We start from the raw sequence: 72,089 nt of genomic DNA, 5'->3' as shown, positions 1-72,089 counted from the left end.
TCAAGTGGCAAATGGGACTAAAATGGATTGCACAATGATGTGTCAAGATGTAAGGTTGGATATCTCAAAGGAGTATACATGCAAAGCTTATTTACTTGTTCTTGATATAGGTCCCATCGACATGGTTCTTGGGTGTGATTGGCTCGCAAGTAAATGGGTCCCATCAAGAAAATGTGTATGTATTACAGCTTTGCAAAGATGAGAGCAATGATGCCATCAAGAAGGAAGTGCACAAGGGCATGCAAAAGTTATTGGATGATGAATACAAGGATGTATTCAACATGCCTAAATGTTTGCCACACACCAAAGAGGGACATTAATGATGGGATAGAACTTGAGCCTAATGATAGGCCCGTCAACAAGCCGCCATATAGATTGTCAAAACTAGAGAGAGATGAGGTGGTTAAACAAGTGCAAGAATTGATGGACATGGGATGGATGGAGCCTAGTCAATCTCCTTTTGCATCTCCGGTGCTTCTTGTGCAGAAGAAGGATGGAACCTTTAGAATTTGTGTGGATTATCATGATTTGAACAAGACTTCCATCAAGAATAGGTACCCTATACCTCTAATTGATGATCTTTTGGATGAATTGAAGGGTGTCTGTTTCTTCACAAAGATTGACTTGAGGTTTAGCTACCACCAAATAAGGATGAAGAGTGGTAATGAGTATAAGACGACACTTCGGACCGAGAGGGGTCTCTATCATTACTTGGTTATGTCGTTTGGGTTATGTAATGAACCTGCCACTTTTCAAGCCTTGATGAATCAAGTTATTCAAACCTTTCTCTACAAGTTTGTATTGGTCTTCTTCAACGACATTTTGTGTATAGCAAGGGTGAAGAAGATAATGTGAAGCATGTGCGCTTGGTTTTTTATGCTTTCCATGCCAATCAATTATGTGACAAGGAAAGCATTTGCACATTCATGGCTAGTGAAATGGAGTACCTTGGTCATATCGTTGGCAAAAATGGCATAAGAGTGGATCCCTAGAAGGTGGAGTGTGTGAAAAAGTGGCCTATTGCAACTAATACAACACAATTGAGGAGTTTCTTGGGACTCTCTTCATTTTATAAGACATTCATTGAGAAGCATGCACACATAGCCACACCATTGACGAACAAGCTTAAGAAGGAGACATTCTTTTAGAATGCCATTGAAGAGCTGATAAGAATGCTTACATCATCCTCTATTTTAGCGTGTCTTGACTTTTCAAAGCCATTCACAATAAGGGTGGATGCATGTGGAAGAGGCATTGGGGCCATATTATATCAAGATCATGGGGTAACTGCATATGAGAGCTGCAAATTGGATGATAAGGAGATGGAATGTCTCGTTGTGTCTCCAAAATAGTGTCCGCATGACACTCCCTGATGTGCTTCTGTCAGCACAGCCGGTTGTTCATGATCAGGCACACATCTTCTGATTACCTGGTCTATTCCTACTTTGTACATGGCTCCTGCTACTTCCAGGAAGCTCTTGCTTTGGAGGGCAAGCTTCTTTCGCTGATCTCTAGTCATGCCACTTGGGAAGGTGCCTTCAGAAACAAATTGCAGCATGTCAAAGTCACAATTCCTTCCAATGTTGATGGTCTGTACTCCAAATAGATTTGCATCCAGGAACTCGTCGGGTACTCTTGTTGCTTGTTCTCTTGTATCTATGTGGCTGAGAAAGTCAGCGATTGCATTTTGATTGCCTAGTGTGTGCATGATTGTGAAATCAAACTCTTGCAACAGTAGCATCCACCTAGCCAGCTTTCCAGTGAGGTCTGGCTTCATAACAATGTATAATAGAGCCTGATGATCAACATGAAATGCAAACTGGTTGCCCAACAAGTAATGTCTGAACTTGCTGATAGAGTAAATTAGTCCTAGGGCTTCTCTTTCTGTTGTGTTGTAATTCTTCTCTGCCTGAGATAGCCTCCTGCTGCTAGCATAGTAGATGGGTCTGTACCACCCCTCCTATGTCTGCTGCATCAAATAGTCCTAGGGCTTCTCTTTTTGTTGTGTTGTAATTCTTCTCTACCCGAGATAGCCTCCTGCTGCTAGCATAGTAGATGGGTCTGTACCACCCCTCCTATGTCTGCTGCATCAACACACTTCCTATTGCAGTGTCGGATGCATCCACAAACAAGTGGAAGGCTTTATCCCACTCTGAGGGCTGGATTACTAGAGCGCTTGCAAGCATTCTCCTTAGGTCCTGGAATGCCTTTTGGTGTTCTTTAGTCCATCTGTATTCTGCCCCCTTCTTGGTGAGAGCATAGAGTGGGTGTGCAATGTCTACAAGGTAGCGGAGGAACTTGTTGTGCCATTTGATCTAACCTATGAATCTACTGAGCTCTTTCAGATTCTGAGAGGTGGCTGCAGCTTCTAGATCATGCTGACCCTGGAGGGATCCACGACAATTCCATCTTTGGACACGATGTGTCCTAGGAGACTCCACTTGTGATTGCAAAAACACACTTGGTAGGATTCAGTTTCAGCTGTGTCTGCCGCACCTTTCTAAACATAACAGCAACTGGTGAAAATGCTCCATATTTTTGCCAAAAACACGGAAGTCATCCACAAATACACACATGAAGTCAGTGAGGTAATCATAAAAGATTTCTTGGACCATGCACTGAAAGGTTGCAGGTGCATGCGGAGTCCGAATGTCATCACATTTGAAGTGAAGGCTCCCCATTTTGTGATGAATGCTGTTTTTTCCTTGTCCTCTAGTGACATTTTGACCTGGTTATACCCACTGAAGCCATCTAAGAAGGAATACATTTCATGTCCGACCACTGTATCTAACATTGAGTCTTTGAACGAGGGTAGCGGAAATGGGTCCGGTATAGTTGCAGCGTTCAATTTCCGGTAATCTACACAAACTCTTAGCTTCCCATTTTTCTTGGGGCCACGATTACAATCGGACTTAGCCAGTGAGCCTTCTCAATTGGATATATGAATCCTACTGCCAATAGCTTGTCTATCTCTTCCTTTACCTACTTGGCATAGTTGGGGTTCATTTTGTACCTCTGCTGTCTAATTGAAACGGCATCCTCCCTCGTGTTTATCTTGTGCTGATAGAAGCTTGGGTCTATGCCTAGCATATCTGTGTAGCTCCTTGTATCTGCATAACAACTCCTGGAGCTGGGTCTTCATTTGTCCTTCCAGCTTAGCACTGACCTTGACAATTTTGGGTTGCTCCGCATTGCCCAAGTTGAGCTCTGTCAGTTCATCTTCCTGCACTCTGATGCATTTTTGTTGTTCCCTGTCCTTACATCTTAGGGCTTCCATCCATTCCTTCACCCCTTGTTCTAACTATTTATCCTCCTCACATGTTTGTTCACTAGCCTGTTTTTGAGTTTTTGTTATTTAGGTTGTTTCCTCCTCGGTGTCCACAGCCTCATCTAGCTTTTGTGTTGTTGTCTGCACATTGAACGTATCTACTGTATATTTTACCATTATTCCCTCCACATCCAGCTGAAATAATGAAATCAGCTCTGGATTTTCTTTGATTATTCTTTTCTCCTCATCCTCTTCTATTCCATCCAGCAGGTTCAACTCTTCCACACATGTAGTGGTCTGACTGTCAGATCTATGTCCACCTTAGCTAGTGTGCTGACTTTGATCTTCTTCTTTCCCCTCCTTACGGTAATGCTTTCTTTCAGCCAGCCATGTATGATTTTTCCATGTCTTATCCATGGTCTACCCACCAACAACATGGGATATGATTCCGAGTTTCCCTCCATTCAGAGTACCAAGAACACAATGGGGAAGTTACATCTAGCTACAGTGATCTGTTCTCCTTGGACAACAAGTCCGAGCGGCCCCACTCTGCTCTGATTGGCCATGCGCACCAAGAATGGAGCTGGGTGGAATTAGATGATTCCTAATTCCTTGGCTGTTGATTCCGGAAGTATATTCACTCCTTACCCACCATCTACAATGGCTCCTCTGATTTCTTTTCCCCTCGGATGTACTGTTATTTGGGGCACCACATTATCTACTTCTGGAACATCCTCTATCTCCACCACCTGACATTCTGCTTCTTTTGCTGATTCAGCCTCGCTTTGTGAGTGATCAGAGCCTTCTGTTTGTCCCTTGGGACTCAGTAGCTCCTTGATGAATTGCTTCCTATAGTTAGGCACTAGTGACAACACAGGTGATCGAGGGTTATGTCCAATTTCATGGTTTTGAGGTCTTCCCATAGGTCATACTGCTCCTCATTTTTTGGTTTGATGCCTCGTTGGGCACTTTTCTTTTCTTTTCTCTCTCTTCCTTCAGCTTTTTCTGAGGACTCCTCTTGTAAGATCCCTGTTCCCACCGAGCAACGGATTTGGGGTACTGGCAGCGGAAGTAGCACTTCTCGCGCGGGACAGGGGTCCCACACTCGGGGCCTCGCCCACGGATATCCGGATAAGAGACTAATCCGTCGGTTGTTCCAAAACCGAACCCGGAAAAACTTTCTTAACCGGAAGCACGGGCGATTCCACCAGGATAACTTTTTGCTCTAACGTAGTCAAGATCATTTCTGATCGAGATGATCCAATTACATCTATAAGATACTTAGTCAGTTCAAGGAAGAAACTTGCACTTGGATCATTGAAATCAACGCTTTTTTCCCCATTCAAGAGGCACAGCCGTTGATTCCTATCCATAGAACAGTTACTGTCCGGGATTTTTTTTTTTTCTATCGTAAAAACAAAAGTTTGAGTCTCGATTTACGGATCCATTAGTCCAGCCTAACCCCATCCAATCCCATGGGTTAGCCAACCGCCCAACCACTGTAGTGATGGGATCCAATTAAAAATTTGGTTAGGTTTTGTCCCGGGTACCAAGGAAAAGAGTTCCAAGGCCCCCTAGCCGGATGTTCATGCAAAATAAAACTAGTCACACCACTCACACACCCACCAATATGAAATTGCCTTTTTCAACCAGATTCAACCAGTTTAAAACAATCCTTTAATAAAACCATAGTATCATTGATCACCATCTTCCAATTTATCCAATTGATTCTTAATTTCCCATCATTCCTTCATCAGAGTATCTATGGCATCATTGGCAACTAGAACGCTCAGGAGCCGTTTCGATAGTTCCTAGCCCATAATACTCGGTAATATAATCACTTATCAAGATGGACTCTCGTTGAAGATCAGCAAGATCAACCAACGGATCCATATAAGGAGCCATGGACTCATCCATTGAAGACCAGCAAGGTCAATCAACCAGATCCATGCTCGATTTCAGAAAACAACTCCAACTCTGTTCCAATATCTTCCTCGACGCACGCGTGGGTATCCTAGGCAACCCAGAGCCCGAGCACCGTATGGTCAGCACCCTCTAGGATCCTTCGCAGGTAACCTAGCGCTTCACGCATAGGCCGCTTCCTTGGCCCCTCATCCACCGTACCGGAAGCTCACCATTTTAATCGCACCGAGGCTGGTCAAGACCTCGGCCGACCTTGCTACGCGAGACGTCCTTCATTGACTCCCCGTCAGCAGTTGCAACTTTACCATCACGACTTTAATCACAAGACGGTCAAAATGCTCCCCCCAACATTCTTGACATAAAACAATCATTTACAAACAGCATTTACAAACAGTATTTACAAACAGTTTACAACACAATTTCTATTTTAACTTTCATTTTTCCACATTATCCCTCATCAATCTACATTACTTATTCCATATTCCATTTATATGTATACTCATCCCATCACATCATTTCTATCTCATCACTTAAGATTCCCTCACATCGCATATCGTATATTCACATCCATACATCCACATCTATATGCGTACATTCACATCTACATGCATACATCTACATCTCTATGCATACATCCACATCCACATTCACATTCACCTCCATACATCTACATCTACATGCATACATCCACATCTCCATTCACATCTACATCTATACATCTACATCTACATGCATCCATCTACCTCCACATCCACATCTACATCTATACATCTACATCTACATGCATACATCCATATCTCCATTCCCATCTACATCTATACATCTACATCTACATGCATCCATCTACCTCCACATCCACATCTACATCTACATGTATACATCCACCTACATATCCACATCCGTATCTATACATCTACATCTACATGTATACATCCACATCCACATCTATACATCTACATCTACATGCATACATCCACATCTCCATTCACATCTACATCTATACATCTACATCTACATGCATCCATCCACCTCCACATCCACATCTACATCTATACATCTACATCTACATGCAAACATCCACATCTCCATGCATAATAAAATTCTTTTAATTAATCTAGGATGATAGTTCCTTGAATATGGTAGGAAGTCCTCTTTTTATGCTTTGAATGAATTTATTTTATGCGTAATTTCTATAAAAATTTTGCCATAGCTCCGCTACTATGACTGATAAATCTCAATTTTTTTCTAAGGGATAAAGCTTATCATTAAGGAAATAATTAGAATGGTCTCTAATTGGATCATCAATCCATAATGGTCTCTAATTGAATCATTAAGAAAACAATTAGAATGGTCTCTAATTGGGTCATCAATCCATAATGGATTGAATCAACAATGTGCATAAACTAAAAGTATAGCAAAAAGCCATTAATTTGGCCTCAAGCATAGCTTAATCTTGGATTAAGAAAAAGCTTTATGAAAAGCTTCATTTGGATTGAGAATGGGTCATGAGTATGACCATTTCTTGAGTGAGAGAGAGAATTATAAAAACCATTAGAATTTAAATATAAGTGAAAATTAACTTCTATAGCATTTATTAAATTATGTAACTCTTCACTACTATTCACCAATTAACTTCAATAGCATTTTAAAAAAAAACATACCAATTAAACTTCTCAAGCTTGAGAGGGGTTGAGAAGAGAGAATCATTGAGTAATTATAGAAAAGATCAAAATTCAATATACTTACCTTATAATTTGCTTGATTCTTTATTCACGGTAGAGGCCCCCAACCAATCAATTGGTTTAGTATGTTGATGGAGCCACCAATGAGGATTGAAGAAAGAGAGAAATATCAAAAACTAGTGAATTATTAAAGAATTCACAGTTCTTGGCTTAGGTAGAGTAGAGTAACAATGCCTAAGACACTCTATATTTTGGCTTAGGTGGAGTAGAGTAATAAAGCATAAGATACTATATGTTTTGGCTTAGGTGGAGTAGAGTAACAAGCATAAGACACTATATATTTTGGCTTAGGTGGAGTAGAGTAACAAAGCATAAGACACTATATGTTTTGGCTTAGGTGGAGTAGAGTAACAAGCATAAGACACTATATATTTTGGCTTAGGTGGAGTAGAGTAACAAAGCATAAGACACTATATGTTTTGGCTTAGGTGGAGTAGAGTAACAAGCATAAGACACTATATATTTTGGCTTAGGTGGAGTAGAGTAACAAAGCATAAGACACTATATATTTTGGCTTAGGTGGAGTAGAGTAACAAAGCATAAGACACTATATGTTTTGGCTTAGGTGGAGTAGAGTAACAAGCATAAGACACTATGTTTTTTTTTTTCAACAAGGGGAGGCTTCTATTTATAGGAAAATTTGAGCTCCTAACCAAACAAACTGATTCTAGAATTTTCCAAGTCAGTTTGGTCACTTTTTGACCATTTTTAGGTCAATTAAGCTAACTTTTTGGAACTAGACTTGAATGAGGAGAGAGGAGAGATGAAATATCTTAATTTTTATGAGTTTAAAACTCATTCAAGCATGTGAAATATGCACCTCCTTTAAAGAACTCCCCTTCCTTACATATGTGTCATAATGGAATCATTTTAATATTGCTCATAGTTTTTTATTAATAAACCTTGTACATTTTCAACTCTTCATCTTATGTGAAATATGCACCTCCTTTAAAAAAATTCCCCTTCCTTACATATGTGTCATAATGGAATCATTTTAATATTGCTCATAGTTTTTTACTAATAAACCTTGTACATTTTCAACTCTTCATCTTATGTGAGCATTTAAGGGACTCCCCTTCCTTACATATGTGTCATAATAAAATCATTATTCCCAAAATATCTCATGTTTTTAATATTGCTCATAGTTTTTTACTAATAAACCTTGTACATTTTTAACTCTTCATCTTATGTGAAATATGCACCTTCTTTAAAGAACTTCCCTTCCTTACATATGTGTTTATTTACTAATAAACCTTGTACATTTTCAACTCTTCATCTTATGTGAAATATGCACCTCCTTTAAAGAATTCCCCTTCCTTACATATGTGTTTATTTACTAATAAACCTTGTACATTTTCAACCCTTCATCTTATGTGAACATTTACTCAATTTTGGGTATCTTCTTTTACAATTTGGATTTATCTCCTCCCTACACATGGATTGATGCTATTGGCCCATAGAAACCTTAATTGGACCATAGTCTAAAGATTTCTGAAAATCTAGACCCTTAGGCTAAGGTTCTTTATACCTATTTCCAATTAATTCCAATTGCACATTGGAAAATTCTTTTTAAATTTCTGTTTCAGGGAAACTCATATGAATTATAAGAGATATTTTTCTATCCAAAAATATTCAAAATCTAAATATTCTCTCTCTAGAATATTTTCTCTCTCTAGGTTAAAACAGCCACAAACAAGATCTCTTATATTTTAGAAAAGGAATTGATTACAGGGGAATATACTAGACATCAAAAAGGGGTTGGGGGAGGAATCTTACATTCTACCCCACTTAAAAAACGCGAGATGTCCTCATCTCGCAACTTGGAATAATTTCGTAAGATGCACGAATATGAGACTTAGAGAAAAATTTTAATCACGATTAACCACCAAGAAAAGTCTTAAAGAGAGCAAGATTCAAAATAAGAACAAGATTTAAACTTTATTCATTCACGGGACTTATACAGTAAAGATAGAAGAACTCTTTACACTTCCATAAGCCCGTCCATCATATGGTCACAAAAGCAGTCCTCACAAGCTGCACAAGTATAGGGTAATTCATCTATGGGAATGATTCTGCTGGTTATTGCCGCACCTATCTCAGTGGTATGAGGTGATCTAACAAAAGGACCTCTGAGAGGCAAGCCAAAAACGGGGTAAAGGCATATCTTCTCATGAGGAAGAAAACATGCCAGTAAGAAGACCCGCTCAGAAAACCCAAGATGCCTTGATCTCATGACACAGTAGTATCGGGGACCCAAACCCAAAGCTTCAATAACCATGGCCAAGCGGACATTGTTACGAAAGTGTTGCTGACCCCAGGGTGTTACCCTAGTTATGTTTTGATAGGTCCGCCATTTGGTCTGCGCTACAGAAGTTCCTAGGTGAGGAAAAAGTGAGCGCTCATACTGTTCTATAAAGTCTTTCTTCACAGACTCTCTTGCGTCTTGAAGGTGAGAAATCATCAGGGATAAAACTAATTCCTGTTGCCAAGCCATGAAGGAGATTAAGAAAGAAAGGAGATTGATGGGAGTAAGATTACTGTGAGTGACAAGTAAAAGTTACGACTTATATAAAGGAAGGAGCTAGCGTAACCTAGAAGCCAACGGTAACTTACCACTGAAGTTTTACCGTCTTTCCATGATTTGTGTTTGACACATTTTTCTATAGAAGGCATTAAGAATTTTGAGATGAGGAGATAAAAGAAACTTGTAGGCTAAGTCACCTACTTTCATTGAATTCAGATATAAGGATCACAATATCTGGGGGATAACTTCTTATACTCCCCAAGAGATAAAGAACTTCTTTTGGGCCATACTCGAATGAAAACCAAAACCTTGGTATCCAAAACACCGATTCTCACTTCTAAACTCATTGTTCTAAATCCTTAAAATAGGCGTGACTCTTGAGAAGTATTTTAGGAAAAGGGGGTATTCCTTTTTTAAACAGAAACTTTCTTTTATTTTAGAGAGGGAATAATTATAAGATCCGAAAGGGAGATTCTTACTCCTATATACCTCGAAGGCTGGGGAGGAATCTTACATCCTACCCCACTTAAAAAGTGCGAGATGTCCTCATCTCGCAAGGTAGAGGACAGCTCTTATTCTTAAGATCCAATTTTTATTCTGGGGTTGCTTATATTCTGGTCAACCCAACAGAACACTGGGATAAATATCCCTTATATAGAACTCATCATTAAATAACAATTCATTCAGATTATATCATTCATATCTTTAACATGATAATGGTCCATTAGATCGAAAAGTTTTCTTCGGAACATTCCTCCACACGGAAATTTCAGTCAAGCAAATTCTCAATTTGACATCCCTTAACTTGATCTACCGGTCAAGTATTACAGTAGCAATCTGACAGCACAACCCACTAATCTCATAGTGATTTGCTGAATTCGTTATCATCATTCTAGTTATGAATATCATCACAGGGACTCGTCCCATTCCCCCTCATTGTGGTTTCATTATATTTCAACTAATTTTTAAAAATCAACATTTTTCAATCAGCATTTTCAATCAGAATCCAAATCAATTCATTCATTCTCAAACAGAATTAAAAATCATATCAATCACATTCGAATTCATCATCTAGATAGCATTAACGCTTATAATTTCAAGTCTTAGATTTACTCGTATATACTGTCAGTAAAGAGCTGCAGTATACTCTCGGTATATACGGGTAGTCACGGCCCTTGGAATTATAAGGTAAATACTATCATGTCTAGGCCTCAAGCAAGTCAGGGATTCTATATAATTGCGGTACTTCCATCTGAAGACCCAATTCCCAAATTACGAGTTTCAGTTTGAATATCAAATTGTATGAATTATATCACACAATTATAACCTTTTTGTCTTTCTAGATAAATTTTTGACATATTTGTCTTCTCAGTTAATCTTTATTAACCAAATGCTCTGATACCAACTGTAAGATCCCTGTTCCCACCGAGCAACGGATTTGGGGTACTGGCAGCGGAAGTAGCACTTCTCGCGCGGGACAGGGGTCCCACACTCGGAGCCTCGCCCACGGATATCCGGATAAGAGACTAATCCGTCGGTTGTTCCAAAACCGAACCCGGAAAAACTTTCTTAACCGGAAGCACGGGCGATTCCACCAGGATAACTTTTTGCTCTAACGTAGTCAAGATCATTTCTGATCGAGATGATCCAATTACATCTATAAGATACTTAGTCAGTTCAAGGAAGAAACTTGCACTTGGATCATTGAAATCAACGCTTTTTTCCCCATTCAAGAGGCACAGCCGTTGATTTCTATCCATAGAACAGTTACTGTCCGGGATTTTTTTTTTTTCTATCGTAAAAACAAAAGTTTGAGTCTCGATTTACGGATCCATTAGTCCAGCCTAACCCCATCCAATCCCATGGGTTAGCCAACCGCCCAACCACTGTAGTGATGGGATCCAATTAAAAATTTGGTTAGGTTTTGTCCCGGGTACCAAGGAAAAGAGTTCCAAGGCCCCCTAGCCGGATGTTCATGCAAAATAAAACTAGTCACACCACTCACGCACCCACCAATATGAAATTGCCTTTTTCAACCAGATTCAACCAGTTTAAAACAATCCTTTAATAAAACCATAGTATCATTGATCACCATCTTCCAATTTATCCAATTGATTCTTAATTTCCCATCATTCCTTCATCAGAGTATCTATGGCATCATTGGCAACTAGAACGCTCAGGAGCCGTTTCGATAGTTCCTAGCCCATAATACTCGGTAATATAATCACTTATCAAGATGGACTCTCGTTGAAGATCAGCAAGATCAACCAACGGATCCATATAAGGAGCCATGGACTCATCCATTGAAGACCAGCAAGGTCAATCAACCAGATCCATGCTCGATTTCAGAAAACAACTCCAACTCTGTTCCAATATCTTCCTCGACGCACGCGTGGGTATCCTAGGCAACCCAGAGCCCGAGCACCGTATGGTCAGCACCCTTTAGGATCCTTCGCAGGTAACCTAGCGCTTCACGCATAGGCCGCTTCCTTGGCCCCTCATCCACCGTACCGGAAGCTCACCATTTTAATCGCACCGAGGCTGGTCAAGACCTCGGCCGACCTTGCTACGCGAGACGTCCTTCATTGACTCCCCGTCAGCAGTTGCAACTTTACCATCACGACTTTAATCACAAGACGGTCAAAATGCTCCCCCCAACATTCTTGACATAAAACAATCATTTACAAACAGCATTTACAAACAGTATTTACAAACAGTTTACAACACAATTTCTATTTTAACTTTCATTTTTCCACATTATCCCTCATCAATCTACATTACTTATTCCATATTCCATTTATATGTATACTCATCCCATCACATCATTTCTATCTCATCACTTCAGATTCCCTCACATCGCATATCGTATATTCACATCCATACATCCACATCTATATGCGTACATTCACATCTACATGCATACATCTACATCTCTATGCATACATCCACATCCACATTCACATTCACCTCCATACATCTACATCTACATGCATACATCCACATCTCCATTCACATCTACATCTATACATCTACATCTACATGCATCCATCTACCTCCACATCCACATCTACATCTATACATCTACATCTACATGCATACATCCATATCTCCATTCCCATCTACATCTATACATCTACATCTACATGCATCCATCTACCTCCACATCCACATCTACATCTACATGTATACATCCACCTACATATCCACATCCGTATCTATACATCTACATCTACATGTATACATCCACATCCACATCTATACATCTACATCTACATGCATACATCCACATCTCCATTCACATCTACATCTATACATCTACATCTACATGCATCCATCCACCTCCACATCCACATCTACATCTATACATCTACATCTACATGCAAACATCCACATCTCCATGCATAATAAAATTCTTTTAATTAATCTAGGATGATAGTTCCTTGAATATGGTAGGAAGTCCTCTTTTTATGCTTTGAATGAATTTATTTTATGCGTAATTTCTATAAAAATTTTGCCATAGCTCCGCTACTATGACTGATAAATCTCAATTTTTTTCTAAGGGATAAAGCTTATCATTAAGGAAATAATTAGAATGGTCTCTAATTGGATCATCAATCCATAATGGTCTCTAATTGAATCATTAAGAAAACAATTAGAATGGTCTCTAATTGGGTCATCAATCCATAATGGATTGAATCAACAATGTGCATAAACTAAAAGTATAGCAAAAAGCCATTAATTTGGCCTCAAGCATAGCTTAATCTTGGATTAAGGAAAAGCTTTATGAAAAGCTTCATTTGGATTGAGAATGGGTCATGAGTATGACCATTTCTTGAGTGAGAGAGAGAATTATAAAAACCATTAGAATTTAAATATAAGTGAAAATTAACTTCTATAGCATTTATTAAATTATGTAACTCTTCACTACTATTCACCAATTAACTTCAATAGCATTTTAAAAAAAAACATACCAATTAAACTTCTCAAGCTTGAGAGGGGTTGAGAAGAGAGAATCATTGAGTAATTATAGAAAAGATCAAAATTCAATATACTTACCTTATAATTTGCTTGATTCTTTATTCACGGTAGAGGCCCCCAACCAATCAATTGGTTTAGTATGTTGATGGAGCCACCAATGAGGATTGAAGAAAGAGAGAAATATCAAAAACTAGTGAATTATTAAAGAATTCACAGTTCTTGGCTTAGGTAGAGTAGAGTAACAATGCCTAAGACACTCTATATTTTGGCTTAGGTGGAGTAGAGTAATAAAGCATAAGATACTATATGTTTTGGCTTAGGTGGAGTAGAGTAACAAGCATAAGACACTATATATTTTGGCTTAGGTGGAGTAGAGTAACAAAGCATAAGACACTATATATTTTGGCTTAGGTGGAGTAGAGTAACAAAGCATAAGACACTATATGTTTTGGCTTAGGTGGAGTAGAGTAACAAAGCATAAGACACTATATGTTTTGGCTTAGGTGGAGTAGAGTAACAAGCATAAGACACTATGTTTTTTTTTTTCAACAAGAGGAGGCTTCTATTTATAGGAAAATTTGAGCTCCTAACCAAACAAACTGATTCTAGAATTTTCCAAGTCAGTTTGGTCACTTTTTGACCATTTTTAGGTCAATTAAGCGAACTTTTTGGAACTAGACTTGAATGAGGAGAGAGGAGAGATGAAATATCTTAATTTTTATGAGTTTAAAACTCATTCAAGCATGTGAAATATGCACCTCCTTTAAAGAACTCCCCTTCCTTACATATGTGTCATAATGGAATCATTTTAATATTGCTCATAGTTTTTTATTAATAAACCTTGTACATTTTCAACTCTTCATCTTATGTGAAATATGCACCTCCTTTAAAAAAATTTCCCTTCCTTACATATGTGTCATAATGGAATCATTTTAATATTGCTCATAGTTTTTTACTAATAAACCTTGTACATTTTCAACTCTTCATCTTATGTGAGCATTTAAGGGACTCCCCTTCCTTACATATGTGTCATAATAAAATCATTATTCCCAAAATATCTCATGTTTTTAATATTGCTCATAGTTTTTTACTAATAAACCTTGTACATTTTCAACTCTTCATCTTATGTGAAATATGCACCTTCTTTAAAGAACTTCCCTTCCTTACATATGTGTTTATTTACTAATAAACCTTGTACATTTTCAACTCTTCATCTTATGTGAAATATGCACCTCCTTTAAAGAATTCCCCTTCCTTACATATGTGTTTATTTACTAATAAACCTTGTACATTTTCAACCCTTCATCTTATGTGAACATTTACTCAATTTTGGGTATCTTCTTTTACAATTTGGATTTATCTCCTCCCTACACATGGATTGATGCTATTGGCCCATAGAAACCTTAATTGGACCATAGTCTAAAGATTTCTGAAAATCTAGACCCTTAGGCTAAGGTTCTTTATACCTATTTCCAATTAATTCCAATTGCACATTGGAAAATTCTTTTTAAATTTCTGTTTTAGGGAAACTCATCTGAATTATAAGAGATATTTTTCTATCCAAAAATATTCAAAATCTAAATATTCTCTCTCTAGAATATTTTCTCTCTCTAGGTTAAAACAGCCACAAACAAGATCTCTTATATTTTAGAAAAGGAATTGATTACAGGGGAATATACTAGACATCAAAAAGGGGTTGGGGGAGGAATCTTACACCTCTTCTTTTGAGTGTTGGTGTGCTGGTTCAGTCCCTCTTGGAGATACTCCCTTCTCTTGTTCCTTGATTTGTTCGGACATTTGTGTCCCGTGAGGATCATCTTCTCGCATCACATTCTTTTGTATGAATACTTCATCCAGGTGCCCCTGGTCTTCATCTAATCTTTACCGGGTTGTGCAGTCTCTTTCCTGCCCTTGGCTTGTGCATCTTGCACTTCTCTGACTACTTGATCCTTGACCTTCCTTTGTTCCTCCCAATTCAGGGGGGTTTTCTTCTGTCCCACCACTTCAGGTGTCAGATGCTCTATTGCATCTGCCTTTTCCTTTCCCTTTTGGCTTTTGGTGACAACTGTTACCATATTATAGTAGTGATGTGTGTGAACACACTTAGGACCGCCGGGGCACTTTTTCCCTCACTAGGAGGTTTTTTCCCCCGTGCATTGTATATACGCCCATTATCTTCTAGGGCTTGTTATCTTTCATTTTTGGCACTCATAATACACTACTGTGTTGTGCTCAAGCTTCCTCATCTTCTTGAAGTTGTGTGTGCATTCCTGCAACCCTAATTCCAACAATTGGTATCAGAGCAGGCTTCCTCCTCCCGGGCAGCATCACCGGCACCTGCCGCTTCATCTCCTCCGATTGCAACGAGGTTTCACGAGCGTCTGCAGGTTAGTATATGCCGTGGGAGAGCCCGTAGGGCAGGTTCGTTTCAGAATTTTGATCTGAAGTCATTTCGCCCTCCGTTTTTGCATTCCAAGTACTGCGCAGGCAAAATCGCCCTACTGTACAGATTTTCTGTCAAGATTAAAATCTGCAGGACAGGTGCCCATTCGTCTGTTTTGGGCTGTGCTACATAGCACAGGTCGATTTTATACAGGTTTACCTCTTACAGACAGCATTTACATCTAGTAGTACAGTCATTGGCCATGGCTGACAACAATGATGTATTCCGCATGTTGGCTGCTGAGGATAAGTTGGATGGCACCAACTATCCATTGTGGGCATATATGATGCGACATGTATTGGTAGCAAAGGGGTTATGGAACATTGTGCAGGGTATTGATGCACGTCCTATTGTGGCTGGGAATGCTGCAAACACATCAGAAACAGGTACTGTTGATGATGGTGCAGGCACAAGTGCTGTAGCAGCTGTTCGAGAACCACCACTTTCAGCAGAGCAGATTCGTTGGGATGGTAGAGATGCGCAGGCTCATGCCTTGATTGCGCTGTCTGTCAAACGTACCATTATCCCACATATTCGCTCCTGCAGGACTTCTAAGGATGCTTGGGATGTACTTGCCACATTGTATCAGGCAAGAAATGAGGCTCGTGTTGCTTATCTCCGAAAACAATTGGAGAGTGAGCATATGAACGAAGGTGATTCTATGGATAGCTTTTTGACAAAGATCAAGGATTTCAAAGAGCAGCTCATTTCTGCAGATGAAATCCTGTCAGACAGTTCACTTGTGCAGACTGTTTTGAATGGTCTACCAGATTCTTATCAGGGTTTTGCTTCCACTCTTCGCTTGATGATGAAAGGCAATCCCAATGCCTTATCATTTGAGGAGTTAGTTTCTGTTTTGCTGCAAGAAGATCAGTCAAGGCAAAACAGGAATATTATGCGTGTCGCAGATCAAGCTTTCGTTGCTAGTCAGAGAAGCGGAAAGGTAAAGCTGGCTTTTCTTCTAGTAAGCAGAAATCTGCAAATGCTGCGCAACCAAAGAAGGAAGACAAAGATGAGAAGAAGGGTGACAAACAGAAGACATTTTGCAAGTACTGTAAGGGAAATGATCATGTCATCAAAGCGTGTCCTAAGCTGGCTGCGAAAGAGGCTAAGAAGAAAGAGGCTGGTATGGCTGTTGCAGATGCCTCTCCTTCTAACAATGAATCTGCTAATGTTGTGCTAGATACAGAATGGGCATTCAATGCGCAGTGCAGTTATGACCCATCTTTGCATGACACATGTATGTCTGCAGTAGATTCAGATGTATGGTACTTTGACAGTGGTGCCACTAAGCATATCACCTCGCAGCGCAGTTTATTCACTTTCCTTGAGTCTGCTCCCACAGGGAATACTGTCACTTGTGCCAATAACTCCTCTTATCCCGTTGAAGGAGTTGGACAGATTGTGCTGAATGTTGCAAATGGCAACACCTTTACACTTTTTGATGCATTGTATGTGCCAGGGATCAAAAAGAATCTGCTGTCAGTCTCCGCATTTGCCAAAACAGGTTTGGTTGTAAAATTTGTGGATGACAGATGTACTGTTCATGATCTCTCTTGTGGTGACATCATTGTAGCATCTGGTTCACTATGTCGAGGGCTGTATAAGCTCAATATGGATGGCAAATGTGTAGAGGATTCAGCATGTGCTATTATGGATACGCAGGCTATTTCAGATGCAAAACTGTGGCATGCACGTTTTGGTCATCTGAATTTTGCAAGTTTGCTGCGCCTGCAGAAATCTGAAATGGTGTCTTCTTTGCCTAAGCTTGAGGCACCTGTCAAGCATGTTTGTGAGGGCTGCATATTGGGTAAAATGCAGCGTGCTTCCTTTCCCAAAGATGGATCAGTGAGAGCTGAACGCAGATTACAGCTTGTTCACAGTGATGTTTGTGGTCCCATGCAAACTCCATCATTTGGAAACTACCTTTACTTCGTGACTTTCATTGATGATTTTACCAGGCATGCATGGGTATATCCTTTGAAGGCAAAGTCCGAAGTGTTTTTGTGCTTCAAACAGTTTTTGGTTATGGCTGAAAATGTGTCAGAAAGTAAGATGGGCACCCTCCGTTCAGATCGAGGGGGGGAGTATATGTCTTCAGAATTTAATGCATTTCTGGCTGAGCGTGGGATAAAACACCAATGTACAGTGCCGTATACACCACAGCAAAATGGTGTGGCTGAGAGAAAAAACAGGTCTCTCATGGAAATGGCAAGATGTATGGTTAAGAGTCAAAGTCTACCACATGGTTTTTGGCTTGAGGCTGTCATGTGTGCCACTTATGTACTAAACAGGTGTCCCACCAAAGCATTACAGGTTGTCACTCCATATGAGGCTTGGCATAGCCGCAAGCCATCTGTTGGCCATTTACGTGTTTTTGGTTGCCTGGCATATGCATTAGTGCCTGTGCAACATCGCAGAAAATTGGATGACAAAGCTGTCAAATGTATTTTTGTTGGATATAGTGCTGAGAGCAAAGGCTATCGTTTGTATCATCCACAGACAAAGCGCATTTTGGTTAGCCGTGATGTTGTATTTGTGGAAGATGCAGTTCAGCCCTTGGTTTCATGTACTAAGGAGACAGATATCAGCTCACGTGATGTCTATGATACATTGTTGCCTCTTTTCAGTGGTGCACAGTCAAGTGCAATACCTCATGAGGCAGTTTTTCAGCCTATGCAGGTTTTAAATGATGGCACAGATCAGCCTATATCTGATGCAGATGTGCATGATGCACTTGAGGATGAGAGACAAGAGATTGAGGGCTCTAGGAATATGCCTAGATGGCTGGTGCAGACTTTGCGTGACAGCAAGTTGGATGCCCCTTTGTCTAGTCGCACTCGTTCTGGCTCTCATGGTGCCTCTTATGCGTCAGATTGTTATGCATTGGCTGTTTCTAGTATGTGCGATGAAAGTGAGCCTGTTTCATTTGATGAGGCACAAAGTTCAGAAAATTGGATGGCTGCTATGCAAGCAGAATACGATGCTATTATGAAGAATAGTACATGGTCTTTATGTGACTTGCCCCCTGGCAAGAAGGCCATTGGCACTAAGTGGGTATACAAATTGAAGCGTAAGCCTGATGGCACAGTGGATCGCCATAAGGCTAGGCTTGTTGCAAAAGGTTATGCTCAAGAGAAGGGCATTGATTTTGATGAGACTTTTGCTCCCACATGTCGTATGACCACTGTTCGTAGCATCTGTGCATTAGCAGCTCATAATGGTTGGAATGTACATCAGCTGGACATAAAGACTGCGTTCTTAAATGGAGATTTGCATGAGGAGGTGTATGTATCGCAGCCTCGTGGTTTTGTTCAAAGAGGGCAGGAAAACAAAGTGTGCAGGTTAAAAAAGGCTTTATATGGTTTAAAGCAAGCTCCACGAGCTTGGTATGAAAAAATACATGCATATTTGACTGCACATGGGTTTCAGAATAGTCCAACAGAAAGCACTTTGTATGTTAAACGTGTGGATGGTGTACATCTAATCATTGCTCTCTATGTCGATGACATGCTGCTCACAGGACCAAATGAGAGTCATATTGCTGATTTTAAGGCTGATTTGAATGCCTCTTTTGAGATGTCAGATTTGGGGCATTTGCATCATTATTTGGGGATACAATTTAAGCAGTGTGATGGAGGTATTGCTTTGTGTCAGACAAAGTATATTGAAACATTGTTGCGGAGATTTGGCCTTGAAGACTGCAAGCCTATTGCTACTCCAATGGAGACAGGTTTGAAGTTGAGTCTTCATGATGCTGGAGATCACTTTGATGTCACACTCTATCAGACAGCTGTTGGTTGCCTCATTTATGTATGCATTACGAGGCCAGACATTCAGTTTGCAGTCTCACAGGTGAGCAGATTTATGCATAGCCCAGGCATTAAGCATTGGCAGGCAGTGAAGCGTATCTTTCGCTATTTGAGTGGTACTCGGCATCTTGGGTTGTTTTATCCCAAGGGGGGATCATTGCCGCCAGATTTACATGTTTTTTCAGATTCTGACTGGGCTGGTTGTTATGACACACGCATGTCCACGAGTGGTTTTTGCTTCATGCTTGGAAGCTCATGCATATCATGGTTGAGCAAGAAGCAGCCTACTGTGGCCACTTCTAGTTGTGAAGCTGAGTACAGGGCAGCTTTCACAGCTACGGTTGAGTGTGTGTGGCTCAGACGCCTTATGGCTGATTTGGGTGTTGGGCAGCCATCTGCCACCACCATCTTCACTGACAGTCAGAGCGCATTGGCAGTTGCGCGGAACCCAGTGTTCCATGCTCGTACGAAGCACATTGAGGTGCACTACCATTATGTCAGGGAGAGACTCTCTGCAGGAGAGATCAGTTTGGCTTATGTGCCAACACAGGATAACCTTGCAGACCTTTTCACAAAGGCTCTGCCTCGTGAGAAGTTCGAAGCTTTTCGCAAAGCTTTGGGCTTACTCCCTTTTGTGGATTCGTCCACATAGCTAGACACTTCCCTATACATGAGTGCTAGCTCTTGTTCACCGCATCACTCCAGGGGGGATTTGTTACCATATTATAGTAGTGATGTGTGTGAACACACTTAGGACCGCCGGGGCACTTTTTCCCTCACTAGGAGGTTTTTTCCCCCGTGCATTGTATATACGCCCATTATCTTCTAGGGCTTGTTATCTTTCATTTTTGGCATTCATAATACACTACTGTGTTGTGCTCAAGCTTCCTCATCTTCTTGAAGTTGTGTGTGCATTCCTGCAACCCTAATTCCAACAACAACAGCCACCATTAGAGCCAACTCATCATTCAACTGTTTAATTTCCACCATGTTCACGGCTGGTGGTGCCATTTCTGCTGAATCTCCAGAGCTTCCTGAAGCTCCTGCTGATGTTTTAAGTACAACAAACATTCAGTTTTCCTATGTCCTGACTTTCGGGTAGTAGCATTCTGCTGTGGTCCACCACCCCTTCCTCTGCCAAACCCTCGGCCATAGTAGGACCTCTGTGGTGTCAACACACAGCAGCCACCATTGGCTATGCTCCATCAATTGCATTTACCGCTGCTACTACCCAACTTCTTCCATTATATCTGCAATTCTCTATCAGATGCGTGAAAGTCTGACAGATGGCACATGTTGGCTGCATCTTGCATTCTTCTTTCAAATGCACCTCATTTTTGCAGATCGGATAGAACACACCAGGTCTGTAGTCTAACATGCCGGAGTGTTTGCTCGAGCCCGCAGCCAACTTTTCAGCAACCCTCTTGGCCAGGGCATCCACCTCGTCCCTCTTGCCTTTTTGTTTGCTTTTCTTACTGTGCTTGGATTCCTCCTTAGAACCTGGCTCATTATCTGATTCCTCTGTGTCGTCTGACTCACTACTTGAATCGTTGTCTGACAAATTATTCTTTTTGTTCTTTTTCTTCTTGGACTTCTTTTCTAATCCCATGTTCCTCTTTGCCCTTTTGGCTGCCTCAACTAGTCCATCAAGCCCTTGTAATGCAATGTCTGTTGTTTGCAGCCATGGTTGGTTTGATTTTCTTGTGTAGGCCATGCAGAAACCAGTCCGCCAGTTGATTGTTCGGAACCTCCTGAGGAATTCTTCTTTTAGTTCTTGGAATGTGGTGAAATGGTCGTGTGCATACTAGGACAGCGATTCTGTTGCAATGTCCCCGAATGTAGCTTGGAATTGATCCCTCTTTCTTTCATCGCTACATTCCCCTGAGGATGGTTCACCCTCCACACTACTTCAAAACTTTGTGACATACATGTCAGAGTCCTCAGACTTCTTGCCCTTATATATCGGATACTTGTGGTTGCCTCCCTGATTGGCCATTGGACACAAAGGTTGCACGTTGCCTAGCCCGAGCGGAGCGGGCTGCTCGGGTAGTTGTTGCTACAGGTTGTTGATCAGGAGTTGTCTTGTAAGGGTTTGTGCAAGTGCTTCTTCCTGTCCATCCAAAGCTTGCGCCAAAATTGCACAGTGAGGGGGTGAATAGAGAGCCTCCTGTGTTTCTCCGAGCATTTCCACTTCCCCAGTAGGATCGCCAAAGTGTCGATGGTCAGTCCGGCCTGCTTCTGCTGGCAAGATGGAATCAATCCAGTTGAGGATCCATCAATGCCTAGTGCCCACGGGTTCATCCTAAGCCTCACACTATTGTTCTACATAGAAGATGCTGTGAGCAACACTCTCTCTCTCTCTCTCTCTCTCTCTCTCTCTCTCTCTCTCTCTCTCTCTCTCTCTCTCACTATCACACTCCTACAACATAAGTGACGCACAGACAACGTGTTTCTCTTTCCGATTCAGATACAAAAGATACACAGCTTGCCTCTTCCTTCCTCCTACTTCTATTCTCCTGAGTCTACAGTTACAAGATGCCTCTCAGATGTCATGCCCGGCTATTACAAGATTGCATTACCAGACTTGAAAGATCCCTGCCCCCTTCGCGCAACGAATTCTGGCAAACCGAAAGTAGCACTTCTTGCACAGGGTAGAGTCTCCCACTCGAAACCTCGTCTACGGATATCCGGACAAGAGACTGATCCCTTAGTTCTTCCAAAACCAAATCCAGAAAAAGTTCCCTCGCCCAGTAGACATAGGCGATTTCACCAAGAAAAATCTATTCTATCGTAGTCAAGAGCCTTAACTAACCAAACTAATCCCGATCGAACTTGTAAGATTCCTCCCCAGCCCCTCAAGATGTCCAATTTCTTTTCCTATAATCAATCCCCTTTTCAGAATAATAAAAGATCTTGTTTCTACCTGTTTTGACCTAGAGAGAGAAAATATTCTAGAGAGAGATAATTCTATTTTTAGATATCTTTAGATGAAAAAATATCCCTTCTTATTAAAATAAATTTTTTCGAAATAGAAGTTCAAAAAGAAATTCCTAAGGTGCATTAGAAATAAATTATAATGTGCACAAAAGACCTTAGCTTAAGGGTCCAGATTTTCTTAAATTTTTGGATTAAGGTTCTTATGGACCAATAAGATTAATCCAAATATAAGGAGGAGATAAATTGAAGAATAAAAAGAAAATCCCCCCAAAAATGTGTAAATTCTCACATAAGATGAAAAGTGGACTACGGACCAAAGAAAATAATTAAAAAATTAAATTTTGACACCTCAGAGTGGAGATCTCCTCTCATGAAGTAGGTGCCTTTTTCTCATCATTACTCCCAATTTTTAAAATGAGATGTTCATCTCTCCTCTCTCTTGTTTCAAAACTAGATCCAAAAAGTAAGCTGAACTGACCAAAAAATAGTCAAAATTTGACTAAACTCATCTGAAAAATTCTAAAATCAATTTGCTTGGTTTGAGGCTCACTTTTTCCTATATATAGAAGCCTCCTCCTTTGTAAGAAATTAATGGTGTGTATGCACTGTTACTCTACTCCTGTCCTGAGCCATCTACATTGAATTTCTTAATAATTCAATTGTTTTTTGCCTAATCCTCTCCAAAGTGAATTGGTGGCCACGCTTGCTTCAAACAAGAGTAGAACCCTCAATCCCTCAAGCCAAAGGAGAGCTTACAAGCTTCATGTAAGCTTATTTTCGTACTTATCAACAAATTTTAAATCTATGATTTTCTTGATTTTTATGTTTTGTATTTGATTGAATTAAATTTTAAATCTATGGTTTTCTTGATTTTTATGTTTTGTATTTGATTGAATTAAATTCAAATGCTATGCCTTGATGAAAAGGCCATCCCCTTCTCTTCTTTACATTCCAACCTTTCTCAATCATCCTAGAAAGATTAACTAAGAGATTAATTAAACTCTTCTTATTGTTTACTCTCTTGAATTTAAAAAATTGTGTAGATTAGAGTTCTATGAATCTAATTTGGGTTAATTTAAGTTAAAAATAGAATGATAAAAATGAGAAATGATCAGCCATACAAAGGAGATTATGACAAAATTTTTCAAAATTTTGTGAAAAAAAAAGTTTCTTTTTATGTTATTCCAAAAGAGTAATTCCTACCATTTTTGCATCTAAAAAAAATATTCTAATTACTCCATGTACATATTCACCTATGAATATGCATGGATATCACTGATATTAATTATTAAATTTAATTTCTATGCATAAAAAGATACATAATAAAAATTTTTTATTATAAAAGTGTTATTCTTATTAAATTTAATTTCTATGCATAGAAAGATGCATAATGAAAATTATTTTATTATAAAAGTATTATTCTCATTAAATTTAATTTTTTTGCATAGAAAGATGCATAAAAGAATTTTTATTATTATAAAAGTGTTACTTATTAAATTTAATTTTTATGCATAAAAAGATGCATAATAAAAATTTAATTTTTATACAAGTATTATTCTTATTAAATTTAATTTTTATGCATAAAAAGATGCATAATGAAAATTCTTTTATTATAAAAGTGTTATTCTCATTAAATTTAATTTTTATGCATAAAAAGATGCATAAAGAAATTTTTTTATTATAAAAGTGTTATTCTTATTAAATTTAATTTTTATGCAGAGAAAGATGCATAAAAGAAAATATTTTATTATAAAAGTATTATTCTCATTAAATTTAATTTTTATGGATAGAAAGATGCATAAAAGAATTATTTTTATTACAAAAGTGTTCTTCTTATTAAAATTGATTTTTATGCATAGAAAGAATCTGCATAAAGAAAAATTTTTATTATAAAAGCATTATTCGTATAAAAATTCATTTTTATGCATAAATAGATACATAAAGAAATTCTTTTTATTTTAAAAATATTATTCCTATTAAAATCGATTTTATGCATAAAAAGATTTATATATATATATATAAGTGTTATTTCCATTGTAGTTGATTTTTTGCATAAATAGATATATAAAGAAATTTAATATCAAAATTAGAATCCTCTTAAATTCTATGTTTAAAGTCTATGAGTATTTGATAAATGAATAATTAAATACTCTAAGAGAAAAATTTCTATCGTCTTATATTCACACGGTTTGTAAAAAGAAAATTCACGAAATCTATTGAGATCAAAATATTCATATAAATGATTAATTTATTCCTCATTGGAATTCGTAACTCATTTAGAAATCAGTTAAGTGTATATTCAAAGAAAGAAATTCGATAAAATAGAAACTAAATTATCAAACCTTTTCGAGAAAGATAGTTCAGCAAAAATCTTATCCAAATCGAACCTTGAATCAGACTATGACCAAGACCAAACTCTTTTGTCAGTTTCGAGGAAAGAAGATGTGACCAGTTTAGAAAAATACACTCAAAACTCCCACCAAATCTGAAGCTAAGTTTGAGACCCTTCGAATTGATCTGTGGATCAAGGTTATAGAATTTGAAGAATTCTGGTATGAAATTCGGAATGTCGATCAAGAAGTTTTGGGGATACTAATTCAAGAAATGCTCATTGTATTCAAAAGAAAATCAAACTGAGAACTTGCATAGAAACCTTGTTTTCTTAAAGGACTGTCTTACGCCAGAATGGTGGAGGGAGCATTTGGTATATGTTTTTCTAAGGGAAGTTTGGTTGCAACAACTGGCGGGGAGTGTTCAAAGGGACGGCTCACATGGCAAAGCCTGCCCAGGTCTTGACCAACCTCGGTATGGTTGAAAATGGTGTGCTTCCGGTAAGATGCCAGGACACCTAAGGAGGATCATGGAGAGTTCTAACCAGGCGATGCACGGGCTCGTGATGCCTAAGACACCCATGCGTATGTCATGGAAGGTATGTATGATGGACGAAATGATTATTGTAATCTGTTACTGGATCTCGTTGTTGCTGACTAGTGGGTCTCAATGGAGAGTCCAGAGTGATACTGTTTTTTGAGAAACAAAGGACTGGATGGAAATTTCCCAAAAGGATTGGATTTCATTGCATTTAGTTGAGATATTTATTGACTTAGGTGATTAGGACACTATAAAAACTCGTGGATTGAAGTGTTGAAAGTCACATTTTTCTTGTTCATGCATTGCATTGCACTAGGAAGGCAAGAAGCCAAAAGAAAAGAAAAGAAAATCAACCAAAAAAAAACATTAAGCATTTCTTTTCTTGCCCAAACCCAAACGGCCACCCACTTCTAATCTTCTCTCAAGTGCAGCCTCCCTCAAGCACCAAAAAGGATGTGTGTGCAGTTTGAAAGACTCACACATGATAGGAGGTTGAGTAGTCATTAGCATACACAAAAACACCAAACAAACATCAAGTATACATACTTATTAACTCTTCACCTTCAATCACAACTTTCATGTGACCTTATATCTATATGCACCTGCCCCCAACTTTCCTTAATCACTAGAGTGCACAAGACTCTCAAGGTTAATGCCACCATGTTAGGGCAATAGTGAAAAGGAGAGATCTCACCCACTTGAGCATAAGGGCCTCTAAAGACTAGCCGAGCCATGCATATTAAGTGCATATTCAAAGCATTTAGCTTTTGAAGATATTTTGGTATTAAATTTTCTATGCCATCCAAGTATATGTTTGTGTTTGTGATTACAATCTTATGTCCTTTACTTACAAGAAGGCCATGCCAAACACCCTTGAGTGTCTGCCATTCCGACAATGAGAATTGACAAATACTGGTAATATTATCAAAAATCTTTGTTTACCTGTAAAAATTAGGCTTGGAAAATGATTTATCATCCTTCAGGTAGGGGGTTGTTGAGAGAGTGTGGTAGTAATGGTTCAAAAGTGGCCACAAGAGTGATAAAGGAGAGGGCACTCAAAATTGAAAACACCATCCACATGCCTGTAACACAAAGAAAAAGCATGGGGAGCTATGAGGGTGACCAAAACATATCCCACATGCTTGCAAAACAATGCCTCCATCTAGGTTCACATTGCACTACAACAGTAGTGGGCACAAAAGGTGAAAGAGAATTTATAAACAAACCTGGAAGAAAGGATGCATCCATTCTTTCCTGAGCCCAAGAGAATCTGTAATCCAATTTCAAGATGTCATTAGGACTCCAACCAGTGTTCACGAAACCTTTTTTTAGGAAACATACAGATTTCCTCTTCATTTTTCACCAAGCCGGAAATATGAGGAAAATAGTCATACTTTTTTAAAATTTTACACTTCTATCAACTAGTTCATTTCCTATTAGGGAAGATGCCAATTGACTATTTTGTTTTTTTTTCCCCAAAAAAGACTTAATAAAATAAAATCATACAAAGGGAGATCTCAAACCAAAAGGTAGGAAGGTCTCAACCAATCGTGGGGGCACTAGGCTGCCATAAAACCCCCGTAAGAGTGGAGGAAAAAATACCATGGTTCCACTCTCATAAATCTGCTACGCTTTTTTTTTCCAACTAGCCGTAGGCCCAAGATCATCCCCTAGTTACCATTTTTCACCGCCCATAGGCACATTTTATCTGCCCATAAGCACATTTTATCCGCTCATAGGTGATACCGCCGAGGAAGCACCTTGTGGGGTTTTGAACCCAAAACCTCTTGGTCCTAGGCAAACACCTTCACCACTTAGGGTATCACCTCATTGGAAAAATATGCTGCATTTTGTTTGTGCAGATCTAGAAGATCCCTGTATACAAGCCTAGGTGGCCAAAAGAGTATGAACGATGTCACTCCAAATGCCGCAAATCTGGCTGACTATTTTGAATTTCAATCGGCGGAAGGTGAATTTGAGCCACACCTTTCCTGAACATTGACTCCAACGCTTGCTATAGAACATGGAGAAGAAAAGAAAGAGGAAGAAAAAGAGAGAGAGAGAGAGAGAGAGAGAGAGAGAGAGCACTATTGGAGACCTAAGCATGTGCATGAGTCAAGGAAACCTCCTATGTAAAACCACATAGCCTCCCTTCACGAGACTCTGGAATAAGTTTCTCTGCATCGAGAGGAGACACGAAAGGATCGTAGCTGCCTGTCTGCTTGGTAGTGGACTTGTACCTGATTTTCTATCCACTGAGGCACATCATTCTAGTGGGCGATCTTGGAGTGTCTCAAGTGGGTAGAAAATTTCCCTCAGTAAATCTCTTCTCATTCCACCTCCTAGGATACTGTTCATGGAGGAAAGATTGTGGCCTAATCCATGCATATAAGACATCCATTTGGATGCTCCAGCCCAAATCCCAGGGTTTTCTCCTTGTGAACATGGGGACCATCCTCTCTAGCATCTTGGCAGGTCCCTTTTGTTCATGGTCAGGCCAAAAGAAAGGAACCCCATGCACATGGAAGCAAATAGTAAATTCTCTAAATGCTCAAAATGGCCCCCTCCAAACATTCTCCCCCGAACCATGCAAAGAAACTGTTTCCCTTACCAAGTCAAGACCCATCCCTAGGTGTGTAGAATTCGGCCATCTAAATTTGCTTCCTCTGTGTGTAGAATTCGGCCAACTCAATTGGTTTCCTCTGTGTGAAGTTATCCATACCCATTCCCACCCTAGACGTATGGAAGATGATGACCTTGGTCTGGGCTGAGGTTTACCTTCACATCCTTCTACTCGTTCAATTCCAATTCCTTTTGCATGCCTTCTCATAAAGAGGAAGTTAGCATGAGCAACAAAATAACTACCGACCACAAAATAATTATTACACAGCAAATGCAAAAAACTCCCACAATTTTACTTACATTGCTCCTGCGCTTGCAGGCCCAATAGCTTTAAAAAGTGACATAAAGCTTGTCGAAATTCCATTTGCAGTTCCTCTTTCACCACTTGCCTGTGAGGAAGCTCTTAATATCAAGTTCTAAAGCAGTGAACACTTTCTGTAAAGACAAAAGAAGTTAACATAAATAGCTCAAGATTTTTGAGCTAAGGCCTCTATCCAACCGGATCTACAACACTAAGATAGGTATGGCTACTTAGGAGCTAATCTAGTAAGTGTTTTCAAAGTTCATGTTGTGTGGGCACGCGTTATGATGGACACTGCATGCAGAGGAGGAATGTGAGTATGCATATGGATGCCCTAAAGGAAACAATCGCTTTTTGAGGAAATAAGGTGAGTAAAGGGTGCCCATATTTTACCCAATATTTCCCTATGGCATTTTGGTCCAATTCTATTGAGAATTCTCAATTCAGTCAGACAGCTAAACATTTTCTGGGAAGAGCATGTCAAGTGACTCTTAGTCGAAACTGAAGGGAACCACATCCACCTCAATAAATCTCTTTGTAAAACATATGAAATCCTGCCCCCAGGTGAGTATTCCAGGGGGTAAGGGTGGACCTGGACCAATGCCATGGGTGACACTTCTACACTTTTATGTCAATTTTACAATGGAAACTTGTATATATTCACTTCTAAAAGAAGCATATGACATCTGAATCTCTATTGCAGGCTATGTATTTGATCACCTAGATCCCAGTTTGGTAGCGAATTCAACCGAGTAGTAAACGCCAAACAGGCCAAGGGCACAAAAATAACAAATCTAAAGCTTTTGAAAAAAAGATCCTTACCACAGAGTTGTTAACCAACATAAATGTCCCAGTCTCAACACTTATCTGCATTCAGTAAAGAAGTTATTAGAGACATGCCCTAATATCAAGCAGAAAATCAAAATATAAATGCATGTTAAGAAGTACTTTTCTTGGAAAACAAAAAGCCATACGAATCCTTCAACAGGGGTACATTTGCAAATGATGAGTGCATGCTATGATCTTTATTTCAGAAAATGGAAATTTCGCCATTTATCCCTCTATCTACCGGCATTACATCCATAGTTTGGGCATTTGGTCTCAATCTCCCAAATGACTGCCTCTAATGTGACCCAATAGGTGTGGATATATGGGGATCCTACAAGCACATCCTCTATAGGACATGATGGTATAGTGGTCATAGGGCTTATTTGATGTGCATTCCTATGTTTCTTGTCACTGCTTTTTATCACTCCTAGCCATCCAGCAGCCAAGTAAGTACAGAAATATCATGGTGGGTTACAGAGAGACCAAGATACAGGCTTTCAACACTCTAGTCTGTGGTGGTGAGCATCTTGTGGACAAGGAGCCTGAGAGATTTAATGCATGATATGAATTTGTGGTTAACATAGCAACCATTCCACCATGACTTAAACTGGTATATAGAATACAAATGGCATGCTTCATGGAGCAAAATGGCATTACATTGGACTTGGTGGTCATTACAAGCTATCAAGCCAAATTTGATAATGGAGGATAACTGATCTGCATGGCTTCACATGTGTGCACACACATGTGCGTGTGCGCGCGTGTGCACACGCACGCACACACACACGTGCATGTGTGTGTGTGTGTGTGTGTGTGAGAGAGAGAGAGAGAGAGAGAGAGAGAGAGAGAGAGAGAGAATACGTACAGACAATAGACTTTTGACAACAGCTGCAGAAATCAGCACTGCCCAGAGTGTAATCCCAGTAAGCCTTGCTATTAATGGATACGTTGCAATCAGACCCATAGTCAAGACCTGATATATTTAAGTCCAAGAAAAAAGACAAATGAGAATAGCATTGATAAATGAGATACTAAGGCAAGATCATGCCATCCACAAGCATAAATTGTCATCAACCATGTTCTTAGATGTGTCCCTGCTGAGAGCGGTGATGAATGGAGGCACGCCGCACGACACACGTTCTATTTTCTCTGAGGCAGCAGAATACCACCACCCATCCTCCCCACTGGTTTCTTCCATCATCCAGGCTTAGAGTTGTATGTGGATATTTTTATGTAAGACCCCCAAGCTCAGTACATGAGGTTGATAGGCAGCCCATTATGTGGAACGACCTTATCAGAGATGATCTTGGCAGCAGGGTATATGCAGTGGCCAGGCCAGCAGAGATGCACAGCGACTAGAAGAATTTTAAGTGTCTTCCAGACGATCAGAAGAAAGCATCTACCCAGCATCTTACAGGGAGTCACTGATGGATTGCACAGTATACCTATCCACTTGATCACTGGTACATTTTTACATGAGTATCATGACTTGTGGTTTGGGGTTTTTTCTGGGACAGGCATGCCCCTTTAGGTGTTGGGATTCCCAAAGCCAGAGGAGGAAGAGGGTGTTGCCTTCTATTCCATTCAGTCTAGATGGCAGATGGAGGGGTGTTGTGTACAAGTGATCACACCTCGCTCTGTGATCTACCCAGTGAGAGTAGTGGGTTGCTCTGGAAGCATTGGTATCTGACCCTTCCCCATTAATGGTTTATTCATGCTTCATGGTGCCTATGGCTATATGGTGGTGCCCTAGTGCCCTATCAGATACCTACATTGGGACCCTGGTGAGTGGGAATGGACTGATGTGACAACTCCATGAGGAGCATACCTTTCTTCAGCTACACTGCACGTAACGCCAAGATGCTCATGCTTGGTCAGACTCAGAGAGTTCCCACTCTTAGGCCTCACTACGAGGCGTATGACATTACACCCCCCATTCAGAGGAGATTCTAGGAGATACTGTGGCACTCATATAGGAGGAGCCAGATATCCTACTTCTTTTGTGTGTTTCTACATGGTGAGTTGCCCACCGACCAGCGGAGATCTAATTTTGGTGTGGACATCTCGTCCTAGATGCCCAGCTCCATCCAAGACGGTGTATCATTGCTTATGGGAGTGCAGAGGAGCACAGAGGATCTGGGTATCTAGCTCTTGGGCAGATTGAGGAGTGATCCTATCTATACTTAGGGGTGATATTGCATGGTTGACTCAGTGTGGCCCACAGCTTCTTTTTGAAGGCACGGGAGCAAATACTGTTATACTTGTCCGAGATGTTTGCTTCAGGATATCCCCGAGTTACGATACACACCACCGCCACTGAGTATTGACACCACCTGGGAGATTATTGCTAGTATCATGGCATGGCATATCTGGGAGATTAGATGCTCAAAGGCCTTCGAGGGTATTCATGTTTATGACACCCAGTGTATTTGCAGTATATGGAGTGACATCATTCATACTCTTTTGGCGACCTCAGCCCATATACAGGGATCTTCTAGAGCTGCGCAAACAAAACGCAGCATATTTATGACAGAGTGGAACCATGGTAGTTTCTTCTCCTCCACTCCTACGGGGCTTTTATGGCAGCATAGTGCCCCCAATCTGTTGGATCTCCCTACCTGTTGGTTTGAGATCTCCCTCTGTATGATTTTATTTTACTTAATAGAAGTCTTTTTTCTGGAAAAATAAAATAAATTGTCATCAATAAAATCTATTGAAAAAAGGTCTCATCATCTTAAAAGCAAGTGGTGCAAGACACATCATATAGATTATCACACTCATCAACATATTGGCTCTTACCGCTGGCACCTGAACTATTTGAATAGCTCCAAATTTTTTCGCTAATCGAGGAAATATCAAAAGCTGAAACAGGAGGAGCGCAGCTCCTTGCAAAACACCAACAAACTTTGAGTAAGGCATGATGCAATGCACACACGCACGCACAGCCATGTGCATGCCATGCGGGTGCACACACACCCGAAAAAAGGAGAAAAAACAGACCAGACAATCAAGCAGATAAGGCCACCACTTTGTGGCCAAACTCTTCATCCTGATTCCCAGTTACGTTTTGTGTCCACACACAAGCCGTCTTACCAGTCACAGAAAGCACATCACCCACTTCGGAGGTTGTAAAACCTAGTCCGCCATACATCTCAGGGCTTACAGCCCATAAAGAAAAGATCTGCAGATATTAAATGGTCTTTCAATATTAGAAGAAGTTTTCTCAGTAAGGAGATGAGAACTGCAAAGAGCACATTCGCAGAGAGAGCTCACCTCTGAGTATGCCATAGAATGTAGTCCCCAAATACAGTACACACAAATTGCAGCCAGCATCCCTGAATTTCTCCAAAGTGGTTTCTTCACCACCTGCAATTCACTTTTTAAAACCCCCTGTGTTTCGCTTTTGGAAACCTCAACCACATTATCCTCCACCTTCCCAGTTCCAAGATCAATGCTTTTGCCACTGACATCAGTGTGAACCTTTTTGTCATGAGTTACCACATGGACTGGATGATTGTGCAGACTCTCCTGTAAAGGGATTAAAAAGAGCACTATAATTGTTAATGTGATGTCTGAGGTCCTAAGCATGACATCAATGCCATTTCTCCCCTGTTGCCAAAAGCAGTAGCATGTACTGGAAACATGATTAACTTTGTCATACAAAAACAGTCTGTCTACTCTGCAGCAGTTACATGGTAACCACTTTATGAGGAAGCAGGGACTCACTAGTAGTAAATGATGAGTACCAAGAACTCAAAGTTCAAGAAGTACGTATTGCGAACCATCTTCGGAGCGTTGCTGAAAAATCCATTGTGGCTCATTGCAAATTTCCACTACGATAAGCACTAGGGTATCCCACAAATAATATGACAGGTTATATCCTGCATGCTATTGTGGAACAGCCCATACTGCAACCTTAGCAGAGCTTCCTGATTCTCCCTTTACAGTGCATCATTTGACAGTAGACTAAGGTTGGAGATTGTTGGGAGCTTAACAGCAAGGCATATTTGGAGCACTTAATGTACGGAGGCTATCGACAGCAGCATGTGTATCATTTACAAGTTCTTTTCTCCATCTGATCTGATACAGCCCATATTCTCTCCTGAAATTGGAACAGAATCCAAGGCAGCTCCAGGTCAGCCAAATCTGATGGAATGCTTTCAAGAGTATCTGGGCTAACACCCCCTTCCTCTCTCTCTTTGCTATGCTTCTTGATAGGCTCTGCCAGCAACAGTGATAAAATTTCGAGAAGTCTTCCTTGAGTCTTATTTGACTCTTGACTTCTATATGTTCTGTTATACTTGATAAAAAAACATTTTTTGGGAGTTCTCGGACAATGAGAAAACCAATGGTATGAACCCCTTCAGCCAGGGTTTGCAGGCCCTCTCGGAGATTCTGGATGATTGGTGGCATTAGTACACAAGTCATGCATGTGACGGTGTTCGATGAAGACCATGTGAATTGCTTCATCAAAAAAGCATAAGATGTTGTAGCCACCCAGAGTGCCCACACTGTACCAGAGATAGGAGATTCCACCAAAGGCCGCCATTCCGATGGCATCTACCAGAGATAGGAGATGCCATCGACTCCACCGACTCTACCACGTCTTGCACGAATGCTTATATGGTCCCTCAACTCATCCTGGGGGACATCCTTAATGCTCCATCCTTCATACTACATCCTTTCCTTAACATTGGGTGTTGTAGTCACTTGTCATCAATTTGAGCATATGTGTCGTCCTATTCATTGTGACCACTACTGGGTGTGCATGGTACATTGAAGGGCATGTAACAGTGTCTTGGAGTAGTACAAGTGTTGTGCAATATTCTTGTCACTCTTGCCAATGTGTCACTTATGTTATGTTCCGCCCCATTTTGTCTATTCATACATGTGCTGCACTATGAGCGTTGAAAACTCCAGACATACTGTCCAGAGAAGAGCTACCATGGTATCCGCAGTGTGACGGGTGTGATCCTGCTGATGGCAGAGATCCCTAGATAGCTCAAAAATATAATCAGTGAGATATGCCGAGTAGATGCGAAGATCTGCCGAGAGGTTCTCGAGACCCCGAACGATGCAGCGAGCTCGATGAGGATGTGGCACTGAGAGCTGCTCTGGGGATGCCACCAACTCCACCGACTCCACCGCCTCACAGGAATCATTAGAATGATTCCTCAGCTCATTCTTGGCGGCATACTTTCCATCGAGTCCTGCTCAGTGAGTCTTGTTCATTGAGTCCTGTAGTCACTTGTTATTCTGTCCTATGTGTTGTCCTACTCACTCTGACCACTGTTGGGTATCCATGGTACAGTGAAGGGCATGTAACAGCTTCTTGGGAGTAATGCAAGTAATGTTTACAGTATTCTTGTCATTGTGTTATGCTTATATTCTAATATGTCTTAATCTGTTTATGTATACACTGTGTCGGGCGTATTGAGGACTCTGGACATTCTGTCCAGAGCTCACCTCTCTTGTCTCTCTGTCCTCTGTATGCCCAATACACACTCTCATGCTAGTCCAGTCAGCCTAGCCAAGAGTCCCCTCTCAATACGCTGCTATAGCCGGAAGAGATTCAATTACGTACCTCCAAAGGGACCCCCTTCCACCCTTCCCTATGGCGGCCAATCTTGGTAATCCAACCTTTGGTAACAATGCTGGAGGCTCAGCCAACCCTCCTGGCCTGGAACCCCTTTTTCTAGAGTGTTGGGTCTGGTAAATGTAAAGCTTCCCACTTTCAAAGGATCCACCTCTGAAGATGTAGATGACCACATCCAGCGGTTCAATTCTATGTGCAAGAGCCAAGGTCTTGAGCGGGAGGATGCCTTCTTGGTGGAAAGGGGAGGTGTTGGGTCGAGGGCGAAGGGAGGGCAGCCTCAAGGAGCTCCATCGTGTTATCGAGTAGTTGATGCTGTGATTTTCTATTGGTTCTTTCATATTTAATAGAAGTCTCTTTCTTGAAAAAAAAAGGTTTGGGCAGTTTCAAAAACAGCATAGAGGAGCAGCATGATTAGCCCCTGTACAACTAGTATGGCTGCCAATACAAGTTGGGTGCGATTGATGTATGCATGGATTGTATGGAGCAGAAAATGCAAGTACAGGGGTATATGCAGCAGAACAGATGGACTGTCTGTAGGTACGGAAGATGTCTGGAGAAGCAAGGCCAAAGACGAGAGCCAGGGAAATAGTTGTGCACCCGTGATTCCCCTAAGATTTGTTGATTCTCTCCCTGTGGAGAACCAACCCATCCCCTTTCCCAACCAAGAGGACACTTGGAGAGGGCCCCAGATTAATTGCCCCCATTAGCATGGCCTTGGTGAATGCAGCCAGGACATGTTAAAAGGATTCACATAATAACGCTGTAACTCATAAAAACATTTAAAAATAGGTTTGAGTTGATACTTACCACCTACAGAGACATGTGAACACTTGTTAGTGCATAAAATTGAACCATATCAGTTAGATCATGTCCGTCCAGGGTATTCCTGGGTGTCCCCAAGGCCATGGACAATTCATATGCATGAAATCCAGGGAATGTCCAATCATGAAGACAGTTCACCCCCACAATTCATTTCCCCAGCAACAGGTAAGCATGACATACATGGGATTTCTTTAAAAAAACAAGAAAATCACACCCAATCTCGTAATGGTGGTACTTATTTATGCTGTATCATGGGTCTGTCCATACCACCACTTTGACACAGATCCCCCATTCTCCCTTCAAACTACGTCACTCAAAGTTGGACTTAGATTGAGAGATCATTGCGAGTGTGACAGCTTGGCAGAATCGGAGACCCAGCTTGCCTGCTGGTTTCCAGCCAGACTAATCCATCTGATAAAAAGAAATTATAAGTATATGAATGAGCTACTATCCAAGAGTCTTATCCAGCCTAGCAGCTCTAGCACATTTTGCGTTGGTGCCATACAAGATGAGAAATCCAATACAACAAAGAGAAAGGATGTTCTCTCCCTCAATATATTTGAATGAGAGTTGCAATAAATCACTTACCGGAATCCAAAAGCTTGCTACAAGTCCTGCTGCTGCAAATGCGGATATGCATATACAAGGTAAAGCATAGGGAAACCTGCAACCAAAAGCTCATTCAATCCAAGCATCATAAAGTTGGTCCTTACTAAAAATCTGGCACTTTTTAATAACAAGACATTTTGTTATCTCGCCTTTTGTATAATTAATACTTACGTGTCAAAAAACGATCCACTCGGAAAGACAGTCGGGTACTTTTCCGAAGGCTGGAAGAAGTATTGCATTTTGTAAATATGAGCATAACAACGCTTTTTATGATCTTCTACTAGTTAAAAAATAGCAGCCCAAGGGCTAGATGTACATGCTCAGAACCCTCAAAGGAGGCAAAAAAACAAAGAGGAAAGGGGTGTTTCCCTCCATGGCTAGATGCAATCTGATCAGCCCTACAGCTTCTCCCACTGACCGTGGAGGGTATGAATGATGACAGTCCAAACGGAGCCGATTGACTCGGCTAAAGGGGTGAGAGTACGCTTGATGGCCTCGCTGCAACATGCCATGCAGCTATGATGCTGATGATCTCCCACCTGGTGCTGCCCGGAGACCAAGGCTCTGCCAAACTGTCGGGGGTGGGAACTGCATCAATCCTACAGAGAGTCGGAGGGCCTGCCCACCACCTGCTGCCTCCTCATAGAAGAGTGGGGCCAGTCTCAGTCACCCAGCCTACTGTGCCCCAAGTAAGAGTGCACAGTGTGGAATCGCCAGGAAGTGTATAGGTGAAAAATCCTCTGGGACAGTCTTAGAGGCAGTGTCCCTACTACTCCGTGGCGTGGCTGCATCACATAGACTCTGCCACCCTGTGAGACGTGTGGGTAGGACGCCAAAATATTGGAGTGCCGGTGTGCCAAAAAAAATATGCGTATCAAGGTGTGCTGCTGCACCAAAAAGCATAGTAGTATGTGGCACAGCTAGATAAGCTGGCGAAATTGTGCTAAGCCATGTGGCAAACCAAGCTTCCTAGCTGGGTGGCAAAAAAGCGCATGGGGCTAGATGAGGTGACGGTGCGCCATATTTAGCAAGGGAAGTGGCGCCAAAACAAAACAAAACAAAACAAAAAAAATCATGGGTGAGACGAGACGGTGCGCTGAACAAACATGGAGGAGAAGTAAGACGGTGCATCAACTGGAGTGGCGCGAAAAAAAAAAAAAACTTAGGTGTGTGACATGTGATTGTGTGCCAAAAAAAAGTAGTAGGGTGATAAGGGTGTGGCGGTGTCCCCAACAGGATCGCACCTATAGCACACCTCTTTGCCCGGGCGCGCCCAAGACAGTGTACACCGCAGTGAACACAGGGCCCCCTGTGCCCTCTGCCCTCACGAGTCGTCACAAGGTAGGAGAGACGTCAGCTAAGGGTCGCACGCATAGCTCGCTAGCACAAAGCGCACACACATGAGCAAGACCACAATTGAACAAGAACATGATGAGCAAGAGCAGTGAGAGTGGAGAGAACACCAAAACACGAAAATAGATGAGACTAGTATTGCTAGAATTAACCCCCATCACACAATCCCATATCTTTTTGTACAATGCCACTTGGCCTTTGGACGGGTCCAAGGGTGACCATCAAGTGGCCCTGTTGTCACTGCCGAGGAGCATGGTGTTCATCAAGTAAGCACAAGAGACAAGTGGTGCATCGTTGTAGTGTCAGTGCAAGTGGTGCAAGTGGTGCAAGTGGTGTGCTGGCCTAGGTGTCAATGAAATGAGCTGGACCGGTCCAAGGTGGCTGGCACTTTTGTCCAGTCCAAAAGTGATGAGCTGGACCGGTCCAAGGAGGCTGGCACTTTTGTCCAGTTCAAGGTGGCCACAGGAGTGGGCAGCCAAGGTGGCTACACCCGAGAATCTCCTTCCGCAGATGCTACTCCTGATCCCTTTTGGGATGTGCTACCCTTCACCAGGCTTCCGCACACCTTGGATCTTCCACATGCCGCCCGTGCCCGACGTCTAGTGTGCAACTTCGACAATGTCCCTCGAGGCAAGCATCTACTGTGAGTACCTCACAGATTATTTCATCCTACTATCAGAGGAATTGTCCCGAGAGTTGCGCCGTGCCAACCATACCATCCAGCAACTACGCTCGTAGGAAGTGACCTGGCTTCAGGAGGAGATGACACAGGCTACTACTACTATAACGCAACTTCGTGCCCGAAGTTGCTACTCTCAGATCTTCTCTTACCACATCCCAGCATCATGCTGCCACACTGGAGGTGGAGCTTCAGTCTACTAGGTCACACCTGGCTACGATGGATATGGATCTTGCACAGCTTTCCTCTCTTAGGGAGAAGGCCGCTCAGTTTCAGGCCGTGCGACAGACTCTGCAGTTCGCTTGTGGGGGCCTCGTTGTCGGTCCCAGCCAGAGTCAGAGTGCAGCTACTAGTGGACCCGCATCTACAGGGCAAGATGGCTGTACCGCTCCTCCTCACACCTCAAACCTCTAGTTCACTTTTGGTTACTGTTACATTCGAAGTATAGTATGTACGATTTTATTTCATTTCATTGTATATATCACTGAACATGTTGATCAAATTATCTCTATTGTAATCTCTATTTTAGACTCATAAATATCACCCAATGTCTTCACAGCCTCTCCATCCTCTACATTGGCGTTTCTCTGCCATTCACCGAGGACAGTGAATCGATTAGTCGTGGGCGATCTGTAGCCACCCTGACTGCCCACTCCAACGGCCACCTTGGTCCTTCACTTTTGGACCAGACAAAAAAGCCAACTACCTTGGACCGGTCCAGCTCATTGCATTGACACCTAGACCAGCGCACCACTTGCACTCACACTACAATGATGCACCACTTGTCTCTTATGCTCACTTGATGAACACCACGCTCCTCAGCAGTGACAGCAAGGCCACTTGATGGTTACCCTTGGACTAGTCCAAAGGCCAAGCGACATTGTACAAAAGGATATGGGATTGTGTGACGGGGATCATTCCAGCAATACTAGTCTCATCTATTTTCGTGTTCTGGTGTTCTCTCCACTCTCACTGCTCTTGCACATCTGCATGCTCTTGCTCATCTATGTTCATTTGTGTCTTGCTCATCTATGTTCTTGTTCATTTGTGTCTTGCTCATGTGTGTGTTCTCTGTGCTAGCGAGCTATGCGTGTGACCCTTAGCTCACATCTCTCCTACCTTGTGACAACTCCTAAGGGCATAATGTCCTAGAGGGGACCCTGTGTTCACTGGAGATGTGTAGTTTTGCCAAAAAAGTAGAAACCGGAAGTATTTCCACAAGGCATCTCCATAAGAATAGACACTGTTTAAGAGGCAGCTTACAACCCCAAATCGTTCGAAGTCTTTGTTTCCACCTGTAGCCACCATGGCTGCCCACTCCTGTGGCCACCTTGGTCCTTCACTTTTGGACCGGACAAAAGTGCCAGCTACCTTGGACCGGTCCACCTCATTGCATTGACACCTGGGCCAGCACACCACTTGCACCACTTGCATTGACACTACAACGATGCACAACTTGTCTCTTGTGACCACTTGATGAACACCATGCTCCTCAGCAGTGATGGCAGAGCCACTTGATGGTCACCCTTGGACCAGTCCAAAGGTCAAGCGGCATTGTACAAAAGATATGGGATTGTGTGATGGAGATCATTCTAGCAATACTAGTCTCATCTATTTTCATGTTCTGGTGTTCTTGCCACTCTCACTGGTGTTCTCACCACTCTCACTGCTCTTGCTCATCTATGTTCTTGTTCATTTGTGTTCTTGCTCATGTGTGTGTTCTCTGTCTAGCAAGCTATGCGTACGACCCTTCACGTCTCTCCTAGCTTGTGACAACTCCTGAGGGCATACTGTCCTAGAGGGAACCCTGTGTTTACTGTGGTGTACATTGTCTTAGGCGTGCCCGGGCAAAGAGGTGTGCTACAATGATGGATAATGGTTGTTGCTAGAGTTTTCCCTGTAACCCGCCACTATTTAGCCTTATTTATTATTATGGAGTCAAATGGTCCTTGCATTCTTGTATATTAAAAACTTTATCTGGTCCTAAAAAGTGCAAAAGGGAAAAGCGTAAAAACCGGAAGGGTCCTGAAGCTCCCCAGTAGAGCAGAGTGTTGCACCTCCTTGTTGCCTTCTCCTCCCCCCCTTCCCTGCTTCACCCTCCGCTATCCCCTTCCAACCCCACTCTACTAGCCGTCATTCCCCCCCTTTGTTGCACCTCTTGCTGCCCACCCTGCCACCCCCCCCCCCTTCGCGCTTCTGGCCACTAGTCCTTCCCCCTCCTCCTTAGCCCATATGTCTACCTCATCTTCCCCCCACTCACTTTCTTTTTCCCATGTTCAATGCACTTTCTTTCAGTAACATGCAATGAAATTATGCGTAATGACGGATCCTGTCACACAGAGTCTCACACCGCCTTCTTTATCCTGAGTTTCGGGAGTCTTTAGCAATCCACTTTTAGCACTTCAAACTTTAAGAGAGGAGAGAGAGAGAGAGATCTATACACCTTATTGGGTCCCAAATTACCCACTGAAGGGTACCCTCCTATCGCTAGGAGTATTTGCTTTATTATCTTTGAAGAGAATGACTGAGGGACTGACTTTGAACTGTAGATAAGCCAAACACAAGGTCTCTGAAAGACCAAGAGTTGGGCTGAGCTGTACACGGCTGTAGAAGCACCAATGATGACCGATCTCAAGCCTATGCACTCTTCCAATGGAATGTAGGAAGGCTGCAAATCTGAGGCTGCTGAGAGATGGGACTAATTGGGATTGTTCTAGGCTGTGAATGAATGCTGAAAATGATTGTATGAATGCGTTTTACCTTCACCGGAAGGGCTGTAGCAAAACAATGTGTGTATGAATGATGAAAACTGTGTAGATGCTGAAAACGCAAGGGAAGGAAAGAGTGGGCAAAGGGGCAAGACGAAGGAGGACGGGCAGTAGAAGAGGAGGGCAGGCAGCGGGCAGCAGTGGAAAGGGCAGTGCGGGCAGCAAAGGGGGGCAGCACAAGCAGGAAAGAAGCATGGGCAGCAGAGGCCGGGCAGCGTAGGCAGCAGAGAACAGAGGCCTGGGAAGCAGAGGCAGGGGCAGAGAGGAGAGCGGTGGGTGCAGCTCAGGTACGGGAGCTCTTGCGACCAGTTTAAAAATGAGAGGGTTACTTGCAATGGAACCTCAACCCTACTCTCTGCATATTCAGTTTTCAACATGTGTTTAAGCATCATTCTCCTTCATTAAGGTGCATGTAACATGTGTAGATAGGTCTAAAATACCTAAGGTACTTGGTTATTTGATGATTGTAAATGGATGAGAATATGTGAAACGTTGGGAGGGATTCCACATGCCATAAGTAATGTAAGTTGAGTGATGTCATGGATCACATGGACTAGACACATGTTGTGTGCTAGTCACTTGGATTGTGCTAGTCACATGGATTGTGCTTAAGTCACATAAAAACTACTAGTCACAGGAGTTGTGCTCCATACATGGATCTTGGAGCTTTAAAAAATATATTTGGGCTCTCATTTCAGCAGAAAATTTGATGAATACGTTGATGAGATATTTGTTGTGCTTGTCTTGCTAAGCTCTTTTTTCATTAATCTTAATTATCCAGTTATAATGTTGTGTAATTGTTTTGATCCTCCCTAGCTATTATGATTTTAAGCAATACCTTGGTCTTCGAACAAGCACTGGTGATGTTCTCAACAAAGGACAGGCGACAAGGTCATGAGGAAAACTGGAACCATAGGGCACTTGTCTTTGAACAAACAAGAACCGAAAATTCCCAACACGTGTTCAATGTGTAAGGCCATGCATCCCGTGACTATGCTGTAATAAAGAGCATGCCTTTACAAAAATGGCATCTATATTATCATAAATTGTCTGATTTGCGTGCATCCCTGCAGATGGTATACGTTTCGAACATTCACAATCTCTTGAGCACAATATTACTAGTTAAGTGTTATCCTACTTCTAGTCAACCAGAGATGAAAATGAAGATGAATGTGGAAAGAAACTGTCACACCTGAGCCAAGTACCCTCCAATAGCTGGACCAATGATCAAACCAGCCCCCCACATTGATCCAACCTATTAAAACAAATGAGAGATTTTATATTAGTTCATCTTGAGACCAAGATGGCCAACAAGGAGAGGGTACGGTAAAGAGCGATACCATTGACAGACCCAATGCTTGATGCTCGTGGCTACAGATCTCAGATGCATAGGCCTGCAAAACCTTCCTTGGTTATTGATCATAACTAGAAGCCAAATAAGTTCATAATCTTGAGCGTAACTTTATAATGTTAACCAGTGAAAAAAAAGAAAAACTTCTTCTGAGTGCTCCCTTGCAGCCCTTACCCTCTCCGGCACTACCCACTCAGGAAAGATCAATCGGATGGACGGAACCCTACTGCCCAAGCCACCACAACTGCAGTTGATTGGGAATCTCAATCACCTATCCAAGATTCTGTCCTATTGTTACCCATGCAGTGAGGTGCAGTGTGACACTTGCTCATCATCAGTGCTACACTTATATACAAAATAGTATCTTTTAGGAATATTTGTATGTTGTGACACCATTGTGAGCCCCAATCCGGGACATGTCAGGCACGAGCTACGTAGGTTAGTCGCATTTAGGTCACCTGAGGTTTAGATCATGAGAAGTCAGCCCTTTAGGTGCATATTAAAGCATAGGTACATGGGCCAGCCCATGGGGTGGCCATAAGGCATGTTAGATGCCATACTTGTATCATAGGCAGCCCATATCCCTAGTTGGCCATAGCCCTAAGAGAGGCTCAAAACCAATCCGCTAGCATGGGGAAGCAATCGGCCAGCAGCTAGATCGCGAAACAAAGTGATGGCACTGGTCTCCATCAACTCCCCGTACCGGAGTTCTGCTCACCACGTGCCTTCGCTACCCGCCCCTCTTATCCCGCTGCCCTTTGCCCTCCCTGCCGATTGACTGCCCCTGCTTCCTCTCCGCCTCTGCTACCCTTGCTTCTCTGTTGCCCTTGTTTCCTCATGCCTTTGCTGCGCCCCTCCTTCACAACCCCCCCCCCCCCCCCCCCCCCCCCCCCCCCCCCCCCCAGATTCCCTCACCTCCACCAGCCTCTGTTGCCCCTGGCCGCATGCCCGGCCTCCTCTTCTTCCCCTTGTTGAAATAATACACCAAAATATCACGTGACATTGGGGATACGGGCATCCGATCATTAGGTTTATAGCCAACTTGGTCTGAACACTCTAGGTGTAAACAACCTCTTAGTTGGAGTCAAAAGATAGGGTTTAATGCCTATTAAAGGGTATTGTACTTGGTGGTGCATTCATATCTCATTCTCATTCTCATTCTCATTCATTCATAATACAATCACCTTGTGTTGTGCCCAACTTGCTCTCTCTTCTTCTTCTTCTTCCTTAACCATGGAGAGATTATGTCCTCCATAGCTCCATGGTTGAACCTGTGATTACCAACATGGCATGAGAGCCGTGCTTCTGAGTGATTCATGCTTAATCTCTGCTCATCGAGAAATTACCCATTTTTATCATTTCTCCTCTTCCTTGCAAAAATGCAGCTCTACCCCCTTTCATTGGAGTCTTGATTGCTCCTCAGATACTCAATCATTGATCAAACTATAACTTCAAGCCTCTCCATAGCTCTTAGGCACACTCGTCTCCAACGTCAATTTGAAGGAATCGCCATCGCCAACAGCAGTCCATTAAGACAAATCAGTGTTTTTTGAAGAAAACGTTCCAACGCACAAACGCAGCCAAATCAGCGCAATTAAACTTGGCCCCGGGGGTTTTCGTGGTGTGCGAATCCTCCTGTAGTGTTTGATTTTCAAAACAACACTTGATGCATCTTCTCCCTCGTACATAACTTGAGGATCCGACTATCTAGCCTACCTATACCAGGGATCTCCAAGTGATGTAGAAAGACTCTCATCCTATCAATCAAGTGTACACTACCAGTGTACCTTGCCAAATTTTTTAGGGTTCATACCGGTACGAGAAACAACCCTGCTCTCGTGCTCCCCCCTCCTACACTTTCCCCCCTCTTTGCTTTCCCCCTCCATGCCCGCCGCCGCCGCTCCTAATCCCTCCCGACACCAACAGTCTAGCTCGACTCGCTATTTGATTCACCAATTCTATAATCCTGTGAAGATGACGATTGCAGCATCACCTCTGGCTGCCTTTCCTCCAAAGTCCCCTATTCTTCTTCTTCTCTGTATCTCTCTCCCCATGGAGCTAGTATAGTGGACTACTTGATGGGATCGCTCTCCTTGATACCGCTCATTTCAAATTTCACTCTCACCCCGCCCCATTGGTGTTGTCATGTGCAAGACATGTGCATGCTCATTCCAAGCGCTGAAATCTCTGATAGGCAGCAAGAAAAGACACAGGTTTTGGGCATGAGCCATGCGCTTTGGTGTGATGTTGGCCAACAACAGGTCGGCCAAGTGTCATGCACCAAGAAGCGCTGTAAAAGGGGCTATACTCATTGTTTAGAGACATTCCCTCCTCTAGGGAGTTGGATCAGTAGATTAGGACTCTATGAGTCAAGACCTCCTTTTGGTGAGGCAGCCTATGGCTGCAAGACTTGTACACCTTTTTTTGTACATTATGAATATACTGAATACTCAGCTATCTCTCTCTCTCTCTCTCTCTCTCTCTCTCTCTTCTCTATCTTCTATATGCATTTTGCATCAAGCATGTTCCAGGATGGTGTTTAGGGCTGAAAGAAGACTCCCACAGCTTCCGCATGTTACATTGGTATCAGCGCATCAAGCTTAGCAAAGCTAAACACTGATTCAATCCCAGATGAAGGTGCACAGGTACAGGAACGTGCACAAGTACGAGCCCCAAGGAAAGCAACACAAGACATGGAAGAAGTTCCTAGGAGGTTGGTTGGTGGTGTTCCATAACATCCAAGGGGAATGGCAGTCTTGTGAGTTGGGTGCCACTTGTGGCACACCAGGAAAGGCTTTCAAGCAACGGTTCCAAGAGAGGCTGATCCTCCAAGGGGTGGAGTGAGAGTGCCAGACTCAATACGAAGACCAAAGAAAGTGTTCAAGAACAAGGCATGGATTCCAACTTCTGTTCTTGGATGACTGTTATTATCCCGTTGTCTATTCACGGAGTCCCAACCTGTCATCCTTCCCTTCGTGGCAACCTTTTTCACTAAAAACCGTGCCCGATCTCCAAATCCACTCCAACTCTGATGAAGATCTATGCATCTGTTCCATCATGTCTCCTTTCCTTCCATCACCAAGTTTAGCAGAGGGGGATGTCATGTGCAAGACATGTGCATGCTCGTTCTAGGAGCTAATCTTGATAGGCAACAGGAAAAGACACAGGTTTTGGGTATGAGCCAGGCGCTTTGGTGTGCAGGAGATCCTCGGAATGGAACAAGAGCCTATCGGCTGCAACTACAAAGTTGGCCGACATGATAATCGGGTTGGGTTCAAGATGATGCTAGCGGATAGTAGGTAAGCCGAGTGTCATGCACCAAGAAGAACTATAAAAGGGACTATGCTCATTGTTTAGAGGCACACTCCTCTAGGGACTCTATGAGTCAAGACCTCCTTTTGATGAGGCAGCCTATGGCTGCAAGACTTGTACACCTTTTTGTACATTATGAATATACTAAATACTCAGCTATCTCTCTCTCTCTTCTCTATCTTCTGTATGTGTTTTGCATCAAGCATGTTCCAAGATGGTGTTTAGGGTTGAAAGAAGACTCCCAGAGCTTCCGCATGTGACAAGTGTGGCAGCTGATCATGCCTACCTAGCCTTCTCCCTCGCATGCCAATACACCACTCATCCACCTACCTTACCACGCCATCACCACCCGAGATACCACTTCACCAAGGAGACCTCCTCGGTCTACTATGATCACATCTTCAGCATCATCTCCGACCTCCCACTTGATGAGCTTGCCACAGCTCGCAACCTCCCTTCACACATCTGCCACACAGCCTCTTTTCCACACAATATGGGACTGTTCCAGAGAACAGTTCGTATGATAAGGAATGCCGAAAGACCCGTGCCCGCCGCCAATGGGAGATTGCTCTGGGCTCCACCATTCACCAGTAGGCACAAGTGATCTTCCGGCACCTCACGTGGAGGAAGAAGCGTGCCTATCTAGCCACACTTGAGCAAAAGCTATAAACTGTTTTTGGGATGGGACTGTAAGGAGCCCTCGAGGCTCTTCCAGGATCATCGCACACCGACTCTGATTACCACGCTCCACACTTGGCATACCTATGCCTCCTCCCTTTACCACGTCCCCGGACAGCCACCTCTCCCTCACCCACTTGAGCCTCGCCCACTTGAGCCTCGCCCCCCCCCCCATTCCTCCTCCTTCCAGTTGAATATAGTTAGAGATGCCATTGACAGGATGCAAAATGGGAGAGCACAGGATCATGATGGGCTGCTTGCCGAGCATTTCTCCCATGCCAGGGATGTGTTGGCTCCACTTTTGGTTCATATGTTTAACAAGGCAATATGCCAGGGTTTCCCGACAACTGGTCCTCGAATACCGTTGTGCCCATTTGAAGGCAGGTGACCCCATGGACCCAAGCAACTACAGGACTATTATGATTGGTCACACTGGCCAAGATTTATGGATCAATCTTGGAGCATGAGCTCAGCATATGGGCCAAGGAGCAAAACTCAAAGCACTAGGGCAAGCACGTTTTCGGACAATAGATCACATTTTCACATTACGAGGCATCATTGAGGAGGGGGGAGCTCATGGGCGTCACATATATTGTTGCAAGGCTTTTGACACCGGCCAGATTGACAAGGAGAGTCGGAGAGACTGCAGGATATGGGAGTACCAGCAGATATGCTTTGGGGGATCCTCACACTGTACGAGTCTGTCACTGGCAGAGTACGGGCCCCGGGAGGTGACTCAGATGTCTTACACAGCACTATCGGAGTGAAACAGGACCGCCCCTGTCTCCTACTCTCTTTGGGCTATACATTGATGACATATCTAACTACATAGATAGACAAGGAGGACCAGGCACACAGTTGGCAGGAGTCTTGATACCTATCTTATTGTATGCAGATGACATTGTCCCCTGATTCACCAGAGGGGCTGTAAAGGCACTTGGATGCACTACGCGCTTTTTGTGACGATCGGGACCTCACAGTGAACCTTGGAAAGACCAAGGTTATGATCTTTAACACATCCTCACAATGGGTAGGCAGATCGGCACCTCAGTTTACATATAGTGGGCAGTTTGTGGCCTCTTATGTATATCTTGGGATCATTTTTGCTGGGCCTCAGTTCTTTATGCAGAAGGCAGCCAGAACCAGATTGATGCGAGAGTATGCAGCTATGGGCTCACTTGAGAGGCATTTCTCACAGATACAGTTTCACGAGCCGAGGACAAAGTTCTCACTGTTTGACACATTAGTCACACCTGCATTATTGTATGGAGCTCCCATTTTACCACATACATCTCTAGATCTCAACCATTGCCGCCATTCAGGTTCCAACAGTCCCATGAACCCCACAGACTCCACCAGATCCGTGGTGGGAGCTCATGAACAGCATAGCAACCCGCTATAGTCACACAATTTGAGACTAGGGGGGGCATGGTCTCTCCTCCAATTCATCAGGGCAGACATCATCCACTCCTTCAGGGACACGGGGATCTTGTCTCTGAAGGCGTGGAGACCATCCGCTTCATCAGGGCAGACATCATCCACGCCTTCAGGGACACAAGGACCACCTACAGGGTGATTCAGCAACAACGTGCAGCCTTCCTACGCACTTGGAAACTGGGTCCTTTTTCACCCGGGGCAACAGTAGTATGTTATGGCATTACAGACCCCCAGTGTGGCTCTCTCCCCCTCCCCCATGGACATAGTCTCCCTCCAAGAGCAGCCATCCATGAAAAGAACACACCCCCCCCCCTACCCGCCCCCTGCCCACCACAAACATCTTAGTGTCTACCTCTTCAGAAGGTTGTAAATTTCTTCCCGGCTTTCTTTGAGGAAAAACAGAACTGGGAAATACAAAGCTTTTCCCCAACCGTTCACTTCAAATTTTGCAGAAAATAATAGCACACAAACTAACTAATAAAAGGAGAAAAGAATATAAGAGCATACCCTTACTGTCCCAAGCATGCCATTACAAATGCCAAGAAGGAATCGTGATGTCAGTGCCATCCAAAAGTTGGTGCTGAAGCCAAAAAGCGTGTTGAACACAACTCTGGAATGACAAAAAGAAAGAGAGAGAAAATGAACTAAATCAATGCATTATCGTTACAGGATACAAGAAGCCAGCTGCAATGGTTACAAAGCATGCTTTCATCATCATAGATGCATAGATCCTTTCAAGCATAGATGCATAGACGCATAGATGCTTTCATCATCATAGATGCATAGATCCTTTCAAGCAAATTGATAGATATAAAGATTCACCATTTACATTGATGCAGTACCAATCAGGATGACAGGCTTACGGCCATATCTATCAGCCACCATACCCCAAGGTGTTGAGGTCATAAAGCGCCCTAGCATCATTGCTGACCCTGCATACACAACCATCAACTCGGCACGTCAAATTTTATCTTTTTTTTCAAGGAAACTCAGGATTTTATTCTCTGCCCAGATACAGAATATGGAGTCTACACGCATGACTACTTATGCCAATACATCTAAGAAAGTATAATCAAAAGTGAGTCAGCAATAACAAAGAAAAAGGTGCAATTGAGGAGAGGACATTTGGATGCAAACTGGCAACGCTTCAAGTGACAAGGGGAGAAATCCTTGAATCAGCACAAGGGAAGCAGGAGCAGCCATTGAAGGGCGGGGTGGATAGCTTGTAACAGTGGAACCAGTGTCCAGGTGAGGATGACCTTACACCCCTCCAATTGGTCAGCCTTTGGAAGAGACAACATCATAGAAGCTCTCCGTAAGATTTGAAATACACGGATACATTCTATTCTCTCAGATGATCTTATTTCTTTCATCCCCAAGGAGAGAATAGGCCTTCGATCTTCTCAACCAATGGGAACCGATAACCTTGCTTGAACTGCCTACAAAGTCCTTGCCAAGGCAGTCATCTTGAGGCTCCAACTACCTCTTGCTACATCTTATACATGAGGCTCCAATTAGTTTTATGCAGGGCAGGGGTATTTTGTTAACAATGTCTTCTCTTTGTGTGGAATGGACTAAGAACGCAATCAGCAATGCCTATTCTACTGCTAGATTTTGAGAAAGTGAAAAGGCAGCTGATCGTGTAGATTGAAAATCCTTGGAAGAAGGCGGTCTCTTGCATTTTGGATTATGTAAGGGGTGAATCAACGAGGTCTCTTAATTATACCAACCACATAACTCACATCTAGGTCCTTTTGCTTCACCAATGAGGAGATCAATTGGCCAATCAATGACATGCCAGAGCTTGATACAGCAATGAGCAACAAAAGCAAGAGCTTTCACATTTCTATGACAAAGAGACAAGGCTAAGGCCATGTGCTACTGCTCGAGAGTAGCTGATGTCGGCATTCTCGATCTCCTCCTCCTTGCCAGGAGATCAAGATGTTCCAGATATGGACATTAGATGGGCTGCAAGGAGCCAGCTCTCATGATGAAGAAGAGTGTCTATGCCAGAACTAGCCTTGCTTTTTATAGATTTCATGGGCTATGTGAGACAGAAATGCTCTTTATCATCTGCATTGGTAACTTTTTCTACAAGTCTCCTTAACTTTATCTTTACAAGATAAAGTTTTCTTTCAAAAAGATTAGAAGACTGCAAGAGTTACTAATCTTGGATTGTAAGAAGGCTAGATAAAGACCCTTTCTCTACCTAGAGATGGCATCAAGTCCTATTTGTACTACTAACTTAGAAATTCAGAAGCCCAATGTACAACCCAGCCGTTCTCTTGTGATAAGAATCTCAAGAAGTTCTACCACCCCACCATAACATAGGGTGCTTTTTTTATAGCAATACCTTTTGCTTTGCAATAAACATCTGACTACAAATTTCTGATTTTGTTTTATACAATTGTTGTCTAAAGATTTCCAAGATACTTAAGTGCACTGTATCTACAAACATTTTAGGGATGTTTGAAGGAAAAAGGTAAACCAGGGACACCAATCCTTTCAGAGTATGGAAAACTTGATCAGTTTTCACACCTATGTAGCCTGCATATGTAGCAATTTTTGTGTCTGACTTTGCAACTCCAAAGTCTCGGACCTGCAATTAAGGCATATATGAGATTCCTACAGAGAATAGTTTGGTATGAAAAGTAATGACACTGATATTTCTGTTTCATATGTGTGAACCTCTCAGAAACAATTAATAGCCTATAACTCATCATGAACCAATAAAAGAAAAAATGGTGTCATAAATGCATGGATTCCAAGGGAACCTGCCAAATGAGGGAACAGGCTTACCATGAAGTATATAAATGGGAAAAGTGAAGCAATTGGTAGGGCTGTAAACAATCAATTCAGGAAGAAACGATTAGAAACGTGTGGTAGTTGAACCTTGGACACAAAAAATAGAGCTGAAGACTAAAAACAAAGAAACCTTATCATGCAAAGAATCCCAAAATGAGACAAGTGGCCTCACACTTGACATCACAGCTCTCCACTTGTCATTATACTTTTACTTGCCATTCTAGCTCATGAGAACCCCAAATCTATAAATTTGAGTCCTCTCTCTTCATTTGAGTAGGCTATATTGCTGCAAACTAGCCTCGATCATGTTGGCAAGTCTTCTCTATTCTTGGTGGTTCTCTACTCCAAGGTTATGGCTCTCTACCACCGCTGTAAAGGATACCACAATGCTAGCTGCTCTCTCTCTCTCTCTCTCTCTCTCTCTCTCTCAGGCTGTCCATGAAGTATACCGACTGTTGGGGACTGTTTTGAAGGCTTCCATCGCAAAGTAATACTGAAGGCAAGTGTATTTAATCATTGTATTGTGATTTTCAAGCATTGGGCATTTGTTTTCTTAATTGGTTATCTAGGAAAAGCCATTGGACACTTGCTATTGCAATTGCACATGAAATTGAGCCATTGGGCACTTACTATTGCTATGGGGTATTGTATCTCAGTCATATTGGCTTATGGACACTTTTATGGGCCTATGATTCAGCCATATGGGCTTATGGACAGCTTAATGGGCTTATGATTCAGCTGTATGGGTTTATGGACAGCTATGTAGGCTATTCGATAAGCTATGTTGGTCGGTATCCACACAGAATATACATATTCTTGGCATTTTCATGGGACTTTTTGATGACAACATGTGTATATGAATTATTCATGGTTGTATGTGGATAAATGTAGAGTGTGTGCTTCCCCAAAGCTTGGACATGATATTTTTCTCCTTTGGTAATAAAATACTTCAAGGTGGGGGGGTCGGCACATTCCGGCCTCTTTGTGGTGTCAGATGTGCACATCTCTCTTTTACAATTTTGTGGAATTAAGTGGCATATGTTTAAGATTGTGGCCACTTTAAGCATTTGATTGCAATAATGTGAAACCCCTTCCACCCACTCCAAGTTACAGAAGGCCTTGCTCCAGAAAGCCCAGGGGAAGATTGGGGGCAGTAGGCGAGTTACCACCGTGCTGGAGTTCCAAGAGCTAGCCCTGCAAAGAAAGCCAGAAACACCAAAAACTAACTAGTGCAATTTTCAAGGCCTTTTAAGGGGGGCGGGGCGGGGGGGCTGCTGATTAACTACTAATGGAGATGCCACAAATAAACTTGGAGCTTGGAGGAGTGCAATCCCCTAAGAGTGCCTTGCAATAACAATACTAAAGAAATTGCAATAATTATTATTATTATTATTTTTTTAAAGACAAGCTCTTACAATTGCAGAGGACCAAGAGGGCAACGAAGGAAAGCTCTTTTTTGGGGGGAATGCCTTTGGCAGCAGCCTTGCGGAGCTCCAGGAGGCAGCCAGGGCAGCCGTGGTGCAGGGATGGAGGCAGGAGAAGGGGGGTCTGGACATGGCGCTGGTCATCCGCAGAGCACTCCCCCATCCTCTCTCTCGCAAACGTTTTTGATTTGCTCTGTGTGTGCGTGTGTGTGTGTGTGGTCTGCCTAGTGAAGCGGGGCGATAAAGTTCACTAACAGTTCGCCGTTGCGTCACGTAGCATACTGCATGAATTTTAAGAAAGACGGAATCGTAGTACTACAGGCTTGCTTTTGTATATTCGCTTTTGCTTTTGAAAATACTCTACAAAAGAACATGTTCCCTCCATCTCTCTCCCTCTTTCTCTCTCTCTCTTACTAACAGATTGGCTAGTGGGAGGTCCTTATAAAGGTCATGATCGGTGCACCCAAGTTCAAATCCCACCCGTTGGTCGTATATGCCCTCTTGTTGCATTCTATCGACATTAATACCTCTCTCTCTCTCTCATTCTCGTAGGCTACACACACTCACATGTAAATACACACACGCTCTCTCTCTCTCTCTCTCTCTCTCTCACACACACACATACACATACACACATGTAAATATATAGTATATACAATATTATGTTTTAGATACATATACATATACATAAATACACAGACATAATTTTAATTAATTTTGATTAAATTTTAATGTGTGGAGATAGGTGGTAAGGCGTGCTCACTCATGTATGTATATATACATATACATACATACATACATTTACACACATATATATACATATATATATATATATACATACATATACATACATATATATATATATATATATATATATATATATATATGTATGTGTGTGTGTGTGTGTACATACATATATATGTATGTATATGTATGTGTGTGTGTGTGTGTGTGTGTGTGTACATACATACATATGGCTCAAACTTTTGCAAAAATGTGAGCTTCCTCAAGAATAATATTCTCAAGAATGGCTTGCTTCAAAAAAAAAAACTTTCTTGAAAGTTTATCTTAAAAATAGGTGTGAGCCTTAAACCTTATAAAAATGCACGTGTTGAAAATTAAAATATGCACTAGGGAGCTTTCACATGTCCCAATTAATATATATACATTGTCAATAAATATGAATAGCATTGTCAGTAAATATGAATAGCATCCAAATAAGTTAATAGCGCTTGTCGTCACAAAATCAAATATTATCTGTTGATATTCAGAATTTATCGTCTCAAAGTATGCACCATCTCACCTCCACTATCCAGTCCAATGATCTGCACTTGCATCAACTAGCCAATCAATAAACATCCATGTAAATTTTCATATCAACAAGACAATGCAACTAATACTTTCCACGCATGTAAGGATTCACCCGCATACACGTAAAGTAAGCTATGAATCGCCCGGGTTAGAAAGGTGTCTCAATCTAAACCCATCTATGGGAATATAAATATTTCATGAATTCTTTTAAGAATCCATAATTTACACAACATGAAAATATATAAAATATTCCATAAATTCATCCTCATAACACTCTCTTTGATTTCTATGCATAAAGGTATGCATAAAAGAATATTTTTATTATAAAAGTGTTACTTTTATCATTATTGATTTCTATGCATAAAGGTATGCATAAGAGAATATTTTTACTATTATAAAGGTATGCATAAAGGTATGCATAAGAGAATATTTTTACTATTATAAAAGTGTTACTTTTATCATTATTGATTTCTATTCATAAAGGTATGCATAAAAGAATATTTTTTTTAATTATAAAAGTGTTACTTTTATCATTATTGATTTCTATGCATAAAGGTATGCATAAAAGAATATTTTTATTATAAAAGTGTTACTTTTATCATTATTGATTTCTATGCATAAAGGTATGCATAAAAGAATATTTTTATTATTATAAAAGTGTTACTTTTAGTATTATTGATTTCTATGCATAAAGATATGCATAAATGAATATTTTTTAATTATAAAAGTGTTACTTTTATCATTATTGATTCTATGCATAAAAGTATGCATAAAATATATTTTTTTATATTAAAAGTGTGATTTTCATCATAAATGATTTTATGCATAAACCTATGCATAAAAGATATTTTTTTATATTAAAAGTGTGATTTTCATCATAAATGATTTTTATGCATAAAAGATATTTTTTATATATTAAAAGTGTGATTTTCATCATAAATGATTTTATGCATAAAAGATATTTTTTAAAATATTAAAAGTGTGATTTTCATCATAAATGATTTTATGCATAAACCTATGCATAAAAGATATTTTTTTATAGTAAAAGTGTGATTTTCATCATAAATGATTTTTATGCATAAACATATGCATAAAAGATATTTTTTTATATTAAAAGTGTGATTTTTATCATAAATAATTTTATGCATAAACCTATGCATAAAAGATATTTTTTTATATTAAAAGTGTGATTTTCATCATAAATGATTTTTATGCATAAACATATGCATAAATGAAATTCTTTCATGATAAAAGAGTGATTTTCAACATAAAAATCATCATAAATGATTTTTATGATGATAAAAGTGTGACTTTCATTAGAATTGGATTTTACGCATAATAAGATGCAGCATATAGAATCTTTATAATTAAATAAGAGTTCTCTTTAGTCCTCTGTTTAATTTCCACAAAAATTGGAAAAATGAATAAGTAGATAATCTGTGAGAAGAAATGCTACCGTTTCATACTCACTAAGATCATAATGAGAAAATTCAATTAAACTATCGAAGTCGGAGATCGAGATAAATGATTATTTTATTCCTCCTAAGAAATTCATGTTTTAGAAATCTGTAAGCAAATATTCGTCGAACGAAATTGAGAAAAAGAGAAATTGAAATAGTACCTTTCGAGAAAGATAGTTTAGGAAGAACCTTTCCAGACCCAAACTCTGATTCAGACTATTGACCAAGACCTAATTCCTTCGTCAATTTCAATCAATGACTATGTGCCCAGTTCTGGAAAAATGTACTCAAATCCCCCATCGAATCTGAAACTAAGTTAAGACTTTTGATTTGAGGATCAAGTTAACAGAATTTGAGAAATTCTGTTGGAATTTCTCAAATCCCCCACCAAATCTGAAACTAAGTTAAGACTTTTGATTTGAGGATCAATGACGATGTGCCCAGTTCTGGAAAAATGTACTCAAATCCCCCATCAAATTTGAATCTAAGTTAAGACTTTTGATCTGAGGATCAAGTTAACAGAATTCGATAAATTTTGTTGGAATTCAAACCTGGATCTAGAAGTATTGGGATACGGATTTAAGATTTATTCATGGTATTCAAACAAAATCAAAACTGTAAACTTGCATAGAAACCCTGTTTTCTTAAAGGACTGTCTTACGCCAGAATGCTGGAGGGAGCATTTGGCATATATGTTTATCTAAGGGAAGTTCGGTTGCAACAGCTGGCGGGGAGTGTTCGAGGGACAACTCACGCGACAAAAACCTGCCCAGGTCTTGACCAGCCTAGGTATGGTGAAAAATGGTATGCTTCCAGTACGATGGGTGAGGGCCGACGAAGCAGTCGTCGCTGAGTGAAGTACCAGGACACCTAAGGAGGATCCGGGAGGGTTTTGACTAGGCGATGCACGGGCTCGCGGTGCTTAGGACACCCATTCGTATGTCGAGGAAGATATATATATATATGTATGTTGATGAAATTATTATTGTAATCTGTTGGATCTCGTTGTTGACTAGCTGGTCCCAAACGGAGAGTCCAGAGTGGTACTGTTTTTGTGAAACAAAGGATTGAATAGAAATTTTGAGTTATGAAATCCATGATCATATCTGTTTCGTCAATGGATTATTTTTATATTAAAGTTTTAAAGAGGAGTGTGTGCGTACCTGTTTTCTAAAGCTAAAGTTAAGAAAAGCATTTCATTTATGGGTGGGTGAGTACTTGTTTGGATCTACCGATTCCAGTGGGCAGGGTGGTGGCTAACCCATGGGCCGGATGGGGTTAGGCTGGAATCATTGGAGCTTTAATAATCAAACTGAAAAATCTTAGGTTTACGTTAGGATTCGAGTAGTTAGTTAATTCCCTGATAAAATTCTCAATTGAGTGAATCAACGGCTGTGCCTGATCTTGATTAGGAAAAAAGCGTTGAATTTACTCAGATGATCAAATTATATCAGTGATAGTTTCCTTCTATCTGGTTTATTCAGGTGAAGGATAGTTTAGAATTGATCTCATTAGAAAAAAAAATCGTTAAGAAAAATTCAAAAAGGTGGAATCGTCCCCACTTTCCGGGCATGGAAAATTTTCCCGGTTTCGGTTTTCGAAATGACCACCAGCCTAGTCTCGTGCTCGGACATTCGAGGGCGAGCCCCCAGGTGAGAAACCTTGCCCTGCGCATGAGGGGGCTGCTTCCGCTGTTAGCTACCAGGAGTCTGGCGCACGGAGGGGGCAGAGGGATCTCACAGTTGGTATTAGAGCGAAGTTGAAAGCTAATAAGAATAAACAAATTCTTATCAGAAATTGATAATAAAAACTCAGAAAAAGCATTCTTCATAATGTATTTTCATTCCGTAAGCTTCTTTAATGAAGAATTTTTAATCAAAGAAATTATTTTTATACATGGAAGTTCCCTATTTATCTGGTATTCCCGACCTCACCCAGTCTCAAGATATGACCGCGTTCGCCTTCGAGCATCTCATTTCTTCCGCTTCAACTTGGACAAGCCGAGCAAGACTCGCACGCCATTTCGAGGATTTATATTTTCCTAACCCAGTGGAGAGACTACAGCATAAGTGGTTTGCAGGGCAGTATGTCCATGCGTCTTGCGACCACCGTGCAATGCTGTGGCAGAACCTCTCATTGGCTATGATTCTGTTCAAGCTGAAAATGGTACGTGGCATCATTCTATATCATTCGACGCCTCGGAATTTCAGACTTTCATGTGAAGTCTACAGACTCAGTTGTTGTTTTATTCCTAAGGAGAAAAAAATATCTCGTTAGAAAAAAAAATCGTTAAGAAAAATTCAAAAAGGTGGAATCGTCCCCGCTTTCTGGGCATGGGAAATTTTTCCACTTTCGGTTTTCGGAATGACCACCAGCCTAGTCCCGTGCCCGGACATTCGAGGGCGAGGCCCCAAGTGAGAAACCCTGCCCTGCGCATGAGGGGGCTGCTTCCGCTGTCAGCTACCGGGAGTCCCGACGCGCGGAGGGGGCAGAGGAATCTCACAACTTCTGCTATCGTAACTGCTCTGGCTGCCTGCAGATTGGGGCGGAACTCTTTCTCTTTGGTTACCCCAGTTCTAGGAGGGAGTTCTGAGACTACTATGAACGGAGGCAGATGGTTGGAGCTGGAGTCCTGGAATGGCCCTGATTTGGGCGAGACGGTTGACTGATACTACGAAGGGGTTGGTATTTGCACTCTGGGTCCTTGACTTCCCTGTCCTCTTGACATGGCAGGAGTTGGGCAGTCTTTAAGCTGGTGATCGAAACCCTGACACCCAAAACACCTGTTCTCACTTCTAAGCTCATCCCTCTAAATCCTTAAAATAGGTGGGGCTCCTGACAAAGTGTTCTGAGAGGGAAGGGTCTTCCTTCACTTCTAAATCTCCCAGTATCTTGATTTTGATTAGGGCCTTGCTGCCTCTTTTGGGGTGGAAAGTTTGAAGCACTTCCCGGGATTTGGAACCTTTTAAAGTTTGAGGGTGCAGGCTTTGGTGGGACCTTAACAACAAATGCTTTAGCAAAGTCCTTTGCCATTCTGAAAGCTTCTGCCCATTGAGACTAGTTTGGCATTTTTCACTAAAGTGTCCAATGGCTCGTTCATCCCTCGAATGAATCTGGCCACAGTCGCTCTTCATCCAAAAGTGGAGAATATTTGAGGAGAAGGGCGATTGCCTGATGGTATTTTTCAATCGTTTGGCTATCCTGCTTCAGTTCCAAGAACTCAATCATTTTGGTTTCCAAGAAGCCCGGAGGACAGAACCTCTTCCTGAGGTAAGCCTTAAGATCTGATTAGGTCTGGGTAATTTGGCCGAGACGGTTTGTCTTGCAATGGTTCCTCCATGCGACCCTGGCCATTTCCACAATTTTCAATCTGGCGAGAGCCATCTTGCTCCTATCGTTATAACCGGTTACATCAAAATACTCTTCCATTGCCTTGATCCATTTTTCCACTACTTCTCCTAACTGTTCTCCTTCACCCTTGAAGGGACCAGGTTGGGATCGGTGCAGAGCTTTATGAATGTCCGGATCTAACTCTTCATCATCGATAAGAGGATCCGACTGCCTACCATGGCCCGCGCGCCTCATGATTCTGACAAAACGACATTTTTGTCAACAGATTTATGACTTTAATTTTTGAGATTTATTTCTCAAACAAATAAATATTCCATCATAATTCTTGAAAACAAGATTCACTCTGATAATTTTATTAACCAATATTCACAACCACGAAACAATTTGAAATGTTTTGCAAAATATCATTTATTATCAAAAGTTTTTGATATATACGTAGAGGGTCTCGGCTCCAAAGTCACCGCCTCAATCGCGTACTCATAAAAAGGCGATACTGTGATGGAGACATGCTATGATATACACGATGATTCATCACTGATAATGGTGCTGCAATTCTACTCCTAGGAATAAAGCGGCTAAGAAGTCTAAAAATACGGCAAGAATTTCTAAAATTTCGGGGTGAGTGAGTATAGAGTTGTACATAATGAATAACTCCTAGCCTTATCAAGATCATGGCTAGTGAGATATTTTGCCTGAGTCTCTGTCATTGATTGGTATTGACGCAAATACTTTGCCCTCCAGAGAACCACATATGCTGACGTCGCTCTACTGGATCAGGAAAGTATAGATCCTCAAAGTGACGACAGGGTTGTAGAGCGGAGTTGATGAGATCATATCTTGACTCTGGGAGAGTCCAGGAATGCTAGACAGATTTGGGGTATCCATCTAAAAATCCAGTTCAATTTATGAGTTTTCAATTTATGAAGTTCATTTCAAACATAATCTTAACAATTGAAAACATTATTTCCCAGATTTACTTTAAAATTTTAGGCAATTTCTGCTGTTGTTTCGTAAGTTTACAACAGTGCTCTGATACCAGCTGAGACCCCTTTGCCCCCTCCGCGCGCACCGGATTCTCGGTTGCTAACACCAGAAGTAGCTTCCTCTTGCGCGGGGCAGGGTTTCCCACTCGGGGCCTCGCCCTCGAATGTCCGGACACGAGACTAATCTGGTGGTCATTCCGAAACCGAAACCGAGAAAATTTTCCTTGCCCGAAAAACGGGGATGATTCCACCTTTTTTATTTTCTTAAAGAATTTTCTAACGGATTCAAGAGATTAAACTATCCTTCAGGTGATTAAACCAGATAGAAGGAAAACTATCACTGACTTAATTTGAAGAAACCAACACTTTTTCCTAACCAAAATCAGGCACAGCCGTTGATCTAATCATCTGAGGAAATCAATGCTTTTTTTCTAACCGAAATCAGGCACAGCCATTGATCTACTCATTTGAGAAATTCTTTAGGGTTTTATTTAACTACTCGCATTCTAAGCGTATTCCTATTATTTCAATTTAAATTATCAAAACTCCATTGATTCCAGCCTATCTGGCCCATGGGTTAGACACCACCCAACCACTGGAATCGGTAGAACCAGACAATTACTCACCCACCCATAATTGAATGCCTTTCTTAACTTTTGCTTTCGAATATAGATACGCACACACTCCTCTTTAAAACTTTAACATATAAAATAATCCATAGATATCATAACTCAAAATTTCCATCTAGTCTCTTGTTTCTCAAAAAACAGTATCACTCTGGACTCTCCATTGAGACCCACTGGTCAGCAACAACGAGATCCAGTAATAGATTACAATAATCATTTCGTCTATCATACATATCTTCCATGACATATGCATGGGTGTCCTAGGCATCACGAGCCCGTGCATCGCCTGGTCAGAACCCTCCATGATCCTCCTTAGGTGTCCTGGCATCGTACCAGAAGCACACCATTTTCAACCATACCGAGGTTGGTCAAGACCTGGGCAGGCTTTGCCGTGTGAGCCGTCCCTTTGAACACTCCCCAGCTGTTGGAACCAAACTTCCCTTAGAAAAACATATACCAAATGCTCTCTCCACCATTCTGGTGTAAGACAGTCCTTTAAGAAAACAAGGTTTCTATGCAAGTTCTCAGTTTGATTTTCTTTTGAATACAATGAGTATTTCTTGAATCAGTATCCCCAAAACTTCTTGATCGGCATTCTGAATTTTATACCAGAATTCCTCGAATTCTATAACCTTGATCCACAGATCAATTCGAAGGGTCTCAAACTTAGTTTCAGATTTGGTGGGAGTTTTGAGTGTACTTTTCTAAACTGGTCACATCTTCTTTTCTCCAAAACTGACCAAAGAGTTTAGTCTTGGTCATAGTCTGATTCAAGGTTCGATTTGGATAGGATTTTTGCTGAACTATCTTTCTCGAAAAGGTTTGATAATTTAGTTACTATTTTACCGAATTTCTTTCTTTGAATATACACTTAACTGATTTCTAAATTAAATACGAATTCCAATAAGGAATAAATTAATCATTTATACGAATATTTTGATCTCAATAGATTTCGTGAATTTTCTTTTTACAAACCGTGTGAATATAAGACGATAGAAATTTCTCTCTTAGAGTATTTAATTATTCATTTATCAAATACTCATAGACTTTAAACATAGAATTTAAGAGGATTCTAATTTTGATATTAAATTTCTTTATACATCTATTTATGCATAAAAATCAACTTCAATGGGAATAACACTTTTATATATATATAAAAATCCTTTTATGCATAAAATCAAATTTAATAGGAATAACACTTAGAAAATAAAAAGAATTTCTTTATGTATCTTTCTATGCATAAAAATCAATTTTAATAAGAATAATGCTTTTATAATAAAAATAATTCCTTTATGCATCTTTCTATTCATAAAAATCAAATTTAATGAGAATAACACCTTTATAATAAAACATTTTCCTTTATGCATCTTTCTATGCATAAAAATCAAATTTAATAAGAATAACACTTTTATAATAAAAAAATTCCTTTATGCATCTTTCTATGCATAAAAATCAAATTTAATGAGAATAACACTTTTATAATAAAAGAATTTTCATTATGCATCTTTCTATGCATAAAAATCAAATTTAAGAATAACACTTTTATAATAATAAAATTTTTTTTATGCATCTTTCTATGCATAAAAATCAAATTTAATGAGAATAACACTTTTATAATAAAATAATTTCCATTATGCATCTTTCTATGCATAGAAATTAAATTTAATAAGAATAACACTTTTATAATAAAAAAATTTCCATTATGCATCTTTCTATGCATAGAAATTAAATTTAATAATTAATATCAGTGATATCCATGCATATTCATAGGTGAATATGTACATGGAGTAATTAGAATATTTCTTTTAGATGCAAAAATGGTGGGAATTACTCTTTTGGAATAACATAAAAAGAAACTTTCTTTTCCATAAAATTTTGGAAAATTTTGCCATAACCTCCTTTGTATGGCTGACCATTTCTCATTTTTATCATTCTATTTTTAACTTAAATTAACCCAAATTAGATTCATAGAACTCTAATCTACACAATTTTCTAAATTCAAGAGAGTAAACAATAAGAAGAGTTTAATTAATCCCTTAGTTAATCTTTCTAGGATTGAGAAAGGTTGGAATGTAAAGAAGAGAAGGGGGTGGCCTTTTCATCAAGGCATAGCATTTGAATCAATCAAATACAAAACATAAAAATCAAGAAAACCATAGATTTAAAATTTAATTCAATCAAATACAAAACATAAAAATCAAGAAAACCATAGATTTAAAATTTGTTAATAAGTACAAAAATAAGCTTACATGAAGCTTGTAAGCTCTTCTTTGGCTTGAGGGATTGAGGGTTCTACTCTTGTTTGAAGCAAGTGTGGCCACCAATTCACTTTGGAGAGGATCAGGGCAAAAACAATTGAATTATTAAGAAATTCAATGTAGATGGCTAAGGATAGGAGTGCATAAACACCATTAAGCTCTTACAAAGGGGGAGGCTTCTATATATAGGAAAAAGTGAGCCTCAAACCAAGCAAACTGATTCTAGAATTTTCCAGATCAGTTTGGTCAATTTTTGACCATTTTTTGGTCAGTTGAGCTTACTTTTTAGATCTAGTTTTGAAACAAGAGAGAGGAGAGATGAAAATATCTCATTTTAAGAATTGGGGGTAATGATGAGAAAAAGGCACCTACTTCATGAGGGGAGATCCCCACTCTCAGGTGTCAAAATTTAATTTTTTAATTGTTTTCTTTGGTCCGTAGTCCACTTTTCATTTTATGTGAGAATTTACTCATTTTTGGGAGGTTTTTCTTTTATTCTTCAATTTATCTCCTCCCTACATTTGGATTAATCTTATTGGTCCATAAGAACCTTAATCCAAAATTTTTAGAAAATTTGGACCCTTAGGCTAAGGTCTTTTGTGCACATTATAATTTATTTCTAATGCACCTTAGGAATTTCTTTTTGAACTTCTATTTCGGGGGAATTTATTTTAATAAGAAGGGATATTTTTCCATCCAAAGATATCTAAAAATAGAATTACCTCTCTCTAGAATATTTTCTCTCTTTAGGCTAAAACAAGTGGAAACAAGATCTTTTATTATTCTGAAAAGGGGATTGATTATAGGGGAAGAAATTGGACATCTTGAGGGGCTGGGGAGGAATCTTACAGGTTCGATCGGGATCAGTTTGGTTAGTTAAGGCTCTTGACTATGATAGAATAGATTTTTCTCGATGGAATCGCCTATGTCTACTGGGCGAGGGAAGTTTTTTTGGATTTGGTTTTGGAAGAACTAAGGGATCAGTCTCTTGTCTTGATATCCGTGGACGAGGTTCCGAGTGGGAGACTCCACCCTGTGCAAGAAGTGCTACTTCCACTCTGTCAGAATTCGTTGCGCGGAGGGGGCAGGGATCTTTCAAGTCTGGTAATACAATCTTGTAACAGCCGGGCATGACATTTGAGAGGCATCTTGTAACTATAGACTCAGGAGAATAGAAGTAGGAGGAAGGAAGAGGCAATCTGTGTATCTTTTGTATCTGAATTAGAAAGAGAAATACGTTGTCTGTGTGTCACTTATGCTGTCGGAGTGAGATAGTGAGAGAGAGAGAGAGAGAAAGAAAGAGAGTGTTGCTCACAGTATCTTCTATGTAGAACAATAGTGTGAGGCTTAGGATGAACTCGTGGGCACTAGGCATTGATGGATCCTCAGCTGGATTGATTCCATCTTGCCACCAGCAGAGCAGTGCCGGATTGACCATTGACACTTTGGCAATCCTACTGGGGAAGTGGAAGTGCTCAGAGAAACACAGGAGGCTCTCTATTCACCCCCTCACTGTGCAATTCTGGCGCAAGCTTTGGATGGACAGGAAGAAGCACTTGCACAAACCCTTACAAGACAACTCCTGATCAACAACCTGTAGCAACAACTACCTGGGTAGCCCGCTCCGCTCGGGCTAGGCAACGTGCAACCTTTGTGTCCAATGGCTAATCAGGGAGGCAACCACAAGTATCTGATATATAAGGGCAAGAAGTCTGAGGACTCTGACATGTATGTGACAAAGTTTTGAAGTAGTGTGGAGGGTGAACCATCCTCGGGGGAATGTAGCTGATGAAAGGAAGAGGGATCAATTCCAAGCTACATTCGGGGACATTGCAACAGAATGGCTGTCCTATTATGCACACGACCATTTTACCACATTCCAAGAACTAAAAGAAGAATTCCTCAGGAGGTTCCGAACAATCAAAACACCTTCTGAGCTACAAGAGAAGCTTAGGAGCTTGAGGCAGAAGTCCTTGCCAGTGGACGATTATGAAGCAAAGTTCCGCACACTACGTGCAAGATTGACCAAGGCAGATAGGCCATCTAAGGCTGTTCTGGCCGACTGGTTTCTGCATAGCCTACACAAGAAAATCAAACCAACCATGGCTGCAACAGACATTGCATTACAAGGGCTTGATGGACTAGTTGAGGCAGCCAAAAGGGCAAAGAGGAACATGGGATTAAAGAAGAAAAAGAATAATTTGTCAGACAACGGTTCAAGTAGTGAGTCAGACGACATAGAGGAATCAGATAATGAGTCAGGTTCTGAGGAGGAATCTAAGCACAGCAAGAAAAGAAAACAAAAAGGCAAGAGGGACGAGGGCTCGAGCAAACACTCCGACATGTTAGACTACAGACCTGGTGTATTCTGTCCGATCTCCAAAAATGAGGGACATTTGAATGCAAGATGCAGCCAACATGTGCCATTTGTCAGACTTTCACGCATCTGATAGAGAATTGCAAATATAATGGAAGAAGTTGGGTAGCAGTAGCGGTAAATGCAATTGATGGAGCATAGCCAATGGTGGCTGCTGTTGTGTGTTGACTCCACAGAGGTCCTACTATGGCCGAGGGTTTGGCAGACGAAGGGGTGGTGGACCACAACAGAATGCTACTACCCGGAAGTCAGGACACAGGAAAATTGAATGTTTGTTGTACTTAAAACATCAGCAGGAGCTTCAGGAAGCTCTGGAGATTCAGCAGAAATGGCACCACCTGCCGTGAACATGGTGGAAATTAAACAGTTGAATGATGAGTTGGCTCTGATGGTGGCTGTTGTCACCAAAAGCCAAAAGGGAAAGGAAAAGGCAGATGCAATAGAGCATCTGACACCTGAAGTGGTGGGACAGAAGAAAACCCCCCTGAATTGGGAGGAACAAAGCAAGGTCAAGGATCAAGTAGTCAGAGAAGTGCAAGATGCACAAGCCAAGGGCAGGAAAGAGACCGCACAACCCGGTCAAGATTAGATGAAGACGAGGGGCACCCTGGATGAAGCATTCATACAGAAGAATGTGATGCGAGAAGATGATCCTCATGGGACACAAATGTCCGAACAAATCAAGGAACAAGGGAAGGGAATATCTCCAAGAGGGACTGAACCAGCACACCAACACTCAAAAGAAGAGTCCTCAGAAAAAGCTGAAGGAAGAGAGAGAAAAGAAAAGAAAAGTGCCCAACGAGGCATCAAACCAAAAAATGAGGAGCAGTATGACCTATGGGAAGACCTCAAAACCATGAAATTGGACATAACCCTCGATCACCTATTGTCACTAGTGCCTAACTACAGGAAGCAATTCATCAAGAAGCTACTGAGTCCCAAGGGACAAACAGAAGGCTCTGATCACTCACAAAGCGAGGCTGAATCAGCAAAAGAAGTAGAATGCAAGTGGTGGAGATAGAGGATGTTCCAGAAGTAGATAATGTGGTGCCCCAAATAACCGTACATCTAAGGGGAAAAGAAATCAGAGGAGCCATTGTAGATGGTGGGTCAGGAGTGAATATACTTCCGGAATCAACAGCCAAGGAATTAAGAATCATCTAATTCCACCCAGCTCCATTCTTGGTGCGCATGGCCAATTAGAGCAGAGTGGGGCCGCTCAAACTTGTTGTCCAAGGAGAACAGATCACTGTAGCTAGATGTAACTTCCCCATTGTGTTCTTGGTACTCCGAATGGAGGGAAACTCGGAATCATATCCCATGTTGTTGGTGGGTAGACCATGGATAAGACATGGAAAAATCATACATGGCTGGCTGAAAGAAAGCATTACCGTAAGGAGGGGAAAGAAGAAGATCAAAGTCAGCACACTAGCTAAGGTGGACATAGATCTGACAGTCAGACCACTGCAATGTGGAGCAACCCAAAATTGTCAAGGTCAGTGCTAAGCTGGAAGGACAAATGAAGACCCAGCTCCACGAGTTGTTATGCAGATACAAGGATGTCTTTGCATGGAGCTACACAGATATGCCAGGCGCATAGACCCAAGCTTCTATCAGCACAAGATAAACCTGAGGGAGGATGCCATTCCGATTAGACAGCAGAGGTACAGAATGAACCCCAACTATGCCAAGCAGGTAAAGGAAGAGATAGACAAGCTATTGGTAGTAGGATTCATATATCCAATTGAGAAGGCTCACTGGCTAAGTCCGATTGTAATCGTGCCCCCAAGAAAAATGGGAAGCTAAGAGTTTGTGTAGATTACCGGAAATTGAATGCTACAACTATACCGGACCCATTTCCGGACCCATTTCCGCTACCCTCCTTCAAAGACTCAATGTTAGATACAGTGGTGGGACATGAAATGTATTCCTTCTTAGATGGCTTTAGTGGGTATAACCAGGTCAAAATGGCACCAGAGGACAAGGAAAAAACACCATTCATCACAGAATGGGGAGCCTTCACTTCAAATGTGATGACATTCGGACTCCCCATGCACCTACAACCTTTCAGTGCATGGTCTAAGAAATCTTTTATGATTACCTCACTGACTTCATGTGTGTATTTGTGGATGACTTCCATGTTTTTGGCAAAAATATGGAGCATTTTCACCAGTTGCTCTTATGTTTAGAAAGGTGCGGCAGACACAGCTGAAACTGAATCCTACCAAGTGTGTTTTTGCAATCACAAGTGGAGTCTCCTAGGACACATCGTGTCCAAAGATGGAATTGTCGTAGATCCCTCCAAGGTCAGCATGATCTAGAAGTTGAAGCCACCTCTCAGAATCTGAAAGAGCTCAGTAGATTCGTGGGTCAGATCGAATGGCACAAGAGGTTCCTCCGCTACCTTGTAGACATTGCACACCCACTCTATGCTCTCACCAAGAAGGGGGCAGAATACAGATGGACTAAAGAACACCAAAAGGCATTCCAGGACCTAAGGAGAATGCTTGTAAGCGCTCTAGTAATCCAACCCTCAGAGTGGGATAAAGCCTTCCACTTATTTGTGGATGCATCTGACACTGCAATAGGAAGTGTGTTGATGCAGCAGACATAGGAGGGGTGGTACAGACCCATCTACTATGCTAGCAGCAGGAGGCTATCTCGGGCAGAGAAGAATTACAACACAACAGAGAGAGAAGCCCTAGGACTATTTGATGCAGCAGACATAGGAGGGGTGGTACAGACCCATCTACTATGCTAGCAGTAGGAGGCTATCTCGAGCAGAGAAGAATTACAACACAACAGAAAGAGAAGCCCTAGGACTAATTTACTCTATCAGCAAGTTCAGACATTACTTGTTGGGCAACCAGTTCGCATTTCATGTTGATCATTAGGCTCTATTATACCTTGTTATGAACCCAGATCTCACTGGAAAGCTGGCTAGGTGGATGCTACTGCTGCAAGAGTTTGATTTCACAATCATGCACACACTAGGCAATCAAAATGCAATCGCTGACTTTCTCAACCACATAGATACAAGAGAACAAGCAACAAGAGTACCTGACGAGTTCCTGGATGCAAATCTATTTGGATACAGACCATCAACATTGGAAGGAATTGGTACTTTGACATGCTGCAATTTGTTTCTGAAGGCACCTTCCCAAGTGGCATGACCAGAGATCAGCGAAAGAAGCTTGCCCTCCAAAGCAAGAGCTTCCTGGAAGTAGCAGGAGCCCTGTACAAAGTAGGAATAGACCAGGTAATCAGAAGATGTGTGCTTGATCATGAACAACCAGTTGTGCTGACAGAAGCACATCAGGGAGTGTCATGCGGACACTATTTTGGAGACACAATGAGACATTCCATCTCTTTATCATCCAATTTGTAGCTCTCATATGCAGTTACCCCATGATGTTGATATAATATGGCCCCAATGCCTCTTCCACATGCATCCACCCTTATTGTGAATGGCTTTGAAAAGTCAAGACACTCTAAAATAGAGGATGATGTAAGCATTCTTATCAGCTCTTCAATGGCATTCTAAAAGAATGTCTCCTTCTTAAGCTTGTCCATCAATGGTGTGGCTATGTGTGCATGCTTCTCAATGAATGTCAAGAAACTCCTCAATTGTGTTGTATTAGTTGCAATAGGCCACTTTTTCACACACTCCACCTTCTAGGGATCCACTCTTATGCCATTTTTGCCAACGATATGACCAAGGTACTCCATTTCACTAGCCATGAATGTGCTTCACCCTTGCTATACACAAAATGTCGTTGAAGAAGACCAATACAAACTTGTAGAGAAAGGTTTGAATAACTTGATTCATCAAGGCTTGAAAAGTGGCAGGTGCATTACATAACCCAAACGACATAACCAAGTAATGATAGAGACCCCTCTCGATCCTAAGTGTCGTCTTATACTCATTACCACTCTTCATCCTTATTTGGTGGTAGCTGAACCTCAAGTCAATCTTTGTGAAGAAACGGACACCCTTCAATTCATCCAAAAGATAATCAATTAGAGGTATAGGGTACCTATTCTTGATGGAAGGCTTATTCAAATCATGATAATCCACACAAATTCTAAAGGTTCCATCCTTCTTCTGCACAAGAAGCACCGGAGATGCAGCAAAAGGAGATTGACTAGGCTCCATCCATCCCATGTCCATCAGTTCTTGCACTTGTTTAACCACCTCATCTCTCTCTATTTTTGACAATCTATATGGTGGCTTGTTGACGGGCCTAGCATTAGGCTCAAGTTCTATCCCACCCTCTTTGGTGTGGCAAACATTTAGGCATGTTGAATACATCCTTGTATTCATCATCCAATAACTTTTGCATGCCCTTGTGCACTTCCTTCTTGATGGCATCATTGCTCTCATCTTTGCAAAGCTATAATACATGCACATAACCCATCTTCTTGAGCTTTCTCTTAAGTTGAGTGGAATTTATCAAAATAAGCTTTGATGCATTTACTCCCATCAATGTAATGCTCCTTTCACCATGCAAAAAATGCATAAAACCTTGCTTCAAATTTATAATGAAAGAACCAAGACTTGAGAGCCAATCACACCCAATCACACCCAAGAACCATGTCGATGGGACCCATATCAAGAACCAATCACACCCAAGAACCATGTTGATGGGACCCATTTACTTGCGAGCCAATCACACCCAAGAACCATGTCGATGGGACCCATATCAAGAACAAGTAAATAAGCTTTGCATGTATACTCCTTTGAGATATCCAACCTTACATCTTGACACATCATTGTGCAATCCATTTTAGCCCCATTTGCCACTTGAACTTCATGGAAAGTTGCCAAAGGTACAGGCTGTAATTTGATCACACAATGACTTCTTGTTCACAAAGCTATGTGTACTTCCACTATCCACCAAAACATGAGCCACTCTTCCATGGACTTTGGACTTAAACCTCAAAGTGCTTGCACCCTTGCATCCTACATAAGAGTCATGCAACAAGGTACACAAAGTTGGCTTCATGCTTGTATCCCCAAAAGTACAAATAGGCATTCCATCATCATAATCTTGCCAAGCTTCTTGCAAAGTGCCACCGGGATCAAAAGTAAATTCCCCCTTAAGCACATGATCATTATTCACCAAAAGCTTCATTGTCATCTCCATGATCATCTTCAAAGCCTCAACCAAGAGCATGTTGATGGTGATATTTTTGGCTTTACAAGTTTTGAAATGCTCCTTGTTTCACTTTCATCACATTTGTAGCAAATCCTTTTATTCATCAACTCATTAATATGGTCCTCCTTCGTAAACTTGCTTTTATTGGCACCACCTTCCATCCCCACTCAAAACTTGCTTTCTTTGGGGGATTGCTTTGCATGTACTCCAACCGTTTCTTTATCCAAGATCCGGTTGAGTAGGAGGGCTCTACGGTATTAGCTGCTTTCTTTTGAGAAGAGATGGCTTTATTTTGGGAAGAGATGGCTTTCTTGGAAGCTGGAGCAACCTCCTCCATTTCACCAATTGGCCTTTCATGTGCATGCTCTATAATAAATGAACGTTTGTTTTCATGTAAAAGATAACATAGCAAAATAATAGAAATAATTTGGCCAGAGAAAGGTAGCAAATGAATATATTTTATATCGAATTCATTTTTTCCAATCTTTTAAATCTGGTTTGAATTTTAATCCTTACAGCTCGGAAAAAAACCAGCATCAAGACATAGATAAAAAATGTATAGACTGAGAACCCAAAAAATACATAAAATGAAAGAGAAAAAATGTTATGACAGGGTCAAAGATTTCAAAATTTACAGTAGATGCAACAGAAGATAACATTGACAGCAAACAAGAAATTGTAAATTTTACAACAAACTGAAATTTCTAAACATAACAACAAACTATAAATTTTAGAAACTTAAAATAAAAGCTTTTACTTTTTATTTTCTAACATAGACTCTATGTGTGTGTGTGTGTGTGTGTGTGTGTGTGTGAGAGAGAGAGAGAGAGAGAGAGAGAGAGAGAGAGAGAGTAGCTTGAGGGAGAGAGCGTCGGTGTAGTCAAACGAGCGTGACAGAGATGATGATATAGAAAATGTGTTTTTAGTTAAGCTTTCTTTTCTTAAAATTTTTTCCCCCACAATAAAATTAGAAAGGCATGCTTATCTTCAATCTCATGCTTATCTTTTCCTAGAAATTCATGAAATACTTTCGAATTACTAAATATGAACCTTTCAAAAAGGGTATGCAGCATAGTTTTTCGGAGTCCATGGGCTGTTTTTATGTAATCAAATATATTCAAATAGATTTTGGGTACTTATTTTTTGCGTGAAAGTACGTGGACAAGGGTATGTTGCTTTGGCCACTGCATCATCAGGTATTGCTTCTCTACTCTTGGCGAATGGACGTATTGCACATTCTAGATTCAAGATACCTCTAGAGCTAAACAATTCTTCAACTTGCAAAATCCCTGTACATGGACAACTTGCTGAGGTTTTGAGAGTTTGTAAGCTCATTATTTGGGATGAGGCTCCAATGATTCATCGTTATGCTTTTGAAGCATTGGATAGGAGCTTACAAGATGTAGTATTCTCAGATAAGCCATTTGGTGGAAAGGTTGTATTAATGGGGGGAGATTTTAGACAAATCTTGCCTGTTATTAATGAAGGGAAGACGTGAGGATATTGTTAATGTAGCATTGTGTCGTTCCTTTCTATGGAACTCTATCAAAATTCTAAAGTTAACTAGAAATATGCATATTCAATCAAGCAATACTAATGGATGCAATGAGTTTAAATAGTGGGTCATGAATATTGGGAATGGAGTGGATTGTAGCGATAATAATACGATGGTGACACTACAAAGTAATATGGTCTTGCAAAGATCGACTCTTAAAGACTTGGTACATTGGGTATACTCTGAATTGGCTATCACTACGACATATGCTTCATACTTTAGTGAGCATGCTATTCTTGCTCCGATAAACAATCAAGTGGATATTGTGAATAAGATAGCTTTGGATGCAATGCCTGGTGAGCCTAAGCAATATTTCAGTGCAGATTCAATTCTTGAAAATGATGAAAATTCATTCCTATATTCCACAAAATTTTTGAACACAATCGACCTTCGGGGTGGATGTCCACCTCACTGCTTGGTTTTAAAGTTAGAAGCTCCTGTTATTTTGCTTCGTAACTTGGATCCAAGACGTGGACTCTGTAATGGTACACGGATGATATGTAAGGCCTTTCACTCTAAAGTCTTGGAGACTGAAATCATCACTGGTACTAAAGTTGGTGAAAGAGTATTTCTTCCACGGATTACCTTTATATGCAGCGAGGCTCAACTACCATTCACCATGAGGCGGAGACAGTTTCCCATGTGGCTGGCATTTGGCATGTCAATAAACAAATTGCAAGGCCAAACCCTAAATGTCTTGGGTTGTATTTGGTGACTCCAGTGTTTACTCATGGGCAAATGTATGTCGCGTTGTCACGAGCACGGTCTCCTCATGTGAAGGTGTTACTTGAGGATAACGCTAATGTGGAGTGTTCATTTGATGATCTTCAAAGTTATACGTAAACAACAATAAATCAAATCTCAAAAGGACATAACAACACATAAAATCTCAAAAAAATCTTATAATAGAAAAACATAATCAAAAT

The 72,089-nt window shown here is 41.2% G+C and overlaps 1 protein-coding gene across 7 annotated transcripts; it reads right to left on the bottom strand.

Moving 5' to 3' along the window:
- Positions 1 to 26,257: 26,257 nt before the first annotated feature.
- On the bottom strand, positions 26,258 to 52,495 carry LOC147615219 (putative peptide/nitrate transporter At3g43790). 7 transcript variants are annotated; one of them, XM_086779250.1, is made up of 18 exons: positions 52,075 to 52,495; positions 50,790 to 51,853; positions 50,654 to 50,694; positions 50,393 to 50,453; positions 48,684 to 48,786; positions 48,362 to 48,464; positions 42,417 to 42,470; positions 42,269 to 42,331; positions 36,448 to 36,497; positions 36,256 to 36,331; positions 32,523 to 32,777; positions 32,343 to 32,430; positions 32,049 to 32,134; positions 30,115 to 30,222; positions 29,244 to 29,288; positions 28,421 to 28,509; positions 26,725 to 26,768; positions 26,258 to 26,580 (listed from the first exon to the last, which is right to left on the bottom strand). In XM_086779250.1, the coding sequence occupies exons 3-18, from the start codon at positions 50,654 to 50,656 to the stop codon at positions 26,471 to 26,473; spliced, it is 1,338 nt and encodes a 445-aa protein (XP_086635376.1). In that variant the 5' UTR covers positions 50,657 to 50,694; positions 50,790 to 51,853; positions 52,075 to 52,495; the 3' UTR covers positions 26,258 to 26,470. The 7 variants fall into 7 exon arrangements, 6 of the variants coding, with proteins under 6 accessions (XP_086635376.1, XP_086635374.1, XP_086635377.1 ...); XM_086779248.1 differs by lacking the exon at positions 50,790 to 51,853 and adding an exon at positions 28,277 to 28,320 and having other exon boundaries at positions 52,075 to 52,468; XM_086779251.1 differs by having other exon boundaries at positions 50,832 to 51,853; positions 52,075 to 52,329.
- Positions 52,496 to 72,089: the final 19,594 nt, after the last annotated feature.

The sequence above is a fragment of the Cibotium barometz genome, chromosome 40 (assembly GCF_041138505.1).
Source record: "Cibotium barometz isolate CiBa-2024 chromosome 40, ASM4113850v1, whole genome shotgun sequence".
NCBI classification, from domain to species: Eukaryota; Viridiplantae; Streptophyta; class Polypodiopsida; order Cyatheales; family Cibotiaceae; genus Cibotium; species Cibotium barometz.
The sequence above is the reverse complement of the archived record's forward strand: the minus strand, read 5'-3'. Positions and strand labels throughout refer to the sequence as shown.

What these genes read in the sequence shown, in the direction of transcription:
- LOC147615219 (XM_086779247.1), bottom strand. Translation starts at nt 52,246, where the DNA reads ATGGGGGAGTGCTCTGCGGATGACCAGCGCCATGTCCAGACCCCCCTT. An exon ending in TCCCATTTATATACTTCATG is followed by an intron (nt 50,454 to 50,653) that starts GTAAGCCTGTTC and finishes CCTTAATTGCAG; the next exon opens with GTCCGAGACTTTGGAGTTGC. An exon ending in AGTGGATCGTTTTTTGACAC is followed by an intron (nt 36,332 to 36,447) that starts GTAAGTATTAAT and finishes TTTTGGTTGCAG; the next exon opens with GTTTCCCTATGCTTTACCTT.